Source organism: Hydra vulgaris, chromosome 12 (assembly GCF_038396675.1).
Source record: "Hydra vulgaris chromosome 12, alternate assembly HydraT2T_AEP".
NCBI classification, from domain to species: Eukaryota; Metazoa; Cnidaria; class Hydrozoa; order Anthoathecata; family Hydridae; genus Hydra; species Hydra vulgaris.
This window is the reverse complement of record NC_088931.1, coordinates 77,623,601-77,685,000: the sequence shown is the minus strand read 5'-3', so window position 1 is coordinate 77,685,000 and position 61,400 is coordinate 77,623,601. Positions and strand designations below refer to the sequence as shown.

The following is a 61,400-nucleotide window of genomic DNA, read 5'->3' as shown; positions in this document are numbered from 1 at the left end:
GTCCATTGAGGGCAACTTTTATACGACGATTGCAAAGGAAGGACTCAATAATCTTAAAGATGTTGCCAGATACTCCGTTAGATTATGGAGAAGACCAGCATGCCAAACTTCATCAAAAGCTTTAGAAATGTCAGGAGTAATAGTCTTAGCCTCTCCACCTCTGTCTAATGCATGATAAAACCTATCTGTTATTACTGTTAACAGATCAGCAGTAGAACGAGAAGATCAAAACCTATATTGATGATCAGAAAGTAAGTTATTTGATTCAAGGTGAGAGATTAAGAGTTTGTTAATTAAAGACTCAAAAACCTTGCTTATGATAGGAAGAAGACTAATGGGACGGTAGTTAGACGAGTCAGATTGCTCTCCAGAATTTTTGAAAATAGGGGTAACAGATGCCGCTTTCCAGCATGCCGGAAAACAGGACTCTGATGAGCACTTGTTAAATAGTTTTGAAAGTATAGATGACAGCTCCGAAGAACATTTCTGCAAGACTATAACAGGTATGTTGTCCGGACCACAAGCTGTAGAAGAGTCTAAGCAGGAAATCACTTTAGATACAGAATCTGGAGTAATATGAATGTCAAGCAATGAATCAACCTGTTTTACGGCTATATCAGGTAGAACGCAACTAGTGGAATCAAGAGATGATACTGATGAAAAGTTCTGAGCAAACAATTCAGCTTTGTCTTAAGGTGAGATGACAAAGTCAGAACCACACAAGAGAGGTGGAATTAAATATTTGCCCTTATTATTGGTTATATTAAAGCTTCTCTAGTAGTCATGAGAGCCTAATTTTTGAGATGAAATACAAGATTTCATGACCTGAGAATAGCAGGCTTTGACGTTAGACAAAATCTTTTACTAATGGTTCCTGGCAGTAATAAAGAGGCGTCTGTTTTCAGGAGAATTGTTTTGCTGATAGATATGGAAGTAACGGTTTCCATTGGAAATTGCAGCAGCACAATGTGAAGAAAACCATGGAAAAAAGTGGGATTTGAACTGGAATTGTCGAGAGGGAATGAAAGATTTCATGCCAGCCTGAATCCAAGAAGTTATGTAAGAAGCGCATTTGTCAACAGGAAGACGAAAGATTTCTACCCAAGGGCTATCACAAAAAAAATCATGGAAAGATTCCCAGTCAGCTCTAAGGTAGTTGTAAGAGGTACGATAATAGGGGAATTCAGATAATGAAGAAGAATGAGATAATAGTTTTAGAGAGATCAAACCGTGATCAGAAGCACCTAAGGGTGAATGTAGAGGAACTGAGCACTGAAAAAGATCAGAAACAAGACATAAGTCGAGAAGAGAAGTTAAATGATTTGGGTTGTCTGGAAAGCGAGTTGGAAAGTTGACTATTTGAGTTAGGAATTGATAAAGGCAAAAGTTGTGGGCTTTAACGCCTGAGTCACTGAAAGTAGAGCCAAACCATTCAGTGTGATGAGCATTCAAGTCACCAACCACAACAATATTGGCTGATGGATAAAGAGAGAGGGCTTGGTCGATTTGATCAGAAATAACATTAAAAAGAGTGCAATCTTGAGATGAAGGAGAGCGATATAGAACAAAGAGAAAAGCAATATAGTAAAGTGGTACTAAACGAAAGCACATAAAAGAATAGTCTGTGGATTCAAACCTAGTTTCCCAACAAATGGGTGGGTTTACACGAATGTAAATGCCTAGGACAAGCATGTGACTATTGGAGTCTTTACGAATTAAAGGAAGATAACAATCAGCACTAAGATTGCAAGATGAGACAGCTGAACTCAAATTAACCTCACAAAGAGCAAGTAGGTCTGGTGAACTTTGCAAGAGATAAGACTTAACAGAAGAAGACCACAAACATTAATGAATGATAGGTTTATAGAACTTGGTGATGGCGATGGTTTTTGTGTTTTATAGTTTTTGGTACTTTATTCATTTTAAAATTATTAAAGAACTTGACTCAAAGCATAGGCAGTACTCAGTACTCTGTTTAATAGCCCAAGCAATTGCTACATTACTATTAATAAACCCTAAGCCGTTACAAAGGGCTCCAAATGTGGCCTCGACAATGCACACCAAAAGTACAAACAGGGACATCATTGATGCGCAACATGAGCAACCACAGAGTTCTGGAAACCTGACTACCAGCCGGCCTCAGTACCATAAAACTGAGTTTTAGAGCTGTACCATCATTAGGAGATAATAGAATGAGTTGCCTAGTCATAAAAACAGAGACATAAGCAAAACCCATGCATTGAGTCAAGAAGATGTTTACCCCTTTAGTCTTTGCCTAGGAGGCTTTCTACAAGACAGTAGCCGAATGCATTTAACATCTGCCCAAGATGAGTATTTTTATCGAGACACCATCTCTAGTCTTTACTTAACTAAGAGCCTCAAGGCAGGGGGTGTTTTAAGTCGCAGTTGGCTTCTCCCAGTTTTAGCCTTAAAAAGTATATCCTGCAAGGCAGCAGGGCATGAAGCAGATTGTTACATGTTACCAGTAGTAGGGTAATCTGACCTGACATTTTAACATAAAACACGTAATAGTTATCCTGCTCCAGTCGTGTGACGAGATGATAAATTTAAAAATTTTACATTTTATTTGATATTACAAATCTTTCTACTTGCAAACTGATTTTTGATTGGTCAATTAAAGGGAACGTTAATTGTTGAACCTAGTTCTACCAGTTTGGAAAAAAAAAACATGTAAGTAAATTTTATAGTTAGTTAATTTTCCAACTGCACAATCACTGAAGGCTGACTGAAAAAACATATTTTTGTCTCTCTCAGAAAAATGTACAAATTAAGTTATTTATATTATTTATTTCTAATTAGAAACAATAAAACTGTTTTGCTATTCATACTGAAGGTTCATTTTTCTTTTTTGCAGATAAATAAAAACTATTATATATATGTATATTATATAAGATTTTAATTAAAATGTTAGTTTGTGGAAATGGTAAAAAAGTTTGATTCATCAAATTTTAACCATTATAATATTTATTTGCCAATCTTAAAAAAAACAACAACGATATATCCTAATATTACGTCTCTTTATTGATAATATTGAAATAAAACAAACAAAAGATAAATTTATTTATTTCCTTATATTAATGAAAATCTCTCATAGAAAAATTACTTTGTAAATCTAAATATCAAAATTGTTTGAGGGATAAGAAAATTATACACCTCGAAAAGTCTTTTTAAAAATTACTCATTTATTCATTGCCTTATTAACTATGCTAATATTGCTCTGGGTAATGCCAATCAATGTATATAAGAACCTCTTCACCATCACAGAAGCATACTGATTTTTATAAAAAAGCCCTTCTAAGCCACCCCCTGTAAGTATTTATATATTTGATTTTTTTTACGTTACATATTTTCTTTAAAAAATATGTTATGCTGAATTTAACAAATTTAGCATTTTTAAATACTTAGATGTTATAATAAAGTTTTTCACTAATTTGTAATTAAACTTTAAAACGAATAATTTTATGAAACGAAAAAAATATATAATAGTTTAAAATTCATTAAATTTTCCCCTTTACGAGAAAGAACTTTTGGCGATATCAATAGAAATAATAAGGTATTAAATGATGACAGTAATGATGTTTTGGAGCAAGCAATTTTTATCAAAGCAAAAGTCTATAAGTAACCGAGCAACTTCTTTATCAAAACTATCAGTTGGAACTGTTTATAATAAAATATGTTTTTTTTCTAAATCCAATTAGCAAGGAAAATTAAAATAAGAAAACAAGATTTGTAAACATATATAATGATTATTAGTTATGCCTAATTTTATTATTTTAAATTATTATTATAATTAATTTTTAATTTATTTTTATAAATTAGTTATATCTAATTTTAAACAAATTTTAATATAGTTTTAACAAAACTGCATGCAACTGACGGAAGTTTGGGATAACTGCCTTGACGCAAGCATCGATGTTGACGTAAAATCTAAAATAATGAAATGCAAAGCTCAAATGGAGTCGTTTAAATTCTTTTATGAGATCAATTTAAGATTAACAGTTTATTTAATTAAAAATAACGTATCAAAAACAACCCAAGTTAAAATATTACAGCATTTTAAAGCCAAGAAGTAGCTCAACCAACAATAAATGCACCCATGAGACAGTTATCTTGATATTTTTTAGTGTTGGAAGTAGATTAAAGAAAGATAATTTTCTCTCTTGAGAAGGTGAAAGAAATGTTTCTGTCACAAACTTGAAACCAGCTTGTTTTAAAGACATACTTAAAATGATCCGGTCACCTTCGAAAAGAAAAAAAAAAGATTCAGAACCTTATTGTGGTTAGTGAGATTCTCATTGCCAATGTTGGGACCTTATTTACAGCTAACCAACCTTAGGTACAGCTGAACAATCTTTTTTCATTTTGTATTCTTGGTATAGACGTACAATAACAAACAAATGATGTACCAACCTGGCAATTTTAAACGCTAATAAAATATTTGCTGACAAACACGACAAACGCTTTCACGGGTAGGGACGATTTATTGAAGATAATTTTCAATACTTACTGAAATTTATTAACTCTTTTAAGATTTTAAGACCATATATATTTTACGTAAAAATAAAACAATAGGTTCCATTTTAACCTAAAGTACACATATATCTAGGGTACTAAAAGTTCTTTAATACCCCGAGTATTAGATGTTTAAACATTTTATTAAATAATTAAACATTAAAACTTTAAACACAAAACTTTAAATCACTAAGACATAGTTATAAGAAATAGTTTTAAATCACTATAACATTGATTCCACTAATGGAGAAAAGTTTAATTTTAGCCAATATAGGTTTTCAAAACATCAATAATTTTTTTAATGCTTTTTAAAATAATTTATATTTTAAAAAGCATTAAAAAAATTATTAATAGTCACTTAGAATAATTTTAATTGAATGCGACAGATATCTAATGCGACAGATATCTTCACCGAATGTTCCAAGAGCTTATGAAAAGTTAAGGTGGCTCATAAAGAAGAAAATACTCAATTTTAAAATAAATGAGAATTTTTTTTAATAAACCATTTGATGCAAAATTTATCATTCTTTCAGAAAATATGTACATTTTGCATAAAATATTTACGATTATAACCTTACCTAAATTTCTTTTATTGGTCAGTCTCATTTTTTGCTAAAAATTTCTATTTATCGGAAAACTTTGCTCATTGTTTTTATAACTTTTCAGTTTTATTTTTTTGTACAACTTCAAAACACGATATCTCGAGATCAAGAAAAGCTTTTTGACTGAAATTTTCGATGTATGTTCCTTAATCATTAAGATTTCAGATGTAGTGATCAACTAAGAGTAGTTATATAAACACAACACCTGTTTCTTTTTTAATCTATAAATTTGTGATTTTTTTAAGTAATGTTATTTAAATAAATATGATATTGTAATTATTTTTTTTATTCTTTTAGAAGAAATAAATGATAATAATAATAATGATAATAATGTAACGAAGCAAACCAAAAACTATTGAGTTTCAACCAAAATTAATCAGAAAACAATGTTTTGAACTTTTTCAAGTTTGCACTTTTTACCTCAGATTTTGCTGAAAGTTGCTTTAAATAAAATTTATCTACAGTTTTTTATGAAATTTGTGCTTCATATATCATCAAAAATACAATAAAATGTTTATGAACCGTTGCAATTTCTTATATTAAAAATTTTATTTTTCTATATGAGCCTCCTAAAGGTTATTAGATATCAGGAAAACGTTTTCAAATATAAGAATTGTGGTTTCAAAGCAACACCGTTTGAACTATGAAACCAAATGTTTCAGAGTTCACTTCATAAGCAGGGTTTATCTCTGATTATCTTGTTACCTTATTCTTATCTCAGAATTGTCCTCAATCTAATAATTAAATCTACAATAACTCCTGTAAAATAATAACACCTCTTAACTACTAAGGTTTTATCTATCATACATCACCTAGATTAATACAATAGGAATATTAAAATAAAAATTAATAACGTAAACTGTAATGACAATTCTCAAAAGAGATACAAAGTCATAATAAGTTATGATTCCAAACATCCTGTTATATCAACAAAGACCTTAAGGTATGCTCCTCTGACAGTGTTTCCATCATTTATGTTGCAAGAGTGACACTAACCTTTGTGCGTGAGTTTCGCAATAAAAAAAAAAGTAATGAGTCTCAGGAAAAGGAGCAAAAATTGTTTTTTGTAATTTTCAAATATCAACAAGTTTTTGCATTCTCTTGGTATTAATTACATAATAATTCAATTTATTAACTTATAACAAATGTTTTTAAATTTTTGCGTGTTTTTTGGATTACGTACAGTTTTAATTCTAGTTATAAATTGATAACTAATGTAAAAATAAAAGTTTTTATGACTTAAATGTTATTGGTTTTATAATAATATGTATTATATTGTAAATTTTCTTATAAAAAATTTACATATATTATAAGGATATTTATAGTATAATACAATATCATTTGATATAACTATCAAATTATGCGCGTAATTAAAAGAGTGAAAACAGACGTTTTTCCATGAAATGAAGTTTTTAAGGTAAACTTTCTTTTTAATCTGCTAAAAAAACTACACGAACAAAATAAAATTAAGTTATCCAATTTCTTCTATTCCAATGGACATTTCTGCTTTTAAAAAATTATATATGTATTTGCTAATAACAGTTTGATTTGTTGTGTAACAACTAATTCTGTAACTCGCTACAATTGTCATATTGTATATTATTTTGTTGTCTGCTGATAATTACAAATCTTTTCAAGTTATTAAATTCAATAGTCATCGTATACTTAATATACAGAGAATTTAATTGATTAAGGTTTAATAAATTCATTACAAGGGTTTAATCGTTGCTAATCGTTTTGAAATATTTTTAATTTTTCAAATACTTTTGAATACTTACGCTATTTTAATTAAAGTTTTGATTACTTTTTATTTAGATGGACTAATACCAGTATGTATATGCAAATATGTGTATATATTAAAGCATACATAAACATGTTTATATATATATATATATATATATATATATATATATATATATATATATATATATATATATATATATATATATATATATATATATATATATATATATATATATATATATATATATATATATGTATGTATGTATATATGTTTGTATGTATATACCTCTGCGAAAATCTTTTTTAAAAAGTATTCTACAATTGTAGTCGGCAAATGTCAATAAACAACGACCTTTTTTTTAAGTCGTTAGTTGGTAAAAAAACAGATGCGTCACCCCCTTCCCCCTTTAAAATCTCTTATATATATAAAAAGATAAATATTGTTTTTTGTAATTTTTGTGAAAATAATTAAATATGCGTATTTGAAACTATTGAGGGAAATATTATTTCTTTGCGTTTCACTATTTCAAGTTAGGTGTGTAAGTAAAAAATAATGAATCTTTCCCCCAACCCCATAATTTGAAAAAATTTTACGGTGCGTCATTGGAACAGAACATATAGAACTTGCATATTACTAGCTAAAACTTATTATCTTTTTAAATCATAGACAATCTAATTATCGGACAGACAAGTTTTCAAAACATTATTTTTATTCTCAAATTGAAAATAAATCTTTTTTAAAAAAAAACTTGAAAAAGATTTTACTTTAATAAAGTGCACAAGCTAAAAAATTTTTTTAGCTCTATTAGATAAAAAATAAATTTAGTTCAATTAAATTTATTTCATTGAATTTACAAATGTGTCACTTTGCACAGAACGCGTGTTTAATTTTAATAAAGCAAATATCAATTAAAAGAAATCGTGGGATAAAATAACTCATTAATATTCCAAACGCCGTGATAATCCTTTTTTAATAAAATAAAATAAAAATCTTGTTGTTTCAAGCTCAGTTTTAGGTTTAAGGTTGGAAATACTCTATAAGGTGTAATAACTTTATAGAGACTTCTAAATCCTACTATGAATATAACAAAGAGTTCTATAAAAATAAGCAAAAAGTTGAAAAATTTTTTTTTTCTAAATATCCTTAAAAGGTTTTTTTTTGTCTATTAAATCTGCAAAAAAACAACTGTTTAAAGAATGCTGTTGTAAAACTAACCAAAACTTTAAAAATTATCTGCACATATTAATCTGCACATATTAAAAAAGAAGTTAAGCTATTACATTTGAAAAAAAGTAAAATATGCTTAATGCAGTTACAAAAAAAATTCTAAGCTAAATAGTATTCATGTTTTTCCACAATACTGAACACGAACAAAAGTCGATCAAGTTTGTTATTAAAATAGTGCAATAGTTATTATTAGTTATAAGATTGAATTAAAAATTTTTTTTCAAGTTAGTGAAGTATATGTATAAGATATATATAGGTAGGTGTGTTTAGGTAGGTATATATAGGTAGGTATATATAGATAGGTATATAGGTATAAGTAAAGTGAAGTAAGGTATAAATAGGCAAACCAGGTAAAACTTGCGTTATTTAAAACAGTTAATAATTATGCGGTTTTGCACAAATTGATATTTAAGCATTTCGATATTTAATAATTTATGTAATTTAAAACACTGCTTAAAACTCAGATTACGATTTATCTTTTATTTATTTGTCATACGCTATTTCTTGGAAACAAAAACTTAATAAATTCATTAAGGACGTTTAATGCAACATTAGATAATGACATAATTTAAGATACAAGACTTAATGAAGTTTCCACAAAAACGATTAATGAACGTTTAATAATATCAATTATAAACAAAGTTTAAAGTTTATAGTTTCGTATATATATATATATATATATATATATATATATATATATATATATATATATATATATATATATATATATATATATATATATATATATATATATATATATATATATATATATATATATATATATAACAAACTGTATTGTATTTTATTGTGAAGTGCTTTATTATATTTCATTATGAAGGGTTGTATTGTTTCAATTTATTTCTCCTTTTTAATAAGCCATTTTTAAAATATTTGTGTCAGTCTATATTAGTTTTCATCTAACGCAGTTTGACTATATTGTTTAAAACGATTAGAAAGTAACGATGCAGAACGAGGCTTTAGATAAGGATATTAAAATATATTCTACAGTTTAAAATGCCAAACAGTACTATTAACGTGCATGATAAACAGCGATTTTGTTGTAATAGGGTTGGACAAAATTTAGTTGTAAGCGGTGAAATATTTTTGAAGACATTTATATTCACAAAAGTTTTTTTAAAGAAGTATAATGCTTCTCAAGTATTGCAAAGACTAGGAGATTTTCAATGGTACGTTCAAGAACATTTTTATTTGATAATAGGCTCATAAACAACCTAAAATTAGACATGACCGATATCAAAGTATCTTCAAATATTTCAGGAAGAAATTTACTTCGCTTCCATCCCGACAAACAAAGAGAAAAAATAAGTGATGCGTCCTTCAATGGTATTATATTTGTAAATCAAGATAATAGTGTCAGTCTTAGCAATAACGAATCACCTCAAATGTCTCCGTTTAAACAAAACGAGGAGAATGCTTTTAACAATTTCGCTACTAACAAAGTTCCAGAAACTGATATTGTTGAATCTTTAGATATTTGTGAAAGTGTAATATGTGGCAAAGAAGACGAAAACAGCAATAATATAATTAAAGAAGATCATGTTATAGTTAATCAAAAAAAGAAATCTGCAGTGCATTCCTTTAAAAACTTTGTTCGAGGCACAATCATTCCAATGCCATCTGAAACAAAAGAATGGCTGGGCAAACAGCCTTCCGACTGCGCAATCGAAATGGAGAATTGTGTATCAAACAAAGAACAAAGTTCCTCAATTAAAACCGAAGATGTTCCAAGGAGAAAAAAGCTTTCAAGTGTTATTAATCGCAATAAAAAAACTCGATCAAGAATACATAACGAAGGTGCTTCTTTATGGACACCGGTGGTAAGACTGAGTTTACACAGATTACTAAAATTGAATTACCACTTGTAAATGTATTACAAGCTCTTGATTGGTTTTAATTTAGATTTAATTTTTTAATTGGTTTTAACTCTTATCAAAACATCTCAATTAAGTTTTATGTGCAGTACTTGCTTGATCTAAAATAGAGATTATTTGAATCCCAAATGATGCGGGTAACGTATCTGCCCTCAATTTTTTAGTTTTTAACATCGTTTTTATTTACTTCTAGGAAAATAGTCGTTGGAAGTCTGGAGAAAAAGTTGTTGAACTAAAAGATATTTCTTTGCACCAATTAACTGAATCAGAGCGTGAAAAATTGAAACAGTACGGATTAGAAAGATTACGAGAAAATAATTTTGATTGTCATTTAATAATCCCTAAAGGTAAGGTAACAATTTTTTATAAAAAAAAATTGCTTTTTTAAAAAAAATTGTGTTAATAAAGTTGATTTAATTTATGATTTGGAAAATAAATTAAAAATGCTTAAATAGTGTTTTTAAAACACGTCAATATTAATAAAGGCTTTTAAGTTTACGACCAAACAAGCGTAACGTGCTGAAACATTCGTATGCATCGTACTTAATAACATTCCGCAAATATTTTAGCAGTATTAAAAGTATCTTCGTAAGAATAAATGTTTATTTATTACTCTGATTTATTCGCAGTGCCAAACATCGAAATGAATGAGTTTAAATTGAGAAATTCATAAGTGTGTTTTTAAAGCGGAACTGAATTACTATACGTATACTAAGTGTGTTATAACCGATAGAAACAATTCTTCAAAGATTACGTTATATTTCTGAAATTTTTCTGATAAGAGAATTTCAGAGATATAACGTAATTAAAAACAGCTAGTATTGAGTGGAATACAAAGGAACAGTTTATACAATATTTTAGGCATGTAAATAATTGAGGGGTATTTTAGGGTAGGGTTGGGTAATTTCTTTAGATTTCATTTTTACAAAATGAATTTGCGATAAAATAAAGAAATTTTTTCCAGTTTAAAAACTTCTATATTTAATAAGAGTCTTTACTTTGGTAATATATTGAGAAAAACAAATTTTAAAGTTACTTTAGCGTATAAATTTATTTTTTTAACAGTCATGACGGGGCAAATTTGTAAATAACGGCACGAATTTTTCAGTACACCCAAGTGTAAAATACGTCACTTTGACGATAGACGAGACTATTTACTTGTGATAAATGCAACATATCCAAGAAAAAAAAACTTTAATATAAAACCCTATTTTTCGTGGAGATGGTAGAAAGAGCTTCTTAACCTAAGTTGACATTCTTTTAAGTCATAATAGGCCGGGTGAATAAAAAAAAGCAATTACTTTTACTCAGGATTTTTGGAGTAATTCTTAAGCTTTACGTGAATAAAATTTGAGTAAAGTTGCTGAAATTTTTTATTTACGTAAAGTTAAGCAATTTACTCCACAAACGCTTAGTAATTGCTCAGCTTTACGTGAATAAAATTTGAGCTAATTTGCCGAAGTTTACAAGTAAAGCTTATCAATAACTGAGTAAAAGCAATTGCTTTTTTTATTCACCCGGCCTATTATTAAGATAAAATTACTTGAAATTAGTTTACTGATCTTTAAAACAGGTTAATGCCTGAAAGGGCAACCATTTGTTAAATTTTTCTATTCAGAAATAACCTAGCACGTGCTAGCGCACAAAAAAAATTAAAAAAAAAATCAAAAAGTATATAATGAGGTATAAGGCATAATGAGGCCCTAGGCAAGCCTCAGACGCGGGCCCTTGTTGCTGACATGAACAAGTCAGACAGATAAGATAACGACAATGTATTTCTAAGTTATTTCAATAAAAAAGTAAATGAAAAAATAACTGCAAAATTTCGATTCACTCACTAAGTTCAAAAGAATATCATATGATAATTTGATATTATGTAAGGAAAAATTCGATGTGGAAGTTTGTTATACACTGGGTTGAAAACATAGTTTGTTTAAAGGCTCAAGCTACCATCGAACTTTGATGAGCGCGATGCTCATTAAGGTAGGAACAAAGCTATATGGAGGGGGGAGGGGAGGGGGAAATACTACTGAGTAGGTCAAATAGTAGTAGGTAAAAATTTTTTGTCAAAGGAACTTACGCCGAAAGTACGGATAACAAATTAGGTCCTTTCATCCTTTTTTTTTTCTCTTATTTCTTAATTTCTAATCGCTTGCTATTTTATAAAAGCTAACTTCAAAATGATTTATTTGAAAAATTATTGTGAAGAGGGGGGAGGGGGGAGTAAATGCCCCTGCTGCCAACTCCCCCGCCCCTCGGTTGCTATGGGCCTGTTAGATAAAATCAAGTATTATCTTTGAAACGAGCTATTGCAACACTATTTTGCGCGTAAGTTAAGTCAAGCAAAATGTTTTCAAATGACTGCGTATTTGAAGTACTTTTTTCAGTTATAAAAATTTCACTTATATAGTCAAATACTTTTGAGGTCCAATGTGGTCCAGTAATTTGAGACTTGAAATACATTGTTCAATGTATATAATCAGTATAAATTTGGTTTATAATCTGCATATAATCTGTTTATAAAGTCTGCATGATCCCTAATAACGATTTTTACAAGTTAAATGATGTATCGGATTTTATGTAGCGAAAACATTATATGTGTTTTATTCTAAATGGTTATTCGATATTTGGGTCTCCGCAGTGACGGATCCCCAAATATGACGGATATAAATACATCTTAAAATACTTATTTATAAGATTTTGTAAATGTAATTTATATTTTTATATGAAAAGTATTGATATTTATTCATATATAATACAACAAAACTTGAAGATAGTTAATTCTAATATTTTGGATGCAGTTGTAAATGGCATGAACTTAACTGAAAATAATAGTTTGTCTAAGTTCATAAAACATCTTTGACAAAGACGACATATATGCAAAAGCTCTTAAATTTGTTTCCAAGAGAATAACAAACAATAGCTAAAAAATGAACAGATATCGGTTTCATTTGTAATTAAGAATAAGAATATTCTTCTAACTACTTCCATTGATAAAGATAACTCTGCCCTTATCCAAATGTAGTATCTGACTAACCTCAGGTGAATTTCAATACTTCAAGTAGTAAAACTAAGAAAAGAAGATTGGCGCCATTAGTTACGTCTTTTTTATCTTCAGAATTATCGTTTGCATCAAGTTGTAATTTATGCCAAGATGGTAAAGTAAAAGGTGCTAAAGCTGTAGTACAATTATCAGAATACACGAGTTTTGGTTTGAAAAATAATTAGTCATTTTTTTAATCAATTTCTTCTAAATTATTTTTTTTTTTGAGGGAGGGGGGGGGGGGGGGGGGGGGGGGGGGGGGGGGGGCGGGGGGGTGGGGGAGCAAATACCCCTGCTCCCCCATCCCCCCTCCTCCCCAGTTGTTACGGGCCTGATTGGGTATGTGTTTATTTTTTTAGATGCATAAAATAATTTTTAATCAGACAGCCACATTAATATTAGTCTACTTTATAAGAAACTTAGACTAGTAACTATGCAAAATGAATCGTTGCCAGGTATTTCAGGTGTTACTATCTACCAAATAAAAAATCCATAGTTTCACTACATTTTTTGTATAAAAATACTAAATGTGGTTGTTATTGGAGTAATCTGATAAAATTATTACTTTTTTCCAGTTTATATTTATTATGGATAATAAAATATGTGCTTGCTAAGTATTTTAGGTATCCATAGCAACCCCAAATTCAAAATGTCACCATTGAAATTGCAATCCTCAAATTAGTGAACAATGAAAAAATGCTCCTTAAATCTTTTTTATATAACAAGTTGTTAGTTTTGTCCAGATAAAGTAAAATCTTGTTTGTTGTTTTTACTATGACAACAATTGTAAACTTTTATTCAATTGTTTATAAACCATTTACTTCGAAATTGATTTACAAATTTTATTTTAACAAACATTAAAATTTCGAATTGTATTATTTGTAATCAAAATGGTGACCTTCAATTTTCTATTTTTCCTTGTTGAACTTCAATCAGCATGGATCATTTTCCAGCTCATTTTGATCATATTTCCTATGAAAATAATGTAAAATTTTGCAGCAAGGTATTTAAGTATTATCTTTCTTAGCTAAGTTTTTTGGAAATTATCTCAGACCATATCTTTATTAGCATGTGTATCAAGTAGATGCAGATGATTCTTTATTGAAAATTTCCTATCAACGATTAAAAATACAAATTCTAAAATATAAACTTTAATATAAAAGCTAACTGTAAATTATTATGTTCTAAAAAACTTGTCTCATAAAAAGGAATAGAAAAGTTATCAAATATTTATTATTAAAGCAAAACAATATTTTTTCAATCTCAATCTTTACATGAAACATTGTTAAATATTATTTTTGAAATATCAGCTAAAAGAAGCAAGTAAATAGATTTTTTAGTTCCTATGCAATATCACATTAAAATTAAGGAGCAGAAGTGATGAAGACTCTCCCCCCTCTCATCCCCTATAACGCACTTTAATTTGGTGAGGAAGGAGGAGGAGGGGGAACCTGTTGTAGATACAATTAATTAACTAGAAACATTAGTAATCTTTCTTAACTTTATGATTTTTTATCAAAAATAAGTGTATGAAGTGAATGTTTAAAAATATTCTAATATATATATATATATATATATATATATATATATATATATATATATATATATATATATATATATATATATATATATATATATATATAAAAGCATTATTAGTACATCAAATTGAATCAAATCACTAATATATTCACAGCCTATTCTAAGGAAAAATTTTTTGCGGCAGTACCCCTTGTCCCAGAGAAGTTTAGCGAAAAATCAGAGTTTTTTAGCACAAAAAAAAACAATATTTGTTGTAAAAAAAAAAAAAAAAAGTTCCTCAAATTTTAATTTGAGTAGTGCCCAAATACAGTCGACACTGTCTAAAACGGTCTAGAATAGCCCCTGATATTTGTGAATCAAATCTCAAATCTTAAAAAAGTCAGCTATTTTCTACTTTAACTATTTATTAACATTTCCTAAAATAATATGCTGCATGCATGTATTGATTTTTGACATTTAGGTATATATTAGGTATATGTCATTGCAAATTTTGCTGCGTTGTTTTGTTTTTTGCAAATCCACATTGCAATCTTTATTTTATATTTTGTATTTACTATGTAATGGGAAATGTTTTGATATGGAAGATGTAAAAGTAATTTAAAATAAATTGAAAACTTTTTATATCTAGAAAAAGTTAAAGCTCAGGTATAATTTTTTTCCTAAAATTCTAAAAATCTCTGGAAATTAAATATAAAACCAAAAGCTTAAAAATTTTTTTAACAAAAAAAAAAAATAGTCTCCTAATTTCCTTATAAAAAATTTTTGCACATTTTTAGATAAATCAAAATACTAATTATACTTTTTTTATAAACTTAGGACAAACCTTCACTTCATATCAATAAAAATAGAAAAAAATTAAAGTCTTAAAGTAATCTTCATAAATCTGACTCAATCCGTTTATGAATAAATTTTCTGCCTACAGATGTTCTGTTTTACTGACAAAATATTTCAATTAGTTTTTATCTAAAAATTTTCATTTGAAGCTATTAATTAACAATGCAGTATTCAAAATAAATTATAGTTAAAACCCACAGTTAATTAATTTTAAACATTTAAAGCTCTAAATTTTTTTTTTAAGGATTAAGTATATCGTTAGCATTAACTATTTTGAAAATTTAGCCCATACCCAATTACTCTTGCAATAATTCCTAATTCTTTAATCTATCTTGAGAAATCTTATATAGTAATACTTTCCTTAAAGTATTTTTACAATAAAGCAAAAAAAAACTGATAATACTTTTTTTATTCAAGATACCCAAGTTGCAGCTAGGAGACGTTGGAAAAAGTTGATGATTTTGCGAAAAAAAGCAAAAAATGAAAATAATGAAAAAGGTGTTTTTTTTTTATATAATTATTTACAAACTGTTTTCTTCCTCTAATATGCAATATTATTTTTGTGTAAAAAGTTGAAAAGATAATAATTATATAAAGATTTAGAAAATAAAATAAAAGATATGTACTGTGATTTTTTTTAAATAAAATGTTTTTATTAGCATCTCCTAGGCCTTTTAACCCTGTGTTTTCGGTGGATCTAAATCAAGTTATTGAGAATGATAAACTTATTGAAAAAGCACAAAAAGAGGCAATGCAAAAACTTGATAAAAATGAAGAGCTTGGCGAAAACTTTGAAACAAATGATAAAGATCAATTGAACAAAGACAGTATAACTAGGACTAAGGTCTGTGAAGAGGCATTTACAACTGAGGATCATGAAGATTACAACTTAAATTATTTTAGGACAATATGTACGCTTCAAGAAGAAGACGAGGATGAATGGAGCACCAACAAAAGAAAATCAAGGTTAATTGAAGCTCTTGCACTTTCTTCAACATCTGCTTCTTCTTTGTGCATACTTGATAAAGAAATAGAGTTTAAACAACTTCCTCTTCAAATTCCAAAAGTTATTTTGCAAACAACAGAGTTCATAACCAAATTCGCCTTAAATACTGTTGGAATATTTCGAACAGGAGGTTCAAAAAAACGAGTGACTCAAGTAAGACAGTTTATATCATATATTTTATGCATATACATTTTATGTATACTTTGCATAACTCTAGTTTTACATTAAACATTTCTCTTAGATGAAAAGTGATTATGACAGAGGTTTTTTTGGTGTCATTAATGGAGAAAGTAATCCAAACGATGTTGCAGCACTTTTAAAAGAGTTTTTAAGATGTTTACCTGATCCATTGTTGACTAGAGAACTTTACCAAGTTTTTTTATCCTTAGCAAGTATGCAAGTATCTTTATTCAAAATAAATCTTTTTTTCAAGTATCTTTTTTTTTAATTAGTTTTTATATGTATAATGTTTAATAAATCCTGTAATTTATAATTCTATATATATATATCAGGGGGAGATCCACCATTTTCTGATGTTTGAGATTGCTGACTTTTTTTGAAATTTTATTAACTTGTTGCTCTCACATTTAGGGCAATTGTGGCCGAAATTTTAGGGCTTTTTTGTTCCTAGGTTCCAGTCATCACAACTTTTTGCAAAGCGTCCTTATTTGACATAAGTATAAATATATAAATGTTTGGTGTTTGTTATATGTCTGGAAGTTAGCTATTTCAGACATCAAAAAATGATGGATCCACCCCTGTATATAATATGATATATTTTATAATATTGTATATGTATTTTATGATATTTTGTATATTTATTTTTTATTAGTTTGTAATGTGATGTTATACATTGCCCTTAGCATTATCTAACAAAATCTTATATCTAAGTATGGTATTTTAATGTATACCAGCGTAGTTAGTTACTTTAAAATATTATAGCGTCTGTCTGATATTTTGCTGACTGACATATTTTCATTAAATGATCAGGTCTGTGAATTATGAAAGATGAACATAAAATAAAAATGTTTGTAATGAAAAAATCTAGACCTAAAATTCTTTTTTTTTTTAAAAAAAAATCTTCCTAAAATTAGGATTGCTTGTCCAGATTTAAATAAGATTTGAAATAAATACGCTGTTTAGGTGAAATGATCGTCATAGTTTAACAATATGATCTGTTCTGTTTGTTTTTTAGCAATTTTTTGTAATTGTAAGCTTTTTCTTTGTTGGAATTCTAATATTTTTTGTAAAAGTTGATAGAAATGTTGTGTTTTGACAATTATATTTAATTAATATGTACTAGAACAGATTAGAGCTAGAATTTATAGCAGATTGAGGCACTTTTTAAAAATTTTTTAATTAAAGTTAATGTTGTTGAACAGAATTGATCTGAAAACTCAAAAATAATGTTCTTTAGATTCACAATTTGGGGTATAGAAAAAGTTTTAAAATTATACAAAAAAGAGAAAAATTTCTTTAAACATTATAAAAGCTCTTGTTTGGATATAATACATTGATGAAATCATGCTGTTTCCAAATAAAAGAATTTGAATAATTTATAAATCGCCTTAACTACATCTAGTATTTGTTTGTTTCAAAATATGATTTCCTATATAAAAATTATAAAAGTAAAAAAAATATATTGAAACGGAATGCTTTAAATTAAAAAAAAAATTTCAGATTAAATTTAATAAAATAAATTTAAGTTTATTAATATTTAATAATAAATTTAATTTAAATATAAATTAAGTAAATTCAGTTAAAAAATTTTTAAAAACGAAAAATAGAAAAAAAATTATTTAAGTTTCTGTTTTTTTTATCAGAAAAAAATTATTTCAAAATTGCTGTGAAAATGTTTTTTACAACAACTAATTGCTGTTAATGTTTACTGCTTATAGGAGAGCATACTTTTTTCAAAAAATGCTCTCCTTATATTTTTTTCCTTCAAAAATGACTTCAGTAAATATAACAATATTGTGCAAAAGTGTTTGTATCTTTATTTATGCAAAACAGCAAGGAAATTAAAACTTTATGAACTCTAAATGGTTACCTGTTTTTAACAAACTTCATTTATTCCATAGTTTTATTTTTTATATAATTTATCTGACTTTAATAAAAACAATGGTTGTTATGATTAAATTGTTAAAACTATATATATATATATATATATATATATATATATATATATATATATATATATATATATATATATATATATATATATATATATATATATATATATATATATATATATATATATATATATAAGCATATATTGTACACTCAGATCAAAGGTGCCACATGTCAAAAATTATGGATATTGAGTTATGAATGCCATTTGATAGTATGTTATGTGTTGTACATGGTGACAAAATACCACAAGTCTAAAACAAATGTTTACAAAATGACAGATACAAATGGCACTCTTAATTGGAAAAAATATTCAAAACTTGAAACTTCAACCCTGATTTTCTCAGTTTGACACTTTCTGACTTGTGGCACCCTTGATCTGGGTGTACGATATATATACATACATTTAATGCAACTTGTTTAATGTAAGAAATTACATTAGGTTACATTATTAATCTTATGTAATTGTAAACATTTTTGTCTTATTTATGTAAGGCTTACATATATTTTCCTTTAGAAAAAGAAACACAAACAAAAGATGAAAAAGTTGAAATTATTCAGCAACTTATCTGGTTGCTACCTGTGGCTAATCGAGATACTTTGGAATGTCTCCTAAATTGCTTGCGAATGGTAGCTGACCATTCCCAAAATTCAAAAGACGAATTTAATAATGAGGTTAACATGAAAGTTAAATTTTTTTTTTTTTTTTTTTGGTAATTATTATTATAAATGTATAGTTAAAAAAAAGTATTCTTGTTTTTTTTTATTTTAAATTATATTTGTTTTCAGATTTTATCGAATTTTCTTTAGACAATTTTACAGTAGATTCTATAGAAGACTTAGTAGAGACTTAATTATTTAAATATATTTTATTGAATTTAGATATGTGGAAACAAAATGGACTCTTTAAACCTAGCCACTTTAATGGCTCCAAATATTCTACACAGATGCAAAGTATGAATATAACATTTGTAATTTAAAATTTTGCATTTAAATGTCAGTTAAGTATTTAATGATCATAGTTAATTACTAGATTGTATTAGTATTAGATTAGCTCATTTATTGAATGACTATAAAGGTGTCCCAAAAACAAATGTGTACACCAAATTATTTGTTTATACACTTTTAAAAGATCACTACTTTCTCAAAAAGTTTATTAAGTGCTTACTTAAAAACTAGAAAAATAAATTTTTTATTCGATATTTTTGGTTTTTAATGTTTTAGCTGCTTTTTTTAAAAAAACTTGTTTTTCTAACAATTTGGTGTTATTTTTTATAGTTAAAAATACAATCTTTTAAGAAAAAATTGAAAGCTTTGTTTTATGGTGGTTAATAATCAACCTTAATATTATCAAACTTTTATTAAGTGTTTAATTGAAACATGAAATATTTTTAAAAACAATATTTAGTAAATAATAAATTTATTTTTGAAACATCATTGATCTTAGTGTTTATCATATATTAATTGTTTTTAACATAAGAGTTTTCTGAATATTATGGTCGTTTTCCACGACGAAAAATTTGCACAAGGCAAGTTTTTTCGTCGATTAGCATGCGCAGATAAAACATTTCTGGCAATTATACTGATACAGCGTTTTGCTGCAGCGGGAAAAAATGTCGGATTCATTTCTACTTTTTGCAAATCACCATAAGCAAAAACCAATCAAGTTTAGTTATTGTAATGTCAACAGTAAAAAAAGCGAAAACATGCTGTTTTTTAATATGGCAAAGAAACAAAATTCTCAACCTGGGGTTCTTATTGATTTTATATGAACTCACTCTGAATATTGGCAACCATTAGTAAGTTCATCAAATAAGGAGCAAAACTTAAATTAACAAATGTTAATTTGCACACTGTCAATTCCAAAAGTTACACTTCACAAGTAGGTTTTCTTCGTGAGGCCAAACAAAGATAAACCATTTGTGAAAAACCCTACATTGAGTTAAATCTGCTGTTCATACTTGCAGTAACAGTTTTTTAACAGAAATGTTCATATCAGAGTTAAGGATTTATTTTCTTATACTTTCTTATGAAAAACTTTATTTTAAATTATTATATTAAAAAATGGTATCACATCTTACATACAAAAATAGAAATGTTAAAATTAACGCATGGAAAGAAATTTAATTCAAATTCAAAGTAGAAAGTATGCAAAAAAAGTAATAATTCCTTTTAATTAAACATACAGCAAATTATTGCTGCCATATTTATTGTTGATTTAAAGAAAAAGTAGCACAAGAATCAAAAGAAAATAAATAAAAATCAAAATGGCGTTTTGTCAATAAAATTTGCTTCAAACAAATATTTTGTCTTGTGGAAAACAGCCTTTAATTGTTCTTAACATAAGAGTTATTTTCTGAATATTAGTTGTTCTAAATATTAGTTGTTCTAAATATTATTTGTTTTTAACGTAGGGTCGTCCAAAAATTACATCACACTCTAGGGGGAAGAGGGGTTGATTGTTTTGTGGCAAGTCATACAGGACTTGTTACTAAAGTGTTAAAACATTGTGACAAGAGGGGGTCTAAAACAGTCAGAAATTGTGTGACGTAATTTATGGACAACCCCATAAGAGTTTTCTGAATATTAATTGTTCTTAACATAAGAGTTTTCCTGAATAATAATTGTTCTAATATACAAGTTTTTGGGATATACTAAAACATTCTCTTTTTTGTAAAAATAAAATCGATATAACATGAACAAACTTGCAATCTTTACTTACAGATCAATAAAAATGGGGAAAAGAAAAAAGATCATTAAAAACAAGGAGAAGATAGAAGATCATTAAAAACGGGGAGAAGAAAGAAGATCATTAAAAACAAGGAGAAGAAAAAAGATCATTAAAAACAAAGAGAAGAAGGAAGATCATTAAAAGTGGGGAGAAGAAAGAAGATCATGATAAAAAACTATTATGTTAACTTAAACCTGCCACTTTACATTATTTCAAAAGTCAAATATCAATCAACATATATAAAAAATAAATAAAGCTTTGGAAAGTTTATGATTTTAAATTTCACCCTTTAAAGTCTTAGATGCTTTGGAATACTTAGGCTCAGTTGTTCACCAGTCTTCTGTTGCTAGTGATACTTTTGACTTTCCAGTTAGTGATATAACTCAACTTCCAACATGCCTAAAGTGCCATAAGTAAAATTTTCCTCTTTTTGATTAAAAGATTATAATTCCATTTGTTCAGAAATTCCAATTGAGTTAGAGACAAAGTACTAGCTACAACTCTTGTTAGCATAAGATGCAGAATTAGCAGTTACAGTGTTTCTTGAATTTGTCATTAAAACATAAGGGGAAAATGTTTATTTTATCTAGAAGCTCTAAATGAAAAGTTAAAAATTATAGTTAAAAAGGTTGATATATCTACCAGTTAACAATTTATTAACAAAGATGTCTACTACATAAAATATTCTAATTGTAGAGAGCACTAAAGAAAAAGATCAGGCTATTATTATTCAAAACATTTATAAGCATTTTTAAACAGCAGATAGTTGGAGTCTGTACTGATGCTACATTAAGTAATACAGGTAGACTAAGTGGAGCTATAATAATTTATAATAATATACATTATAAATAATAATATATACTTATAATAATAATAATATTATAATAATAATAATATTATAATTATACTTTTTATAATATTATTATTATATTATATATAATAATAATAATATAATAATAATAATAATAATAATAATAATAATAATAATAATAATAATAATAATAATATATACTTAGCATATATAATAATACTTTAAAAAGAAAAAAAAGTAACAAAGAAAGTAACTCAAAAAGAACTTTTAAAACACTTAAATTGTTGAATACTTAAAGTTTAGCTAATATATTGATATATAAATAAATATAAATACTGTAAATTACTTTATTTTATTTTTATTATTTCTAATTTAACCTAATAATTCTGAAACACAAACCTTGATGAACTAGTGCGCCTTGTTTGTCAAAGTTTGTTCCTTATATTATCATGAACAACCACCCATTTTTTTGGGGTATAACACAAAGTATGTATTTTTTGGGAAGGGGATAAGATATGAGAAGAAATAAATTATTGACTAGTTGTTTTTTTATAATTATCAAATGGAATCATTTTAGTATTAGTATTGTTGATTACTAAATTGACCACTAAAAAAAAAACAATATTTACAATATTAATAAATCTTAGTAAAAAAATTGGCATCTTGAAGACTTTGGTTAAGAATTGTCTCAATAAATACTGATTTTCTGTAGTTTCACTGATTTTATTTTTTCAACAACACATTTAAAATCAATTGTGTATTAAGAAGCATCAAATTTTACAGTTGTAGCATCGTTTATTGTAGATCTTCAATATTTTTTGCTCAATTTTAATTTGCTAACATCCATACATTTGATAATGTGCTTATGGAAGCTGTTAACATTTATTCATTTGATGATGTGCTTATGAAAGCTGTTAACATTCATTCATTTGATGATGTGCTTATGGAAGTTGTTAACATTAATCATAGTATTTTGTTCATAGTCGGAAAAGCTTTTTTGTTTATTTCTGATTCATTAAAAGTTTTTGATAAATTAGAAAATGCCTTTACAACAATGAACCAACAAAAACTCAGAATTCCATCATAGTTACTAATTTCAGATGCTTAATCACGAATTAATTTTATAAGTTTTTAAAAGTTATCTACTATGTATTTGATATATAACAGTGCTGCTAATAAATTAAATAATGGTTAAAAGCGATTTTTGTTTAAGTTTTTTTATTATTTTTTTTTAACTCTGATCCATGTAAAATATATGAAAATGGAATTTATCTGAATATTTGAGTTAGAATCTCTGTTTTTTGGCAAAGTACAAAATAATCTTCTTCTATGAACTAGTTTAAATTAGATTAGGGATCAGTGTCTTATTAAAGGGCATATTTTATTAAACTTTCAATTAAATTACTCATGGTCAAACTTACTGACTTAAATACTATAAAAAATCTTATTTTGCTATTCATGGTTATTCATTGGTATGGTAATTCATCATTAATTGGTATGGTAATTCATGGTAATTCATCATTAATACTGTTATCCTAGTTAAACTATTTAGTAATACAAAAGCATCATTTATAAAATCTTTCAAAACATAATTTTTTTTTCATAAAATACAAAAATACTTAAAAGTCAAATATTTTAAAATTAATCCCTAAGCTTGTATTTTTGTACTAGTATTTTTTTGTTTTTTTGTTTTGGTCACTTGACATAACTATGAGAGTATTTATAGTTAATTCTAATAAAACCCATACAGATTTTATTAATTTGTATTAAGCTGTTTTTCTTGTTTTAGATTTTATGGAATTGACTTGATAACAATAACAGATTTAATTTAAAATCACTATTTTTTTCATTTCTGTCCCCTCTAAAAGTCTGGCTAGAGCTTGATCAAACAATATAGTCATTACTTTTTTGTAAATATATTGTTATTGTTAATTCATTGCTGAGTTCATTCACATCCATTCATTGCCAACTTAGGTTACCTTATTCATTACTTACTAACTTAGTTTTTATGGAAATGAAGTGACACAACCTGAGCATCTCTTATTTCAAGGCCTGAACAACAGACATTATCATTTTATAGATGATATCAAAATAGATTTTGATCTTCGTTTTAATTAAATTTAAATTTTTTTAAGCACTGTTACAACACTGTCTCAAGAGTAAGGTGAACATAGATGAACCTTGAGTGCTAGTCTGAAAAATGTGTACTGATAGCTTTTTAATTTTCTCTTTTTCTTTTTACAGAAAATATTTTTCATTATAGGCAACAGTTATCAGTTTTGAAACCAAAGCATCTTTAATTGGCGTAATCATATTTTTCATTTGTAAAGAAAATTGTTGACTAACAAAGATTGTTTAGTATTTAAACTGCTCAAATTTTTTTAAAAAACAAGCTTCCTTTTTAAGACTATTTTACTGATAATAGTTAAAAAACATCTATTAATATTTTTTAATTTTTTACACATCAAGAGATAAATATTAAAATGAAATTGAAAGATATTTCACCATTTCATAAGTTTTTTAAAAAAGTTTTGTTATTGTGAACTTTAGTAAGCTAAAGTTAGTTATAAAAATTAGTTATAATTCACCAATTAAAAATTATAATAATTAAAAAAGTTTAATTTAAAAAGATTTTTGTATTAGGAAGTTTTAAATGTTTAGACGTACAAAAGCAGCAATGCTTATCAAGTTGATGAAGCATTAAATCCTGATGATAACAAAGCTAGCATTGAGATTGTAACACTCATGATAGATTATAATAAAGAACTATTTAAGGTAAGGTGTTTTTTTTTTTGCTTATATATATATATATATATATATATATATATATATATATATATATATATATATATATATATATATATATATATATATATATATATATATATATATATATATATATATATGTAGATAAAAGTATTTAAAAGGCCAATGAAGAAAAAGTTTAAAAACACTTTTTCTTTAAATTATTAGGTTGTCTGTTCAAACAAAAACTGTTAGTTGATGTATGTACACTCCAATGCTTATCCTTAGATAGTCAGTCAATGTATGTACACTCCAATGCAGCAATCTTTAATCAATGTATATAATTGTGGCTTGTTAAAATTGTTAAAAAGATAATTTATGCTAGTTTTGCCTTTTTTTTTAATTTATTTGATAGTCTTAAGGGTAAAAAAAAGGCAAACTATAGTATCACTTTTATACAATATTTTGTAGAAAAAATTTATATAGTTTAATTTTCCCACAACTTTTCACTTTTGAATACAAGTACATTTTTGCACACATAGTCAGTGATTTTTTTGCTCTTTTCTAATTATTTTATGCAGTTTTCTAATAAGTTAAATCTTTTTTTTCTGTTTTTTAGATTTCTGCTAGCACCCATGATAAAATACTTCGGATGCTACTTGTAGATGACCCGGAAACAATAGACTATGTCCTTAGAAAAAAACCAACTGTTGAACAAGAGTATAAATTAGTTTTAGTTAGATAAAATATTTAAAAAAAAAAAAAGGTTTTATATTTATATTTATATACGCACACCATTTATGGTGACACTATTTATTTAACCTATCAATTTTTTTTTTTTAAATAAAATTTTACACAATATTTTGGCTTATATAGTTTGAGCCATTTTCAAACTTGTTATTTACAATAATGATGTTATTGCTATGGAATATTATAAAAGTTTTATATATTATGCAAAAAAAGGTTCCAATGGTGAGTTATTAAGTTTTTAGGTTAGTAACATTGTAATTAAGTTATTTCAATAGCTTCACATATTTTTTTGGTGTTATTATTTAAAAATATAGAAAGTGTTTTGGAATTGTTCCAATTAGTTGTTATCTTGCAATGTTTTACATGTTCTACAACTCTTAATGCTTTCTAGTTAGCTTTTATTACGTTTTATTGATGTTCAGCTATTTGTGTTGTCTTTTTTCTAATTTCACCTTCATAAAAAACCCACATGTATATATTAACTTTTGCAATATATGGTGATTACACTAATGTGGTTTTACATATACATTCTTTTTTTGCATTCCTGTGATAAGAAAAAATCATATTTAAGTGGTATGATTAAATAAAAAACAGATATCTAATAAACTAAGTTGATGTTGAATATTTTGGTATTTACATGTGAATTGAATAGTCTTGTCTTGAAAATTGAAAAGTGTCAGAAAGGAACTTGCTTCATCATAGTTAAAAAAGTATTTATGGTTATCATCAACATATTGTTTAAAAGTTATAGATGCATCAAAACAGTTATAGCTTGTTGAGTTGCATTAAATTCAATGTTGTAAATGAGCTTTTGAATTTACTACTATTATGGACAATCTAATCTGACCAGAGTTTTTTAAGATGTAAATTTTATTATCTCATAAAAAAACATTTACTTAGACAAAGTTTGATTAAGTTATGAATGTGTCAGTTAAAGTTAATTTAGTACACAGCTGACGATCGTCTTTATTGTCATTTAAAATTTTAATAATAGCTAAAAATGCTTTATTAAATTGAGCTGATGGTTAAAGTTTGAGTGATGGTTAAATGTTAATGTGATGGTTAAAGTTTGACTGATGGTTAAAGTTTGAAAACGGCTCCAAATATACGATCGAAAATATAATTGTTACCATGATGTATACTTATATACGTATATATATATAAATATTTATAAATATACGTATATATATATATATAAATATATATACGTATATATATATAAATATTTTCATACTATTAAGATATCGTTAATTAAAAAGTATATCTATGTGTGTTTTATATATATATATATATGTATATATATATATATATATATATATATATATATATATATATATATATATATATATATATATATATATATATATATATGTATATATATATATATATATATATATATATGTGTTATTTTATCAGGTTGACAAAAAATGGCATACAAACAATACCAAAGGCAAAATCAATAAAAAGAATTTCAAGTTTTGATGAAAGAATAGGAAATACAATAGGAACACAAGTGTTTACATGTACGGATGATAATAAGAAGTTTGAAAAATCGAACTCGTTTAATGGATATTTGCGAATGAAAAGAAATAGTACTAACAGTCGACCAAGTTCTACGCGGTCCGACCCAAATGATAGAAATAGTGTAAGAAAATCATTAAATGAGCCTTCTCCACGAAGGCGTAAAAGATCTGCTTTTCTTGGGGAGTTAGAAGCATTTAAACGTAATTCTAGTCCGAGAGATAGTGGAGTTGTATTGACGTCAATCCATTGTGTACAGGATGATGATCGATTATTAGTTGATATTAAAGACAAGCGCTCTTATTCTGAGTCTGTTGTTCTTCGTCGAGAAAATTTCAGAGAGCGGGATTCGTACGATTCTGCTTACAATAGCGGTATAAATAATTTTAGGATGTCAGAACTCGGCTCTGTCAGAGTAAGTCAAGAAGTTTCAGAACTAACATCATTGGAAATGAATGAAAATACTGAAAAGTTAAGATTAACTTTTTTAAATGAAGTCCTTGAATCTCCACCATTTTTAAGTCCACAATTACATGTAAAAAAAAAAGAAACGAGAAAAATTTCAATGCCAATTTTACCAAATAAAGAATATTTTCCTCTTCATAGACAAAAAGAAATCTCTTTAGACGGCATTCCAAGTATTTCTTTTGATAACGAATGGGATCCAGTCTTAAATTGGCCTTACTGGAGGTTACCGTCAGTAGATAGTCAAATGCCGTCGCAAGAAACAGATCTTTGAATGCATAAAAAATAGTGTATCTATACGGCTATCATAACAGCTTCAATACATTTAATGCAAAAAGGAAATAGGTTTCCAATGCAGTTACTTAACCAAAAATACTTAAAAGTCTATCATGCTTCTGGGAAACGACATAATATTCTTTAAAAATTAACTTGAGAAATGTTCAGAAATTTCATAGCATTTATTTAGTTTAATATTTTACAAAAATATTTTGTATTTATAAATTATAGATTCTATAAATTATAAATAATTATACAGAACTTTATTGATTTGTAAAATTGGATTCAATCAAGTTCTAAGGTCTTTGCTATTTCCAGCATTAGTTTTCGTTTTTTTAAATTATATTTAACTATTATTGATAATAAAATGGGGATTATATTTAGTTCTTTTATACAACATAACGAAAACAGCTAAATAAAATTTAATTAAATAATTATCCAATTTTTAAACACTTCAATAAAAGTCTTGTAAAATACATTTTGTTGATTTTATTTAAAATTTCCGAAAGTAAAAACAAGGTTTAAAAAAAAACATTTTCTGACTTTTAAAATGAAATAAAGATTTTTTTGTTTGTTAATTTTATCGTATTTTAATAATTTGAAAACCAGTTGAACATTTATTGCTTGGAATTTCATTCAAGTATTTTTTTATCCCATACTATGTATGTTTTGTAAAGGAGCTATTGCTACTACAAATTTTCTATTTCTAAAACTGCAGTTATTAAAAGTTGTTTTTGTTCGTCAACAGGGAAATTTTTTAAGTCAATGTATTTTAAAGTTATCAAAACATCGTGGGAAATATTTTACTATTACTTATCATTAGACTTTTAAATTTCAATTTAAAATTTTAATTTTATTAGAAAATGGTTATCAACTTCCTGACACAGTTTTTTTTTTTTGAAATTCAAATCGACTTTTTTTTATTTCAAATGATTCCTTGATGGCAGTATATGAGTACTATAATTTGTATTTTATTTATTTGTTTTTTATTGTTTAAAAATTGTACATATATTATAAATACTTTTTTTAAATATTAAATTTTTTAGTTAATGCTTGATTGTTAATGATAAATATTAATAAATTTTTATGTGAAGCTATTGTATATTATTTTCATTTTAAAGACAGTTTATATAAATCGTATTTAATAACGACAAAGGTTTATCACAATTTTCACTGTTATCGTTAAATGCGAAAATTGGATATTTCTAAAGTGGGCTCAAACACAAAATAAAAAAATAAAAAATTTTTTTTTTCGTGGATAAAGTTCTTTTTTATTCAAGTAACGGTTCAACTTTAAAAAGTCTATTTTGTAATAACTAAAATTTTGATAATTTGGAAATTGATCAATTTCTTTCTCCTCTCTCCCTCTCCCCTCCTTATTTTCTGTCTAGATTAATAACAATTTTTATATTGCAACTGCATTACAACAAAAAAAGATTGCTCTTTTAACAACTTGTTGACACTACTGACAATTTACACTTAATATCATATTTGGTTTATTATAAGTTATTTGTCAAAAAAGAATAATACTGTTATGCTTCATTACATTGTGTTCAACAAAGTATTTTAAAATTTAAGCTAAAAAACTTTAGAAGAGTAATTTAATTTTTAAAAAGTATTTAATATATATCAACTTTTTAAATCTATCTAAATCGCATATTATTTCCCAATATTTTTCTGTAACAATTTATCAGTCGTAATTCCATGTTAAGTATCAAATTGTGTATGTGGAAAAGAATGCCATAATTTTTTTTCGATTTTCTCCTAATGCTTAATCAAAAAATTTCAACCAATAAGAACTTTTTTCAAATTTGGATCAACATGTACGTATTCTTTAACTCGTCATAGTAGCTCAACAGCAATAAATTAATTTTCAATTATTTGTTGTTGAACTCGCAAATGCCAAGACAACTTGGAGAATAAATAAATATCGTTCCCCGTCTAAAAAAAATCTTTCCAACAGATTAATTAATTCAGAATTAAGCCTGAGTTAATTTCAATGTGTTCGAATTTTCTAACCAATTATAAACTGTAGACCATTAAATTTGAGTAATCGTTTGAAAAATAATCTCTTTATTTAACTTCTAAAGTTTGTACTCTGTTGAAAATATGGATTTAAGACTTGATTTCCAGTTCAGCTCAGATCATCGAGCGTTTTACAACAACTCTTGCCCAGTTTAATATCTTATTTATGGAATTCATTGCATTTGTATATTAACCATATATGACAAAGACATTTTTTTAAAACATATTTGTTCATGCCAATCTTTATGTTAAAAATAGCTCACGACATTTTAGCATGACATGAGTATTTCTGATAAAAAGAGGTTTTAAAACAAAAAAAATTGTTATAAGTTGTTGTTATTGCGCACCTTTTAGTGAAATCAAGTATTTCAGATTATTTGTACATAATGACGTTATTAAAAAACGTAATCTTGAAAAGAATTTTATCTACTTATTGGGGGATCTGAATTTAGATTGTTTTTAATAATAGTATTGAATAGTTTTATAGTGGCATTTTAAAACATGCCCTTATAAAAATTTTAAATCTAAACCGGGGCGGTTCTTTTGATCAGCAAACTGACCAGAATTACTCAATCAATAACCTCTTTAATGATAAATTTTATAACATCCATGTCTTTAACGAAAATGGCATAATTAAAATGACATTTTTGATCATATTTTCAGAGGAATAGTTTTATCTTATTGAGACTTTTTAACAATTTATAAACAGGGAAAATCTGTTATTCTACCTCTTACACGGTTCAGACTTTGTCACCTCACCTAAAGACAAAACTGAATTGTTTGCTAAGAACTTTTCATCAATATCATTTCTTGATTCCACTAGTTGCATTCTACCTGATATAGTCGTCAAACAGGTTGATCCATTGCTTGACATTCGTATCACTCCAGCTTCTGTATCAAAAGTGATTTCCTGCTTAAACTCTTCTACAGCTTGTGGTCGAGACAACATACCTGTTATAGTCTTGCAGAAGTGTTCTCCGGAGCTGTCATCTATACTTTCAAAGCTATTTAACAAATGCTCATCAGAGTCTTGTTTTCCGGCATGCTGGAAAGCGGCATCTGTTATCCCTATTTTCCAAAATACTAGAGAGCGATCTGACTGGTCTAACTACCGTCCCATTAGTCTTCTTCCTATTATAAGCAAGGTTTTTGAGTCTTTAACTAACAAACACTTAATCTCTCATCTTAAATCTAATAACTTACTTTCTAATCATCAGTATGGATTTCGGTCTTCTTGTTCTACAGCTTATTTGGTAACAGTAATAACCGATAGGTTTTATCGTGCATTAGACAGAGGTGGAGAGGTTAAGACTGTCGCTCTTATCATTTTTAAAGCTTTTGATAAAGTTTAGAATGCTGGTATTCTCCTTAAGCTTTCTTCTTACGGTGTATCAGGTAACATCTTTAAGATTATTGATTCCTTTTTTTCCAATCGTAGTATAAAAGTTGTCCTCGATGGACAGCAATCTTTTTCATATCCTGTAACTTCAGGGGTTCCTCAAGGTTCTATCCTTGGCCCTATCCTCTTTTTAATTTACATTAACAATCTTCTAGATATTCTCACATCTAAGGTGGCATTATTTGCTGATGACACTAGCATTTATTCTTGTCATGAAAAGAAGTCTACACTCTCTGATTGCTAGGGGTCAGAACATCTGAGCTTGAAATGGATCTCACTTATGCTACAGCATGGGGCTCACAGTGGCTGGTGAACTTTAATTCAGATAAAACTCAATTTTTTTCAGCCAATCGTTATCGCAACAGTTTAGATCTTCCTATATTTATGAACGGTAATGTACTCAATGAGTCTGTCAATGATCTACCCTTCATCTTCCAGGAATAACTCTTACTTCCAATTTTTCTTAGAAACCGAATATTAAATCCGTTTCAAAATTACCATCCGCTAAGGTCGCATCTCTTCATTGAGCTCAACACTTTCTTATTCCGGATTCTATTCTTTGTCTCTGTAAATCTCAAATCCTTCCTTGTATGGAATACTGTTGCCATATCTGGGGCGAATCTTCTAATGATACCTCTTTTAGATAAGGTGCAAAAACGCATTGTAAACATAGTTGGACCTGCTCTTGCAGCCAACCTTCAACAATTATCACATCGTCATATGGTTGCTTCTCTATCTCTTTTCTACAAATACTATAATGGGCACTGCTCTAAAGAGTTAGTATTTCCTGTGCCACCAACTAAAATTCATTTTTGTGTTACTCGTCAATCAACTAAGTCTCATCTTTTTTCTGTGACTGTTCCTAAGTGCTCCAAAAACTCTTATTTAACTTGTTTTTTTCCTTGCTTTCCTGATTCATATAATTTGCAATCGTCTGTTAATCGTTATCTTGCTCTGCAATTTTAATCTTTTCTCTTTCAGTAACTTCCAAGTCTAATAGTAATAGCTTGCAGCCTTGTTGGAAGTGAAGATGTAAAAAAAAAAAAAACAAATTTAGAAGAATAGTTATATATTGTTTTATCTTATCGAGACTTTATAAACAATTCAGAAAAAAAGTTATATCTTATTGAGACTTTATAAACAATTCAGAAGAAGCAGACTTGTGTTACATCTTTTTTCAAAAACGTTCTGATATATAACACTTATTTTCTTTAATTAACGTTAATTTAAGTCTCGAAGCTTAAAGTACTAAATCGTCATAGGTTACAAAAGGTGTCCTATTTTTTAAATTTCAAAACCAAAGAAAAATTATAACTTAAATACTTAAAATAAAAAATACTATTGTATAAGAGGCTTTATAAGACTCCTTATCAATTTGAAATAAAAAACAACTCTAAAACATTATTTTTCTTACAAAGTTATGCGTCATGGGAATGAGTAATATGATTTACGGTTGTTAAGTAGAGATGTGCCGGAACAAGTTTATGCCGAGTCCTCGATTCCGGGTACCCGGAAGAAAGCACCGGGTCCGAGTCCGGATACCCGGCACTGGGTCAATTTGAAAAAGTTGCAATATAAACTTGTAAAATCTCAAGCGCTGAATTGTTTTCACAAAATAACGTTGATTAATTCGCGCTAATTTAGTTTGCCTAAATATATTACGTTTCATTTTAATAAACAGCTATATTTACACTCGGGATCACAAATTCAAATTACGCAAACTAAAGAGTAAAATCGATGTCCGAAAATATTTTTTCTCCCTTAGGGTTGTTAATATTTGGAATAACTTGCAGTCTGACGTCGTAAATGCCAAAAACATCAAGAGCTTTAAAATTAAAATTAACTCTATCAACCACGAGAATACTGTTTCGGCTAACTAATTTTTGTTTTTTAATTATGGTATTAGGGTAACTTAATCGAACCTCGCCTTAATCAGCACTAAAATTGATGTTGACAGGCTATTATTAGACTTACACAGCTGCACTATATATCATTAGATAGCTTATTCCTTCAGCTACAAAACTATGTAGAATTCTTAAGATTTTATGAGAGTAGTTGACAGTTTCATTATAAATTATACAGTGTGTCAAAAGCACTTATTCTTGCCCACTTAAACTCAATTTTTTCATGTTAATTTAAAGTCACCCATTGTGTGACTTCAAAAAAGATCTTATATTTGGCTAGGGCGACGTTAGATACAAGTGATTGAGATTAAATCTTGTTAATTAATTTGTACACTATTTTAATAAGAAAAGTATAAAAACATGGGGATTTTTTGAATGCGAATTTTCGCCCCTCTCTAGATTCTCACCTAAATCTGGATTCTAAGATCGATCCTAGTTGTAATTGTAAAATGTGTAATTAAAATGAAGTTTCAAGACATCACAGCCTACGGGCCGTAGTGACACATCACAGCCTACGGGCCGTTAGAGCATGGAACTCGTGGTACAAGTATTGCGAATTCAAATCTGCTCGAAGCATATATGTTACCGTTTAGCCTTGAAATCGGGAACCAACTCATTAAATGCTTATGCCCTTTGCGGCAGTGCTTTGTGATAAGACCATTAGGTCTTATTGCACATAAGACCATTATGATATTCTTAAATAAAAATAATAAAAAAAGTTTATATAGATAAGACAATATTGAATACATTTTTAATTAGGGGTTGTCCATAAAGTTCGAACACTTTTTTTTCACCTATCCCTCGCTTAATCCCTCCCCCCTCCTTAAATTACCTTAATTTTTCCTTAAAGTACCCTCTACCTCCTTAAATTACCTACGCTTTAAAAATACCAACCCAATATTTTATGAAATTTTTTTTAATATAGTGTCTCCATACTTTTATAATTGACCAACTATCCCCGCATCTCATATACGTCATTTGCAGACCCCCTCTTCCTCTCCGAGCGTACGTACTTTATAGACGATCCCTTATATAAAATTTTGTCAAATATTTATTACATATTAGTTAGTATTGTTCTCAAGATCAACCAATGGTTGCAATATAGATGATAGTGAAATGAACTTCTTTTTTGGTTGTTGCTGTAGACTTGCTGGCACGATTTTTTAATTTTTTTTGCTCAGCCTATACTTTTTTTCTTCTTTTTCTTTGAGTTGCTTAGCAACATTGATAAGTCGCAGTTGTTTTCTTTCGCATTTTTGTCTTTCCTGTTGGATTTTGTCTTGATGATATTTCAGCTTTGCAGGGTATCCTTCTTGTGAAGTTAAAAAGAAGTATTTAAGCTGATCTTCTCTGTTCCCTATCTTTTTCCGTGCGATTGCCTTAGAATATGCCAAGACATCATTATCTCCATCACCTGCATTGATAAAAACATATATTGAATAAAAGTACAAATATTTAAATAGTTTTAAAAATTTTGAATTATTTTATTTTTATTAAATAATTTTATTTCATTGAATTATTTTATTAAATTATTTTATATAAAATATATCGAAAATTTATTAAAAGTTGCATTGTTGCTATGAAACTAATGATCACTTTGTGAAACGATTAACTTACTAGGGTAGGAAGAGTTTGTAAATGGAAAATCTAAAACTGTCAAAGAATTAAAGTTTGGTGGTTCTAAGATTTCTTTTTCTTTTCGCTTAGTAAGATTGGTAAAACTATTCACAATGTAGCAACATTTTTTTCCTCAACTGGATTGACCAAATATACAAGCTACCTATCATGAACAACAGTTTCTGCTTCCAAAATAGAAGCGTTGCTTTTTAAAGAACTGTGAATTGCGCTATCTTCTTCAGTGTCATTTTGTAATTGTTCTAGATTATTAGCAACTTTTCCAGTATCCATAGATGCATTTAAGTCTGAAAAACTAATTTCTTGAACAGTTAATCATTGGAGTTTCTAAGAAAACAATAACAAATACTATTGAAATGCAAGTAAGTAAACTTTATGCTTCATTCAGAATTTTATTAATTGGTACATAAAATTAATATTTAATTTTGTTTCTGCTAATGTTTAATTTTGATGTTCAGGCATATTTTCGGACATGTTGTTAAGAGCTAAACAATTCAGTGCCCACCAGGTCATAACCCCGTTTTTGAAAGCAAGATCAAAGCCGATTTTAAACAGATAATTGTAGCTTGTCAACTGAACAGGATTCATTTCAGTTTCCATTATTTGTAAGAATTGTGATGTAGTTGGAGTCATGACATTATTAACATTAATAAGAAGTCCAATTTCTGCTGCTTTCTCATGTACGTTCAGATTTTCATTCTCATTCATGCCGATCAATGATTCACCGATACCATAGGCAAAATGTTTTCAACGCCTTGATCGTTATTTGCACCAGGTATTGAAATGTCATCAACGGTTGTATTAGCTGATATATCCTCAACTGGGTGTAAATAGTTTTGCAAATATGCATCACCAGGAATAGCCTGAGGATCAAATTGATAAATTCCACACGACTTGAACCCATATGTAATGTTGGTAGAAGTCATTGCTTTTTCCCAAGCTGAAGCAAATATCTCTGCAAAATTTGAACAACAAGTAATATTTTATGAAAACTGACCCATTAGATCTTGTGCTGTAGAGCGGTAATTAAATAAGGTGCGGCAGCATGGTTGAAGCCAGTTTGATGTGTGTGAAGGCATTTCAACTATATATATCTAGTTCTATATAGCAATATCGTACATTCAATAACAGTCGATTTCCACTTGTTCAACGATGGAGTTTTTTTGTGCTTTTCGTGCAACTACTTTTCCTAGTTTTGCGTAAGTTGTAGACCAGTTTTATCCATATTCCATATGGATTCTGGTTTAACGTGAAAACCATTCTTCACTATGACCTCATTCAAAGCAGCTAAAGTACTTTGAAACTTTATCTTTATCCATGCACTGATATTGAACTGAAGCTGTACCCTTAGGTTGTCGCAGAGTAAATTTATGCCCATGCCGGCGTTTAACTCTAGTCCACCACTGGTTGCTTGAAGTTAAATTTATGCTTTTTGTCAAGTTTCCCAGCATATTTCAGGAACTTGTGATTTTCCGAAACCTACCCTTAACTTTGCTCTATTGCTGACATAATCAATAAGTTTTTCTTCCAAAGCAAAAGGCTGGATAGGTTTTCTTCCTGGCTTTGCTCCAATAACAACTTTTCCAGAGAGTCTGTCTCTCAGTGTTGTACGTGGCATATTGTAAAATATTGATGCTTTACGCACTGAAAATGATGGCTCTGATCTGACAGACTTAATTGAACTCGTCATATTTTCTTCACTCCGTTTCAGGAATTTGCCCCGTTTCTTAACAGTGGCTGGTTAATCATTGGAATGATTAAAACCATTGACACTACAAGAAACATCAATTATTGGTAGTTGTTTTATTTGTCAGATGTTAAGAGTACTACTACCAGATGGTGAATGAGTCAAACCATTATGAAGATTAGTTGTATTATAACATTAAGCACTTAAATTTTAAATGGTTTCAAAGCTATTTTTTAAATAGGAAACAATACATTTCATTTAGCTGCGGAAAAACTGATGATATGAATATAAAATATGGTGTTCCACAAGGGTAAATTTTAGGACCACTCTTATTTTTAATTTATATTAATGATTTAAGCAAATCTTGTAAGTTACTAGAATCTATTTTGTTAACGGATGATACAAATTTGTTACACGCTTGTCACAATATTAACATGTTGTTTAATTCAGTTAACATGGAACTCATAAAACTCACAGAATGGCTTAGTGCAAATAAATTATCAATTAATTTAGACAAAACAAAGTATTCTTTTTTCCATTGTTTTCATGAACGCAATAAAATCCCTTTAAAACTTCCAAAACTTTATATTGGCAGTCAATTTATAAAAAGAGAACAATCGTTAAAATTTTTAGGAGTACTCCTTGACGAAAAAGTTACTTGGACAAATTATATACATTATCTTGAAAGTAAAATCTCAAGAAATATTGGGCTACTTTATAAAGCAAGGCCATTTTTAAATCAAACTAGTTTAAAACTGTTATATTTCTCCGTTGTTCGTAGTTATCTGAATTACGCAAACATTGCTTGGTGTAGCACAAATCAAAACAAAAATAAAAAAATTTTTAATAAACAAAAACATGCAATGAGAATAATATCTAATGTAGGCCGTTTTACTCACTCCAAAGAACTATTTATAAAGCTGAATATACTCAATGTCTACCTAAAAAATATTTTTCATCTTTTAATTTTCATGTATAAAGTTAATAAAAGAACAAGACTAAACATTTTTAATTCGTTATTCAAAATAAATAAACATAGATACTTAACCAGATACTCAAACAACACCTATATTCAGCCAAAAGTTTTTATGCCACAACTGAGTTTTCAATATCCATTAGGGGACCAAGAGTATGGAATAAACTCCTATCTAATAAACTTAAAACTCTTGACGAATTTAAAGTAAAATTGAAGCAAATGCTCCTAGTTAGTGATTAAGTGCTTGACTTTTATCGGGTGACACAGATAAGTTTTTTCAATTTAGTTTAAAGTTTATCTTTGTCAACCCTTTTATGGATTTGGATGAAGCATGCTTAAATACATATAAATATATATATATTTTAATTGGAAAGATTCAATTTCTTCTCAATTCTGTGTTTTATTAATAATTTTAGTATTTAATCTTAATAAATTAAAAAAAAAAAAATTGTTAAAAACCTTTTTTTTATTTTTTTATTTTATTGCAAGTTTTACTTTGTGCAAAGTTGTATTAATCTTTATATACTTATTTATTTAATATTTATTTCTAAGAATTTGTTATTTTACTTTTTATTGATTATTTTATTACTTATGACAGGGTCATAAAGAATTAAAAAAAAAAAAAAAAAATTCTTTATGACCCTGTAACTTTTTGTTTTAGTTTTATCTTTTTAAAAATAAAGTCTTATTTTATATATATTGGTAACATTTATATACTCTATACGAAACTATTTATTTTTTACGGAATCAATCTCGGGGCTTGGCGATAAGACAAATTGTGTCTTCTTCTTGCCCCGGCCATCTGTATATTGGAAATATTGGTTGTATTTATATTTTTATACGGCAAAAAATATAAAGAAAAAAAAATATATATTTTACCTCTGTTACAGAAACAATCTTTCCAACAGACATCCGGTGAAATCTTGGTGATGATCTAAATAAAAATCATGGTGATTATATAAATTGTAGTATGAATGTCATTTTAATTAGATAAAGTGCTTAAAATTTACAAGAGCTACAAATATTACCACGTGGTGGAAATCATATGTTAGTATTTGTAACCTAATTCCAACCCTTGAACTTCGCAGTATTTAATTCAAGATGAAGTGAATAAGTATTTAGCTAAGTAATTACAAAAGTCTATTAGAGAAGAAGAAAAACATTCTTTTTATGCATAAAATGTGTTTTGGACCTTTTGAACCTAACGTTTTAGACCTAATGTTTTAGATATTTTAATAACATTAGTTCTAAAATTGAAAATAAATAAAGCAATCGTAAATAAAATACCCATTATTTCTAAACACTATTATAAAAAAAAACATAGCATAAAAAGATAAAAACTATTTTAATCAATTCAAAATTCTTTCTTACCATTAATTATCAGGAAAAAAAAATGCTGTTGCAGAAAAAGTTTACTTATTTGCCATATTTTCTTTGTTCTTCTTCTAGCTAATTCATTTTGTTTTGATGAACATGAGTATTTCATACAATTACTCAATACTCAACGTAGGGCCGTAGTACTTTAGTTAGCAATTTATTTTTTAATTTGTTTCCTTAATAACAATTTAGAGTGAAAGCGTATTATTTTGAAGGCAGACAAAAATACATTCACGTGGATATCATCAATTTTTGTCAAAGCAATTATCAAGTAAATTTGGAGTTCAATTTTACGCTAATACCAAGGTTGTTGAATATAATTTGTTTATAAAATAATTTTTTCTCAATAATATATAGAATAAAAATACATATAAAATATACTTCTTTGTAAGCATTCAAAAACATTATGTTCTTAATATGTATCCTTGCGAAATTTTATGATTTTGAATTTCAATTATTTTTTGAGTATGTCATCCCAATTTATATAGCGATCACGGCAAAAGCTTTTTTTAATAAAACTGCTGGTAGCGTAAGTCCTAATATAACATGTTGCATCTATATTCGCCCATCCGTGCGATGTTGAATACATAGGGCGACAATATATTTATTCTGTAGGCGAGATTGAGTTAATTTGGTAGGTTGAGCTGAAAACAATTTCATGCATATTCTACCATTTCAAACGATTGTAAATGTTATTTCAATCAGAGAATAAACAGTGGAGATCAAAATTAAATTATAATCTAAAATGTACAACAAATAATTAGCTCGGTAGAGTTGCATTAACTGGTTTAAATTCGACAAATTAAGTAACCAAAAAAATTACCAAAAACCAACAAGTTTTCTTTAAGAGATACTTCTTTATTTGCGATTCTTTTGAGGTCAACGTTGTTTTGATGTTGATAAGGCTAGTTTGCTGCTCTAAATGAACGTCTTTTTGATGGTGCAGCGTGTAAGTTAACTGACATATTAGCAATTAAAGATGGTGAGCGAGATTGAGTGATGGGCGAAATTATGTAAAGTTACCCTAACCATAATAAATAATCGCTAACATGGGCTAACTAATCAAAAGTAATATTATGGAAAATAAAAGATTAAGAGAGACAGAATTGCAAAAAAAAAAAAAAAAAAAGAAGAAGTAGACTTTCTCGACTGTAGTATGAATAAAATAAAAAAAATTTAAAACAAATAAAAAAGAATTTAGTCAGCACTTGTATGCTGTGTCTTATTTTAAGTATTTAATTAACTTCAGACTAGAATGATTAAAGATTGAGCATTTGAAAGTTTAATTACTAAAAATTCTCTTGTGAAAAAATTCTCTTACACAATAAAAAGAAGCTATTCAAATATCCATATAAATCAGTTTCGTTTTAGCAATATATTCTGAATATTTTGAAAAAATATATATTTAAAAAAAATTTTAAGTGAGACACATCTATATTGAGTAAATACGGCTTTGTGGTTGTCGATAACATAACACTTTTTGATCATTTTTTACCCTCGAGAGAGAGAGAGAGAGAGGGAATCATCTTGAGAGAGGAGGAGATCTCCCCCTCGTCACAACATCGTAACATTTCAGTAACAAGTCCCATATGAGTTGTCATAAAACTACTAATACCTCCTCTTTCCTCCTATAGCGTGACGTATTTTACGGACGACCCCAAAGCTGAATTCATTTCAATGTTAATAATGTTAAGAGAACTTTTCAACAAAAAGAAACAATATTTTTATTTTTAAGAAATATTGTTATTTTTAAGAAATACTGTTATTTTTTACAGAAACTGTTAACAAAAATAATATAAAATTTGAATTGTTACAAAAAAATAATTGGTGTAAAGAATGATCTTGATAGTTTTTAAGTCTTCTTGACGAATGTCAAGTGATGCTTGCGACGAAAAAATCTGTAAATGATAAAAATATTAAAGCTAAAGAAGAGTTATCAAACCTAAAAATAATAAAAGAGAAAATGAAAATGTAAGGTATATGAAAATAATGAGAGATTAACGAGATAAAGTTAAAAACTGTTGAAATAGAAAAAAACAACTTGCGCATCGATGGATTAAATCAGAGCTACGACGAAAAAGAATGAGGAAAAAACCAAAGAAAAAGTAAAAATGCTGAAACGATTAGCATCAAATGGGAAACCAAGATTAAACAAGAAAGTTTGTTTTAATTTTTTTAACCTTTTTTGTTAAGGATCCAAAATCGAGAAAAAACGGAGCCGAGAGAAATCGAGAAAAAACTCCATGGGAGTCGAGAAAAAATCGGAGTTTCGATAATACTTTGTTATAAATTAAAAAATTAAACTATCTAGCTGATAATTAAATATTGTTCTTGTAATTTTTTTTTTAATATTATATATTTTGATTTATAATTCATAATAAATTTTTAAAAGTTTTATATTTTTATATTTTTTAGTATACCTAAATATTTTTTTTATCGCTATTTTTTTAACGAATAAGTTTTATCTAATAAATGGTTTTCCAACCGGCATCGGTAGGGAAGAAGGCGTGAACTTTCAGTTAAATGCTCTTTAGCGGTGCTCTGTAATAAAGACTTCTTGGGGTACTTATAGTAAAAATTAAAAAAAAATTGAAAAAAAAAAGCATTTATTCTGAAGATCTCTTTAAATAATATTTTAAAAAGATCAAAACATCTATCATTTCATCAGAAAGCGAACTACAAAACTTTGTGACAAATCTGGAAGACAAAAAAAAACTTTTTCTGCTTCCGATGAAGTTGTTTGAATTCTGTGGACGGCTAGTTCAAATTACAAAACTGCTTCTGATTCCACATTAGATACTTCTTATTCTTTTAACTAATCGGTAAAGGCCTTGATTTTTTTTTTGGCTTTTTAGATGCTGATTGATTTCGATTTAGAAGTTCTTGAATTTCGGCAAAAAAAGATGTCAATTGTGATGGTTCTCCTTGTTTGCTTATAGCGCGATCATCTGATTTTAGTTGGAGACTATATTCTTTTGTTACAAATAGTTGATCAAACAATTTTGCAGCATAAACTTGAATATCTTTTTTAAAAGCGTAAAAAAATGCGTGGTTTTTATTTTTTAAAAAATCGGGATTGTGCAAATAATGACTCAATGATACCAACATTATGTTTTTACAATTTTCATATCTGAAGATTAACGCCTCTGTAAAATTAGAACTGACGTCAGTTTCTACAACCTTCAATTTCCTTACTTACGTTTCCGTAACAATGTCACACTCCAAAATTGTTGTATTTGGTTTTTCCAAGCGAACTTCAGCGTCAGCAATCACTTCCAATAAGCCCGGCATTTTAAGAAATCCAAGTCAATTTCATCTAACGTGTTTATGCAGTTTAGTTCTTCAAGCGTTTTTTTTTTACTGCTTCTAAGCAATTTAAAAATCTTTTACTCTTCTGAAAAACACTATTCCATCTAGAGTGGTTGTCGAGCAGAAGTCCTTTGTCATGCAAAGATCGGTAAATTTTGTTTAATTTTCTTTTAAGAACTTCATGTTCATATTCATATCTAAACGATGAATATTTCAAAAACTTAATTAGTATTTGAAGTTTCTGTAGACTTTTTTCGATATTTTCTTCATTTTCAATCTCATTCTCCGAATAGTCAATAAGAAACTCTCCTTCAGTCTCTCCATCAGTTTCCGTTTCTGTTTCAATATCAGATTCAGTTTCTTTGTTCACAATTTTGCGACAATTTTTTTAGCGTATATCAATTCACAAACACTCAAATGAATTAAATAATTCCGGCAGATCTGATGAGAAAACGTAAATATGGTACCCAATTTCACCATCCACCTACAGCCATCCGTAGCTTTACCTGCAATATCTTCACTATCTATACCAAATTCATTTAATTTCTCCATTATCAAAATGTTTAATGTTTCGGCAGAACTAGGAAACTAGAACTAGAACTAGGAAATCTCGAGTGTACGTAAACCTGTTTTATCTAAATTAAATATGCAATATAGTCTATCAAATAAATTATTATCGTTTACTGTCTTCTCATATAACTAAAAAAAAATCTGTCAATGTTTTTAGAGAAAGATTATTAGCTCTTGCTTTTGTCAAAAGTTCAGGTTTTCTTTTTCCAAGGAAGATATTGGACTTTTGGTGGACAAAATTATTTTGATCATACAATATACGACACTACTAGTACAAAATAAAAGAATTATATGTTTAAAGCTTTCCTCGTTATTTTAGGACCAGTTTTTGTATATATTATGAATAATGATCTTGACAAAATATTTTTTTTGAAAAGGTAAACTATTGAATAGTTAAAATATATTACCTAATATTAAATAATATTTTAAAAGTTACTGTTTACATTATCATTGCTTAAAAATTAAAATACTCTTGCTTTTTTGACAAAAAAAGGTATTTTATTATGCATTACATTTTATTATACCGCAATTGATTTTTGTGGATTTAAACAAATACTATTATTAAAAAGATATTATTATACTCAAAAGAGTTTTTGAAATAGTACAATGGAAAAGTACGAGTATGTTTTATTATTTGGTTTTAAATAAAATACGCTTTTTTTTGAGGGTTTTTCCACCACCACCACCTGGCTCACTGTGCATAACTAATTGCTTTGTGATGTAAATTAATGTTGTTATTGAACAAAGAGAACACTTACATTTTGAAAACAACAAGAACTTTTTTGTAACAAATTTAATTTACGAATGTTGTAGTTTCGATGCTTTAAAAAATCAATATTAAACGAATGTTGTGGTTTCGATGCTTAAAAATATCAATATTAATCAATATAAATATAAAACGTTTCGTCGGATAATTTAAACTAATTGATTATCTAAATCATACGAAAATAATTTAATTTTATTATTATAATAAAATTGAATTAATAAAAATGAAACTCGATTGAAAATAAGCGTGAACACGCCAAACCTATAATGAAAGATATGAAAATGATGTTTATGAAATAAATATCTATCAGCATTTAATTTTTATGTATCGATTCAATAATAACCTCTCTCTTGCAAACTTTAATAACAAGTTTGAAATAAACATAAATGAAAACTATTATCTTAGAGCAAATATTAGTAACTCATATAAACTTCCTCAAAACTTCAATAAATATGCTGAATATAGCATTGCATATCGAGGACCAAATATATGGAATAGTTATCAAAAAGGATTCAAATGTATGGCAAAGTCATCAAGCTCATTTAAGTTTCTAATAAAAAAGGAAATTTTTAAAATTTGAGAATCAATTGTGCTTAAAAAGATCACCAAGTTATTTTAATTATTTTAGTATTTATTTTTTTTGATCTTTTTTTGATTTACTGATTAGCGCTGCAGTTTTATGCCCATTAGGGTTTTTTAATTTAATATCTATGTATAAAGGGGCTCTATGAAAAGATTGCGATGGCGTATAGTCATTTTCATCTTCTTTGAGCCCCTGTCTGTTTAACTCTTTATTTTATAAAGATCATTGTAAAAAAGAACAGTTTTTATTTTTTATTGTATATACAAAAACAGTGCTTGTTGACAAGATTTTACTGTCTTCTTTGTATCTACAGACATATTTTTATTTTTTTCTTGTATATATATGTTGATTCTTTATTGTTAAACAGCAAAAAAAAAAAAAAAAAAAAAATTAACTGTTTGAGAGTAATTTTACACGGATTCATTTTGTAGGATGTATTTTCTTAGTATGAAAAATTTTCGCAACATGTCTTTATAGCGCCATCTTTACAGCAATGCAGAATCAGGGAGTCAATGACAAGGGTGGCTATATTATAGGTGCAAAATTTAATGATAACAAATTAATATTAATCAACATGAATAACTCATTAATGTATTTAAAGGATTTAGAAGTTAAAAGATGAAATTAAACGAAGTATTTGAAAATGATTTTAAAATTTTAAAAACGCATTTAAAATTTTGACCCTTTTAAAATCGTTTTTAACATGTAAAACATGTATTTTCCAAAAAACTTGATTGAATTTAACGAATAAACCGTTTTTAATTCTTACAAATTTAAGAGAACAAAAGAAATCAACTTTTTTTCAAAGTTACATGTAAAATAAAACTTTGCAGTCGAGGGTATATATCGCCCGCCAAATCGCGACGTTAGAATTATCTTGTTCTATCTCCACATTTTTGAGTTTTGAGATAAAACAATTTGAAAAATAAGGATTTTAGGAGACGGCATATAAATTTTTTTTTATAATTTATGTTTTCTCGGCAACTTTTTTTTTTTATTTCTTAGATTTCAATACAGTAGAAAAACATTATTCTGAGGTACACAACACTATCGATAACTCAATTTTTTCAAAAAGTGGAGATAGAACAAGATAATTCTAACGTCGCGAAATGATAAAATTGAATTGTTTGAAGAATTTATAAAAAAAACTAGTTCACCGGACCTGTAAAGTTTTTTTCTATATATAATATTTTGCTATAAATATATACTGTAAGATTGAAAAAAAATGTAAATGTATTAAAATTTTTAAGTTTTTTAATCTTGCCGTATATATTTATAGCAAAAAAAAAAAAAATATAGCAAAAGAGACTTCTAATTGTTTAAATATAATCGTGAAGTTTTTTCATTTTATACATAGGGGTCATCCATAAATGATATCAGTGTTTTTTCTCAATTTTTCGGCTCCCCTCCCCCATTTGTCAAACTCTGTTAAATTTTGGCCAACCCCCCGTTATATATGATGTCAGTTTTTGTGTACTCCCACCCCCCCTCCCTAAAAAACAAATAAAAATGCTTTTGCTAAAAAAAGTTATACATTTATATAATAGTAGATCTCATCAAATTATATTATATAATAGTTGATAGCTCATTAAATAATTAACTATGCAATTAGTATTATATATTTTAATACAATCTTCCCATGGTTTGTTAAAGTGATCATCGATTGAAACAATAGATAGTGAATGCTCTCCGCGCTCTAAAAGGATTTCGTATTCTTGAGGTACAATCAAATTCATTGCGTCAACTTTATTTTCATCTAACCATTCAGTAGTTTCCGAACTCTTCTGCAAGGCAATGACTGCCAAAAATTCTGTCTGATGCTTGGCAGCGATACGAACAGGTTAGACCCTTTTGATTAGAGGGAGTATTATAGCAGAAGAATGGATAGGAGTGTGCTTTTTCAACATAGCTTGAGAGGCAAAGTAGATATTGCACTTTTTACAGATTATATCAGCTAGGCTAGAATGAATTGATGGACAAAACGCATCATACGGGAAAATTGGAAATCCTTTGGCAGTACGAGGAAGAACACTTTCAATGTTTGATGTGATGAGCATAAAGACGGATGATGGAAACAATTCTTTTGCTCCTCCTGAGACATCTACTTTGGAAACCTATCCCTATCAACCAAACGAAAGACATGGGCTTTGAGCCCGTCTTTCATTTGGTTGATAGGGATAGGTGGTGGAAGAAATCTTGCTCTAATTAGAGTAAAGTAAGAGCTTCTAAAAGTCCGACAACAAGAACGATTTTCACATTTCACAACTTGAGTAAAATATTGACTTGTACGAAGATGATCGGCAATCCAACGTTGATCTTGTAATAAAAAGGTTCTTTGACTCTAGCTCTGATTTTTCTGGATCAATATACTCTGCAATGGTTGGATAACCGTCAACTTGTAGATCAGACCAAATATCAGCCAAAGCCTGTCCAGCAAAACCAAAGTTCCGTTTTTCTAAATTTTCATCTATTGTCCTGCCTGATTTAAAAAGATATGTAGGTTATTATAGGTTAAAAATTATATTAATATTTTTACAAATTAACTTTTGTCAATGTAATTGCCTTGAGAATCAAGATGAGTTCCGTAATGTTAGTGCCGAAGAATTATCCCAGATAATTCTTTACTTAGAGGTGCCATTCGTCGTTCAGCTATGTTGAATGCTTTACGGCCTGGAGCGTTCGTCATGATGAAAAGAGCGATAAGGTTGTTTTTCAAGAAATGGTGAATCCCGATTTCAATTACTTTCTGGTATCTGAGATCTTCGTCGGGTCCTCCATCGACGCTAAACACAACGATAGGCTTAACCGTATTTGTTTGAGGATCTCTGGTAATAGAGTCGAATTCTTTGATATCCAAGAGCCGCTGAAAGTCTAATCCACGAGCGAAGGCGGTCGAGGATGCGCGTTTTCCTAATCGAACAGTAATGTAGATAGGTCCAGAATAAGTAACAGCATCTGTTTTTCCAAGACTATCTTTTTTGGTCGTAATTCTAGCGTATAAATATGGTATAAGCTTGTGTTTAGGAGCCACGACCCAGTCGTGGTTTGGGAGAGTTACCCGGTACTCTAAATGCATCAACAATGGCGCCTGGGTTTTGGCTGCTGTGATTCCGATTGGCAATCTAGCCTTGACGTCTTGGCTAATGAAACACACTTCATCTGACTCTTTTGCATTTCAACTATAATTTATAGTTAAACTGCAAAAGAGTCCGTCAACATGTTTTAAATGACATTCATTCTGAGGACTGATCAATCTAACAGGGACTGTTTTGACGTGTCTTTTGCCTTCTAATGTTCCGTAACTTCTCGGAAGTAGACGAGTATAGAGAGCGCTCTTGCTGATTGCAAATCCAATTTTGTTCATCTCGGATGTCAATTCGTCGAGAGTTTTAATGCTCTAAATAATAAAGAAATATATGTGGATATAATTAACTTTTTTACAGAAAACGGAATTTGTTTCGTAAATTATATTCAAATCAAATCTTGAAATTAGTTGTTAACATTTCAAGGCTATTTACAATATGCAAGTACTAAATAAGAGTAAAATTCTAACAAATACAATATTAACAAACATATCTAAGCTATCATTACCCGAAGAACCTCTGACCGACGTCTTTCATCAGCGGACGAACCATGGAGAGCAATATCCATAATCGCCTTTAAAAGAAGAAGTTAATCTACTTCTAATGACGGTTGATCAGGTTTCTTTCTGATTTTTAGTTTTTCTTTGACTTCTGGATGCTCCAAGCAGATTTCCTCCATTCTAGCTTTTTTCAGTTCTCTAGTTTTCTTCTGTTGAGCTTGATCATACTTTTTTTGGCCAGTTTTTACATAGATGAGCTAGTTTCTTCTTTTTCTTTTTCAAGTCATCCTCTTCAGCTTCAGCAATGAATCCACTTCTCTTTCTAGTCATCAGTCCAGCAACTTCACAATTTAAAGCTGCAATCTCGGAATTGAGTCGATCTTGAGCCACAGTTCTTGCATTTTTTTGATTTTTCGTGGTCAACAAATTTAAAGGTAATGCACTTTGTAGATCATCAATAACAGATCGCTCATTGGTGGGCTCAACAAACTGTGAGGAATTCTTGTCAAATTCAAGTGGAGTATACATGGGAGCAGACTGTTTTGGAGTATTGGCCCAAAATGATAATTGCTTGCCCTTGAACTTCATTGCCTTTTCAGTAAATAAATTGATTAAAACATTACTCTTGATTCAAGATCCTTATGCACCAGTTTCTCTTCTTTTAATGAATTCCATATACTATGGACTTTTTTCTGGATATTAGCCTTTTATCGGGATGAGCATTTCCATACGAGACCATCAATAAGTTAAGTAATGCGGTTTTATCCTTATTTGAATATTGATTTATTAGTATTGTTTACATCACAATCAGAATAATGATTTTGCTCATCGTTAGCGAAAGCTTTTTAAAAGAGTTTCTTTTAAATGAGAAATTAGCGTTTCAAATTTTCAATAGACTTTATTTGTTTGCATTGCATCACGTTTTACAATCAACTAGAGAGCAATTAGAGTTTCGTATTTGAAATAACGACAATTTAATTTCAAAAAATGACAAATTTATGAGTTTACTTTGAACCACATTTAATAATCCGCTAGAGAGCGAATAATGATTGTGAATTTTATATACAAAGAGTTAATATTTCTAACATAACTTGGTTCGCAGTCAAATGGTAATATATTAATATAACGATAGTAATTTTTATTTTAGTAGTTGTTATTTATTTAATGTCTCTGGGAAATTTATTGTATTAATTTATAATATTATATTTTAAATAATTTAATAAAATATAATATTAAATTCCCCGCATTTAATATTAATTTCCCCACAAGCAAAACATCATTGCTATACCATTTAGTAGATGTAAATACCGTTAAAATCTGCTCATTGAAACTAAAAAAATAATTTAAATTTACATCATTTTGGCCTTAACACCTCCCTCCCCATTATCAACTAGTGTCAAACTTTCCAGCACTCCCCCCCCCCCCCCATATTTACTGACATCATTTATGGATGTCAGTAAATATGGGGGGGGGGGGGAGTGCTGGAAAGCTTGACCCATATATGATACACGAAGTTTTCTCATTATTTTTCATATATATACACGATCGTTCCATATACCATTCCATATCAGCTCAACTTATGCTAAAGACATTTACAAACTTTTGTATGTAACGCTATCCAAATGAAATTTTACATTTGCATCAAACACGCACGAGTGGGCACTACTACTGCTATTAAGTTCAACAATAATATATTTTATACAGTAATAATATATAATACACAGCAAATATATATAAGATACAGATACTTAAAAACAAATTAAAGAAGAAAAGCTTTTATATTGCCGGTGACATAAATTTGAAGGCTCTGCAGGGCGGTCATATTGGCTTTAAAAAATCGCAAAAGCGAGTTTTTAAAGCCAATATGACCGCCCTGCAATATTTTTAAAGAAATCCGAATATTTTTCAAAACGTCCGCAAATAAGTCTTTTTTTCGAAAAATAGCCAAATATTATAAACTTTAACATTAAATTAGGGTTATAAATACATTGTTTAACTATATTTTTTGAATCAAAAAACAAAGTTTAAACATTTTTCATTCTTTTTTTTTTATATAATTTGCTCGTTAAAAGTTATAAAGATTTTGAAATTCACTTTATTTAAAAAACTGTTCTTTTTCTTGAAATAATCAGCTTGACAGACAACATGAAGACTAGCTTAAGTATCAATACAGTTACTTAAATAAGGCAGCTTTTAAATGGGTCTCAAATTCCAGTTTACAACTATGTCTAAATTAGAGTTATATAGTAGTTTTAGAAATATATTTACAACATTACTAAAAAGAAGATATATGTTGTAAACTGGAATTGTAGATTTGTATATTAGGAATCTATGCGGGAATTTTCAGATCATATGATTTATCACGGATGAAGGCTATCTAAGAGTTTGTTAGTTGGTTATTTCTTCAATCAAAAAGATGACTCAGAAATCATTATGGATTTTTAAAATATATTATTGTCGGTGTTATGTTATTAATTGATGCGTAAAAATTTAAACATTGATACTATATTGTAAGTTTGGTAGGGTCAGGGGGGGGGGGTGGTTTGTCACTCTCCAAGGAGGGAGCTGAAAAGGTCTTTAATTTTTTGTACTTTAGTGTAATAGTCAAGTTCATATAAGTATAATTACGGATAATAGTCAATTTCATTTGTCAGTATAATAGTCCAATTCTGTATAATAGTCAATTTACAAATGAATATTTCTGGAAAAAAGTCCCAAGAAAGGAGGGGGAAGGCTACTACACCACCCACCCCCTCTCCCACCTGAAAACCCGCCACTGGGTAGGGTAGAAAGTGTAGTTTTATTAATAAATTTTAAATTAAACTTTATTTAAATCTGGAAAATTTTACTTCATGATATTTAAAAAAATTGGTATTTATTTCAAAAAACTTTTGCATAACATTTCTGTAAATATTTTTCTATAGCACAATTTAATGACCACTTTTTTATTATTTAACTAAAAATCCCGATTCAAAAAAAGTTTAAACTATTATATACTTAGTTTTAAAATATTGTATATTTAATAATTATTAATAATAATATAAATTTAACATGTTCATTAAATATTTATATATACTTTTAATTCATTTAATTACCTAACTTTTACACACTATACTTTTATATATAATATTGTACATTAGGGTGGAGTGAATTTTAGTTTTTTTTACAATTCGTTTAGCCTGGGTGTGCAAAAGTTGTCTATTCATTTCAGAAATACTCAGGAAAAATATCAATGCTCTAGGAAATTATCTTGAGGTGCCTCAAGACTTTTAAAATTTTAATGGGTCCCTAAGATTATGTAAAAAAAAGTTTTTCAAAAGTATGTCATGTTGGGTCTCAAAAGAAGCAAAATTTTATAACAATTTCAAAAATAACAATTATTTTTCAAAAAAAATTATTTTATAATTTATTGCAGATAAAATGACCTTTTTAACTAAAAATGAAAAAAGTTTATTTTTTTAAATTATAATTTAAAAAAAATCTTAAATAATTTTTTATAAAATAATTGTTATTTTTGAAATTTTTATAAAATTTTGCTTCTTTTGAGACCCAACATGACATACTTTTGAAAAATTTTTTTTTACATAATATTAGGGACCCATTAAAATTTTAAAGGTCTTGAGGCACCTCAAGATAATTTCCTTGAGCATTGATATTTTTCCAGAGTATTTCCGAAATGAATAGACAACTTTTGTACACCCAGGCTAAACGAATTGTAAAAAAAACTAAAATTCACTCCACCCTATTGTACATTTTATGCAGAATGAAATTTTGTGTAATTAATTCAATGCAAAGTTTTCATTACTCATTTATAGAAAATTTTAGCACGTTTAACTTTATGGTAAAAATTGTTTTTACTGGCGTGTTAATTCAGAAATAGTAAGAAACTAATTTTAATTAAATGTTCTATAATAGCAATTACAAAATAGCATAGAAACAAATTAACTGATTTATATTGTGTTATTATTTATATTTAGATGAAGTTCGCAGACATTAGCTGCAGTATTCTGTAAGTAATGACTCTTTGTATTGCTTCTGCTGCAAACTTTTTATCAGTAGCACAACAGCTGCGTCCTTTCTTTCTTCCTATGGTTCACATGATTGGAAAAACATGTCCGCAATTCTGTCAAGGTATAAGAAAAGCAGTGAACATCTAGCGAATTTTCAGTCATGGAAAGTGTTTGAGCCGCAACTGCGAAACAATAAAACAGTTGATGCCGAACATTTGCGTCTTGTTAAAAAAGAAGAACAGTATTGAAAGCAAATCTTGAAACGGCTGATTGCTTTAGTTAGAGATATTGGTATGCAAAATCTTGCTTTTCGTGGAACACTCGAGAAACTGAACACTGCTGATAACGGAAACTTTCTGAAATTTATGGAATTTTTAGTGTTATTTGAACAACTTATTGATGAGCATCTTCGAAAGATCAAAGACAATTAAACACATGTACATTACCTAGGCAAAGGCATACAAAATGAATTAACTCATCTTTTATAGAATGCAATCAAACAAAAAATTGTAACATCTGCTTGTGATGCTAAGTACATTTCAATAATTATAAATTGCACACCTGATACTAGTCATGTTGAACAAATGACTATGATCATTCGCTTTGTGGATGTGATTTCAAATCCAAAAAATGGCGTAGCAGCAACAGCATCTATAAAAGATTACTTCTTAGGTTTTGTGCCTCTAAAAGAGACAGCTGGTACAGGTATGGCTGAAACATTTATTAGGCATTTAGGCGAGATGTCTTTATCTATTGAAAACTTACGTGGTCAAGGATTTGACAATAGCAGAAATATGAGGGGGGGGGGGGGAATAAGGGTGTCCAACGATGAATTTAAGATGTCAACCCCTGAGCATTGTTTATTCCTTGCTGTGCATATACATTGAACTTGGCTGTTAATTATGCTAATAAATGTAGCTTAGAAGCAACAGCCTTTTTTGATCTGGTGCAAAGTGTATATGTATTCTTTTCTGCATCAACTGGTCGCTTGGAAGTTTTAACACAACATGTTTCTAATCTGACAGTTTAACAACTGATTGGAACGTGATGGGAAAGCCGAATTAATGCTTTAAAACCTTTCCATTATCAACTTGGTGAAATCTACGATGCTCTCGCAGAGATTGTGGACAACACAAATTTAACAAAAGTATCTGGTAATTCAACACAAGTAGATGCACGGTTTATTGCAAATGCTATTTCTAGTTTTAAGTTTGTCGTTTCTTTAGTTGTGTGGTACGACGTGTTTTTTGGGATCAAATTGACCAGTAAGCAACTTCTGGCAAAAGAATTAGATATGCATGGCGCCATAATTCTTGAAAAAACAAAGAAGTTTCTTGTAAACAATTGAAATTGCAGTTAGTTTAGAAATACCTGCAATTTTTGAACCCAAATCAACCTGTATCTGAAGAAAGAATAAACAATTTACGTATGAAGGAGATGACGAACCTATTCAAGATGCAAAAGAAAAATTCAAAATAAACTTTTACTTTGCTATTCTTGACACACCAATACAATCGGTTGAAGAAAGATTTACTCTTACGCAAACAATAAGTTCATTGTTTGGTTTTCATTACGATGTTCGCAGTTTACAGAGTAAAACTATCAAAGAAGATATGGAACATTGCTTGAATTTTGAGAAAGCTTTACAACATGGAGACTCCAACGATATCGATGCAGTTGATCTATATAGTGAACTGAAATCAATTTTAAGACGAGTTGCAAGGTGTACATTGCGACTAGGCTTACTAAATTTTATATTAAAAATAATCTAACAGATTGTGTCTCCAACACTGTTTTAGCTCTATAAATACTCTTGACACTTCCAGTTTCCGTGGCTAGCGATGAGCGAAGTCTTTCATGCTGCATAGACGTTCTCAAAAAAACATTTTTGAGAACGTCTATGCAGCATGAAAGACTTGCATGAAAGATTAGCTACTCTGTCGAGTGAACATGATATTGCTAGAAACATTCAACTGACAGAACTCGTTTCTACATTTGCAAAAACAAAAGCGCAAAAAGTGAAGTTTTTAAATTATTTATTAATATATTATAGAGTTACACGAATTTACGCTTATTTATGATTATGCATGTAAATATTTTTCCGAATGTAAATACAAAATGCAATAACATAACTTAAGCATTCCTTTGTAAAAGTAAGTTGGAGAGGGGGTGGGGTGGGTGGGGGCGCAGTACTTAGCGTGTTTTATTTTTAAAAATGTGGCAAAAGAAAAACTTACTCCGAATGGGCAAACCAAAAATCACAATGACACTATAAGTACCGTGAATCAACCATTTTAGAATTGAATAATTCAGCTAAAATTACATTTAGATAATGTGGCAAAGTTTTAAAGTCTTTTCTAAACTTAATGCAACAAAAGATTAGCAATTTCCTTACTAAATTAACAAAATACACAATTAGCAAAGTTTATTAAAAATTACTACAAATTTGTTAACAAATTTTTTTATCTAACTGTTAATCTCCCATACACATTATTTAATTAGCAATAAGCATATATACACACACTAATATTTTTTTTGTAATTGTGTGTTGATGATGTTTATTATTATTATTTATTTTTTTCACAATTTTTTTCAAATGTGCATAAAACAACCTTTATTAATTTTCATTTTTAATTTATTAAAGCACAGGAGTGTGCTTCAATAAATTAAATTTTATAAGTTAGTTTAAATCTAATCTTATTTTACTGTTTTTTTTTGTTCGTTTGTTTTTTTGGAATTAGTTACAAATAGTTTCTTTTTTTTAGCATCACAGACAGATAAATTGAACAATGATATTGTAACCTTAAAAGAAGGGAAAAAAGCTATTCAACTAAACATTGATACTGTCAAAATGAGTCATTATAAAAACATGATAAACATTTTCAAAAATCTATAAGACAAAATGAGTAATTATGTAAAAATGAATAACAATAATCAAGAAATAATTACAAAAAAAACTCTGCATTACGTAGTTATGGCATTATTATTTGGCAAAAAGTCTCTTGCATTATTTCAACATAATTAAATTTAACTGTTTATATTTGTTGTTATTACCTACCGATATTCCACTTTTACACGTATGTAAACTGTATATACATACAGTGTGTATGTTCATATTTTTATAATTTAGTTTCATATACAGTTATTTTATCTCATGTTTGTATCAAGTTTATGTATATAATGTAATATAATAGTTTCAATTTATATATATATATATATATATATATATATATATATATATATATATATATATATATATATATATATATATATATATATATATATATATATATTAGGTTAGGTCGATTTTAATTCCGCATTTAAAGATTTAAATTGTGAAACTTTTATTCTTATATTTACATAAGAATATCAAAATAAACATTATTTTTACAATTTAAAACATTATGAACATGGTTATATATATTTAAGGAAACATTTTCAATTAAAAAATATCATTATAAAAATGGGAATAGTGCTCTTTCGAAACATATGCTTTACGCATCTTCCTGCTAAGTAGTTTAGTTAAAATGCAGCTGTGTTGATTCTTGAATCCATAGACATATTGGGATGCTTCCGACACAAGTTTTACCGCTCGCTCAACACTCTGGGACTGAGATGGAAAGTCGGGGATGTCAGGTTCAACATTATTGTCAATCATATATTGGATTTGCTCAATTGAAAAATGTTGTGTTGTTGGAGGCTCCGTAAATTTAGTATTGATGATGTCAACCAACTCATACCAATTGTTAGCATTAAAATTAATTTCCGGAATTTACTTCAAATTTACTTCCAAACTTTTGTTGTTTACTCTATAAATTTAAATCAAAGGCAATTACCACATTTTATGTGGCTTTTATTTTTAACTTATTTTAGTTAATTATAAAAAAATACCTTTGTCTTAGAGTCAGTAAGATTTGAAAACCAAAGTTTCGTATATTGCTGTTCTGTCCTTAAGGAATATATCTATCTACACTTGGGTTTTCAATACATTCAAACAAAATTTCTATCCTGAATATTTTTAGCACATCTTTTGCCAAGTAGACAACTGAAGCGTCTTGGCCCGGTTGTGTCACCATCAAGTTTCACAAAAAGAGCTCGTAACGGAAGTTCATTTTGGTGTAAGACGCATCCAATTAGATGTAGTTTACTTTTTAAAAACTCTTCTAGTTTTACCACTAAGCCACTTATTGGTCTAGTATTGGTAGCAGTATTATCAAGAAGAACATACTTTCCAAACTGTTATGTTCTTGTAAAACACTGAACGTTTCGGTAGCAAGAACTAAGCCTGTAGCACCAGTGACAGGAATCGTCCTATGAGTCAAATAATTTCCACTCGATTCTCTATCTTCATAAGTAAATGGGAGGTGATGTCCAGGCTTAATGCATTTCTTTAGTACTTCTCCTTGAGGTGAGTTTATTACTTTACTTGTTTTAGTTATCTGATCGAGCTTGCTATCAACTCTAAGACAAGTTAACTGTTTTTTTGTTCTGAGTCCACATCTTTACTAACGATTTTTACTTTTGACTTGGCCCTATCTAATTTCCATTTGTCAATCAAAATATCTTTTATATCAACATCATTTTTTAGGAGATATTTTATGTCATGTAGTAAAGCATTTGCAAGGGCCGCACCTACGTTTGATGAACACTCTTTTCTGACTAGTTCCATTGCAAATCTTGGAAGTTTAACCAAGTTGTATTTTCCAATTGGATTATTTATTTGCCCTATCTAATTTGCCCTATCTAATATCCATTCACATTCATCTTAAAAAAATTTAATAAAATAAAATACTTTTTGTTTCATCTACTAGAAATTTTTCATGTATTTATAAAGTATTTACCTCCATAATGGTTAAACCACTTGTTTCTTCAATTAAGTTTACGTGCGGTATGAGGGATTCATCTTCATCAACTAGCATTTTGAGATATTTTTTTCGTTCTTTATCAAGTCTTTGAATCCTTTTGACAGAAAATCTATCAACAGAAGAAAGTTGATATACATCTTTTGGACCAATTTTTTTCCTCTGATCACGAAGATAAGCTCTGTCTTCAAGAGGTACTTTATTACTTTGAGAGCAAAGGCATACAACATGTTCTTCTATGCAATTTTCTTTATTACACGAAACTTTTCTGTCACTACAGGGAAACACATCTTATGAACAGGAACATGCAGAAATATCAAAAAGTTTGTCTAAGTTTGCATCAAGATTTCTTTTAGCGCTTGCTTTTCCGTGCTTGCGATTAATATCCTTAACAAGTACAAGAAGATCTTTAACTTTCCTATTTATAGATTTGTCCGTTACAAGTGGTAAACTTGGGTTTACTGTAGCCCAAATTGATTTTATGTTATTGCTTATTTGCTGAGTCACTAATACGATATCTGCATTTGGATTTATATGAACAAGGTAGTAATAGTACTGAATAACCTGTCTAAAAGTGCTTGGATCTGTTAATGATAATTCACATGGGCCACCACAATATTTTTTTTCACTTTTCATCCGTATAGTTTTAGCCTTTACTTTTGGCATTTCTCGTGGACTAATTATATATGTGGACTAATGTGGACTAATTATATATATATATGTAAGCTGTATTAAAGTATATGTATATAGAGTCATGGGTAATGGCGTGACTTTTTAGTGGGGGTGAAAGCACCAAAAAAACCTAAAATATCAAAACTTACTATTAAAAATCTGCTTTACTAAAAAATAAGGAAATTAAAAAATAAACTACTAAAATTACTATACTATTTACTAAAACTACTAAAAAAATAAATTACTATAAAATAAGGAAAAATAAGGAAAACTTTTTTGAAAAAATTTGGGGGCCCATGACCCCCTCATTTTTTAATTCAGGATTTGAGTAAAACCATTAGTTCCTCCGACTAAATTAAGTAAATCCATTTGTTCCTTCGAAAAGTTGCAAAACAAAAATTATTTAATATAAACAGGTAAAAACATTACTCTAAATATAATAATCATAAGTATATACCTTTGATATTACAAGATTTCTTTAATTTACGATTTTTTTTTGAACCTACTTTTAAATACTTTATATTTAACTTTAAAACCAACTTTTAAATACAAACAAGATACAATACTTTTAAATACAAACAAGAACTTTTAAATACAAAAAAGATTTACAAAATTTAAATTTAAATGCGTGTAAACGATTTAGCGAAAATTTATTGGATTCTTAAAACAATTGCACTTTTTTAAGAAATCGTTTATTCGTTACTTTATAAATTCGAAACGATATATTTTAAAACGAGATTATTAGACTTTAAATTAGAGATGGGAAACGAACCGAACCCGAACTGAACGAACCGAACTAAAATCTTATCTACGACAGAACCGAACTGAACCCGAACTTTAGTTGTTACCAAACCGAACCGAACCCGAACTTTAAAACTGTTGGGAACGAACCAAATCAAACCAACTGTCCTTACCCTAACCAAGCCAAATAGAGGCATGAAAAAGTGAAAATTTTGCAATTCGCACATCACTACGATACATAACATGGTACATAACATAATACATAACCTAATGCATGACATTTTTTTTTTTTTTTTTTTTTTTCTTCTTTTATTTAGCCGTACAAATATTTACAAGTTCCGTGTTTTATAATATATATAAAAATGGCAAGGACGAAAAGAAGACAGATTTGCCTTATCACCAAGTCCCTTGTTTTTTCTAGACATTTATATAAATACATTGTAACTAAAACTAAAAATTAAAAATGAGAGAAAAAAGAAAAATGTTTCAAAGAAGTTAATATAAAATGCAAAATAGTTAAAGTCTTTCAAAGTTGTTTTTAATACAAGTTAAAGAAGTAGTTTATTCTCAATAACATGAAGATTAACTTACGGTCATGAAATGCTATATATATTCAAATTTCAAAGTTATTCATTAAAGTGAAATTTTAATAAATCATTCAAGAAAACCAAAACCAGCAGCATAAAAAGAAAACATGAAAAATGAAAACATAAAGGTTAATTTATAATCAGAAGACACTATATATACATACATATATATATATATATATATATATATATATATATATATATATATATATATATATATATATATATACACATACACATATACATATATATATATATACACATACATACACACACATATATACATATGCACGCACATACACACATATACACACCCATACACATATACACACACACACACACACACACACATATATATATATATATATATATATATATATATATATATATATATATATATATATACATATACACACACATACACATACATACTTTTTCATAATTGAATATAATGTATATAATTAAAGACTTTAGACCATCTTAGACAAACAAAGCATGCACTAATAGATAATTTTCAAATATAACATTTTTATAGATACATTTAAAAAAAGTTCTCTGTTTTTTCATTATTTAAAAGTAATAGTTTTAGCTTTTGTTTAAACTGTTCAAGAGTTGTAAGTGTTTTAATATCATTACTAATTATCTTATTCCATACATTAGGTTCCCTAATAGTTATTGAGAATTTGGTTGACTCATATATAGTTTTGGATTGTACAAAGTTGTTACTTGAATATTTAGTTATGTATTTGTGTTGAATTTTATCAAATAATGGTTTGAAGATATTTGGTATTGTATTATTATTAGTTTTATACATAAAAATTAGCAGATGATATATATTTATTTGGTACAAGTTTGATATTTCTAGATTGTTGAACAATGGTCCAGAATGTGAGATTTGATGTGTGCATTTGATAATAATCTAATTGCATGTTTTTGTTTGCTAAATAGCTTTTTTGTCTTTGACTTATTGGTGCTGCACCAGGCAATGTTTGCACAATTCAGATAGGAATGAATAAAAGAGTAATATATGTATTTCAAACATGATTGATCTAGGTATGGTTTTGCTTTATAGAGTAATCCGATATTTTTAGAAATTTTATTTTCAATCATGTTTATATGGTCTTTCCAATTTATTTTTTCATCTAGAATTACACCTAGAAATTTCATTGAACATTCTCTTTTTACGATGTGTTCTCCAATAATAAGTTTTGGAAGGGCAAGAGGGATTTTATCTTTTTTATGGAGGCGATGAAAAATAGTATAATTAGTTTTAGTTAAATTAATTGTAAGTTTATTCATATTTAACCATTCGGTTAGTTTTAGAAGTTCGATGTTGACCGTTTTAAATAATGTTGTTATATCACTGTGAGAATAAAATAAATTTGTATCATCAGCAAATAAAATAGAATCTAAAATATTAAAAACTTTACTTAAATCATTAATATAGATTAAAAATAAAAGTGGTTCTAATATAGATCCTTGAGGAACGCCGCAAGTAATTGACATATTGTTAGTTTTTTCATTCCCGAATGAAATATATTGTTTTCTATTAGATAAGTAGCTTTTAAACCAAACTATGTTTATATTTTTGATTCCGTAGTTTTCTAATTTTTTAATTAAAATACTATGATCAACAGTGTCGAACGCCTTACTAAGATCTATGAAAACACCTAAAGTGAACTTGTTTTTGTCAAAACCTTGAAAAATAATATGAATGAGATGAAGAATTGCATGATCAATAGAGTGCCCTGTTTTGAAGCCAAATTGTTTGTTATAGAGAATATTATTTTTTTCTAAAAATGAGTATAATTTGTTATACATAATGCGTTCTAGTATTTTCGAGAAGCACTGAAGAATGGAAATAGGTCTATAGTTAGAAATATTAGTATCATCTCTAGACTTAAAAACTGGTATTACCCTTGCAATTTTAAGTTTTTTTGGATAGACTCCTTGTTTAAACGAAAGATTAAATATATGCAAAAGAACTTTTTTAATATAGAAAATACATTTAACTACAACATTACTACTAACATTATCAAATCCTTGTGCTTTGTTTAATTTAAATGAACTCACAGAATCTAATAATTCTTTTTGAGTTAACTCAGCATTTTCCATAATTGAATTGCTAGGAGTCAAGTATTTCTCCTTGTTAAACTCACTGTGTTTTAATTTTGATGCTAAATTTAAACCTGCATTGACAAACACCTCATTAAATGTTTTACTAATTATAGATTCTTTAGTAATATCTTGATGATGATAGATTAGTTTTTTTGGAAGACCATTTAGCTTAATTGTTTTTTTTCCAATTACTTCTTTGATGACTTGCCACGTTTTTTGAGTATCGCCTTTAAATTTTATTATTTTATTTGAATAGTATAATTTCTTTGAAAGCTTTATAATTGATTCAAAGTGACTCTTATATTTTTTATACCTTAATTCATTTCATAAGTTCTTTTTTTCAGAAACGCTTCATAAAATTGTTTTTTTTTTGATGATTTTATTATTCCTGGTGTAATCCAAGGGTTTATAAATGTTTTAGTTTTAATAATTTTTGTTACCACTGGGAAAGCTTTATCATAGTGTTTTTTGAATATTCGAAGGAAACGGTTATAAGCAGTATCTGTGGTTTGAATTTGTAGAATTTCATCCCAGTTTTCAGAAAGTAGAGAATTATTAAAAAGTTCCATAGAAATGTCTTTATATATTCGATTTGTAATAATAATTTTTTTTTGAGGGGTGTGTTCGACAACTTTATGCGCGATTATAAATATTGGGAAATGATCCGATATATCAGATATTATTATTCCAGTTATTATTTTATTTTTTGTATATTCATTAATTATTATTTGATCAATTGAGGTTGCG

The 61,400-nt window shown here is 28.0% G+C and overlaps 1 protein-coding gene across 1 annotated transcript; it reads left to right on the top strand.

Moving 5' to 3' along the window:
- The first annotated feature begins 8,968 nt into the window (after positions 1-8,968).
- Positions 8,969-27,946, top strand: LOC100215916 (uncharacterized). Its single transcript, XM_065814527.1, has 10 exons — positions 8,969-9,944; positions 10,192-10,345; positions 15,832-15,912; positions 16,074-16,573; positions 16,662-16,812; positions 19,068-19,225; positions 19,433-19,504; positions 24,754-24,867; positions 25,457-25,557; positions 27,004-27,946. Exons 1-10 carry the CDS (start codon positions 9,291-9,293, stop codon positions 27,845-27,847), a joined length of 2,829 nt encoding a protein of 942 aa, XP_065670599.1. The 5' UTR covers positions 8,969-9,290; the 3' UTR covers positions 27,848-27,946.
- The last annotated feature ends 33,454 nt before the right edge of the window (positions 27,947-61,400 follow it).

Excerpts from the sequence above, each read along its gene's own strand:
- LOC100215916 (XM_065814527.1), top strand. The coding sequence starts at position 9,291 with ATGGTACGTTCAAGAACATTTTTATTTGATAATAGGCTCATAAACAAC. Across the intron at positions 10,346-15,831 it reads TCATTTAATAATCCCTAAAG|ATACCCAAGTTGCAGCTAGG; the intron begins GTAAGGTAACAA and ends TTTTTATTCAAG. Across the intron at positions 19,505-24,753 it reads ATATTCTACACAGATGCAAA|ACGTACAAAAGCAGCAATGC; the intron begins GTATGAATATAA and ends TTAAATGTTTAG.